Consider the following 72,089-nt stretch of genomic DNA (forward strand, 5'->3'; position numbering starts at 1 on the left):
CATAGCTGCCATATATATTTTTTCTGATTTCGACAAAAATGGTCAAAATACCAACAATTTCCTTGTTAAATCGCCACTGCCTAGTCGAAAAGTTGTAAAAATGACTCTAATTTTCCTAAAATTCCAATACATATATATCGAGCGATAAATCATAAATAAACTTTTGCGAAGTTTCCTTAAAATTGATTCAGATTTAAATGTTTCCCATTTTTTTACTAACATTGTGTTCCACCCTAGTGCATTAGCCGACTTAAATTTTAAGTCTATAGATTTTGTAGAAGTCTATCAAATTCTGTCCAGATCGAGTGATATTTAAATGTATGTATTTGGTTAAAACCTTTATATATAGCCCCCAACACATTTGACGGATGTGATATGGTATCGAAAATTTAGATCTACAAAGTGGTGCAGGGTATAATATAGTCGGGCCCGGCCGACTTTAGGCTTTCCTTACTTGTTTTGGAAAGAAAACTATAACTTTATAGGAGGATTTCATTTGTAACACATCGAATTATTGGTTTACGACCCATTAAAGTGTATATATTCTGAGTTGTGGTGAAATTTTGTGTCGATCTAGTGATGTCCATCTGTACGTCTGTTGAAATCACGCTAACTTCAGAACAAAACAAACTATCGACTTGAAACTTGGCACAAGTAGTTGTTATTGACGTAGGACAGATGGTATTGCAAATGGGCCATTTCGAACCTCCTTTAAGTATAGCACGTCCACAGAGTGGCGCAGGGTATAATTAGATTTTCTACATAAGGTTTACGACTTTTGGACAATTAAAAAAAAAAGTATCGGAGAAATATATCTTCTATGCTATGCGGTGTGGCCATTACCATCAGCGGCATTTGAGTTCTGGTGGGCAATGGAAGGTGTATATTTTCAGCTGACCGCTTTAGCAAGTTTTGATTGTCCACAAAACTCTTTCCAGACTAACGGTTTTGTGTATCGGTGAGCATTTGTCAAAGCACATTTTTCAATATCCCAGCAAAACAAGTGTCGCAAAAAAAAAGTGAAATATTCTTTTTGGATCCGGAAGTGGAGCAAAATTTGCGTAGGAGCGATGAATTTATTGTGGGCTTGTCATCGGACGTATGTCCACCATTTCATCAACCGTTGAACTGAATTTTCATTAGTTCTTAAGGTGTGATTCCAATTCAGTGTTTTGGATGCGAATTAATTTAATTTTTATAATTTTTATGATTTTAGTTAGTTAAAAGAAAGAAAATTTTTTGGAAGTGTTTTTAAAGTTGTGCTTTTAGAACAATTTCAAAAAGGTTTTGCTGCAATGTGTTGCATCCGCTCTAGTGACATGTTCAGTTCACAAGCAAGTTCTCTACCAATGCGGTAAGGATTTCGATAAAATCTGGCCCTCACATTTCGAATCATTTAAATGCTACAGCGCTCTAATGATAGCCATTTACGGTCTTCCAGTCAAATATAAACAATCACATTATCAGCCTTGAATTAAATTACGAATAACTCTATTTCTGAAAGCATTATTTCAAAATACGTTTGTAAGTTTGTAAACAATAAAATGAACTATCACTGGAATAAATCTCTCAGCTGTCAGACGAGCGGTTTAGAAATGAAAGCAATCTGAAGCTGATTGCAATACGTATCAGTCATCTCGTGTTTTATGCACACAGTTTAAAAAAAACTGGCGGACTTGAAAAATATTAAATATTCTTTCAGACAAGTGGTTTGAAAATTATAGCCACCTGAAATTGGTTATAATACATATCAGTCATCCTGTATATATGAATATATCTTTAATGATTTTAGCTACCCCTTTGTGTAACATTTCAAGCAGATATGGTAGAAATTGAAGAAATCAAATCGGAGGATCGGTTTATATGGGGGCTATAACAAAACATAGGCCAATAGAGAACCTATTCGAACTTGACCTGCCTACATACATAGAACATATTTTCAGCATGACATATTTATTATAGAAAGCTATTTACAACAAACCGACATTGAACAATCGAATTTTCGTATCTAATATTGGAGTTTTCACACAATCCCGATAACTGAACAATCCACTGTACAATCAGTCATTTTACCCCTATGTCTTCATATTTGCTGAGTATCGCTCGTAAGCGAATAACCGAATTGTGAATATCCTTCGAATGGGATATACATCAAATGCACCTGTATCCATCCTTAAACTTGTTGGCTGGCACTTTGTTTGTTTGCAGTTTCATGTCGATTTTTTTGTTCGCAGAAACTATATCTCAGTCAGTATCTGAATGACAGACTGACTAGCTCACAAACGTAATGTACATTTCACTTGGTTTACATTTTTTCTGCTTTTCCTTCTTCTTCTCTTCAGTGTCCTGCCTTCCAAGTTCTGTCCATGGACCTGATAGAATGTTGTAATTTTTCCCATTGTTTTTCTCCAATTTGTTGAGATGTCACTTCTAGTTGGCAATATTTATAAACTTGGATGGCAACGTACACAGTCCATAGAATCTGAAATTGAAAACAATTGGAATTTGATTTGAAGAGAAAAAATTATGTTGACGTAAATTGTGGGAAAACTGGACCAAAGACTGACTGAGTGACTGACTGGCATACAGGCATTATTGGCATGATTATAAGAATAAATTCCACAGAAACCGGCTGGAGGGATGTATAACTTTAAGTGGAGCTTTCATATATAAAATACATATGCGAGTTTTTTTCCATATTTGCTACCCTATGAATACATCCCAAATATGGCTAAGCTGAATACACAGGATTGTGCTGAGATGAAAACAGGAAAGGATATGACAAAAATACTATTCATATCTACTACATATGATTGTCATAAAGTTTTATACCAACTGACAAAAAAATTTGGATTTATCAAGTTATAATGTTTTTTTTTTCTCAGCCAAACCATTAAAGTTTCTGTTTTTTCATTCACTGACAGGTTTTAACATTGATATGACTTCATTTTGGTGTAGCATCAAAAAAAAAAAAAGTTTGCATATGTTTTAAAAAGTAATCAACGAGTTTGTGCATGAAAATAAAAACGAAGCAATATTGATGATAAATTTAATTATTAGTTACTTGAATGCTCTTTATACATATGCAGGACATTTTTTTAAGAACGAATTAATTACAGTGACTCACAAGTCTAACTGGACGCGTGCAACTTCAAATTAAAATTTATGATATATGTGAAAAATAGAGAAATTTTTTTATTATTATACACAATCTCAATATTATCGAGCACGTTTGGCACGAATTTGGACGAAAAATTTACCAAAACAGGCATTCCAATGTCCGGGAGCTCAAGTCATCTGTTTTGGAAGCATGAATCCATATGAATCCTCAAATTTGCAAAAATCTTGTGTCTTAAATACCAAAGAGACTAGAAGCTGTAATATCTGCTAATGGATATGCGACAACATATTAATAATAATACGCTTTGTGCAAAATCCGGTTAGATGTGTGGAATGAATTTCATATGTTTTGTTACATTTTTTATACCCTCCACCACGGGATGGGGGTATGTTATATAAACATTGTCATTCCGTTTGTAACACATCGAAATATTGTTCTAAGACACCAAAAAGTATATATATTCTGGGTCGTGGTGAAATTCTGAGTCGATCTAAGCATGACCGTCCGTCTGTTGAAATCACGCTAACTTCCGAACGAAACAAACTATCGACATGAAACTTGGCACAAGTAGTTTTTATTGATGTAGGTCGGATGGTATTGCAAATGGGCAATATCGGTCCACTTTTACGTATAGCCCCCATATAAAGGGACCCTCAGATTTGGCTTATGGAGCCTCTAACAGAAGCATATTTAATCCAATCCGGCTGAAATTTGGTACATGGTGTTAGTATTAGGTCTCTAACAACCATGCAAAAATTGGTCCACATCGGTCCATAATTATATATAGCCCCCATATAAACCGATCCCCAGATTTGGCTTGCGGAGCCTCAAATAGAAGCAAATTTCATCCGATCCGGCTGAAATTTGGTACATGATGTTAGTATATGGTCTCTAATAACCATGCAAAAATTGGTCCACATCGGTCCATAATTATATATAGCCCCCATATAAACCGATCCCCAGATTTGGCTTGCGGAGCCTCAAATAGAAGCAAATTTCATCCGATCCGGCTGAAATTTGGTACATGGTATTGGTATATGGTCTCTAATAACCATGCAAAAATTGGTCCACATCGGTCCATAATTATATATAGCCCCCATATAAACCGATCCCCAGATTTGGCTTGCGGAGCCTCAAATAGAAGCAAATTTCATCCGATCCGGCTGAAATTTGGTACATGGTATTGGTATATGGTCTCTAACAACCATGCAAAAATTCAACTTTAATCGACTAATTAAATTTAGATTTTTATGTTAGCCTGATATCATTGCAGGCTAGATTTTCGTCCAAATTATTTATTCTACATATCATTACAATTTTTATACGGTCTAATTGGATCTTCATGATTGAGGAATTGTTAATATTAAGTTACATATTTAAAAAATAGCATGATACCAATCCACGCAACTCGAATTTCTATAGTCTTCACTATGGATCTGGTGAGGGAGATGATTCATTTGGGTCTTATATGGAAATTTCATGCGAGAATTAATTCTTCCAAATTGAATCATTTTTCATCTTCTTATATAACTACATCTTTTAATCTTAATGTTATACCCTCCATTTTTTACAAATCGAAATATTGGTCTCAAATCTCCTAATATATATATATATATATATATATATATATATATATATATATATATATATATATATATATATATATATATATATATATATATATATATATATATATATATATATATATATATATATATATATACATATATATATATATATATATATATATATATATATATATATATATATATATATATTATATATATATATATATATATATATATATATATATATATATATATATATATACTAAATCTGAACCGATTTTAATAAAATTTAGAACACTTGACCACACTACTAATTGTACTTCTTGTGCACAATTTCAAGCTAATCAGGGTAAAAGTCTGTGCATATCGATCAAAAGAAATATAAAGTGCATATCGGGCGAAAGATATATGGGAGCTAAAAGTACTTGATTTCTTCCAAAATCAATAGGGTTCTATTCCCATCCAAAAAAAAACATACTTTTGCCAAAGTCGATTGGACTAAAACTGCGACCTGGACTTGGATCACAAAAATGTGTTCACGGACAGACGGGCATTGCTATATCGCTTCAGGGATCCGCCCTGAGCAATATTGCCAAAGACACCATATGTCTATGCAGTGTTCCACAGTGCGGCGCAGGGTACACCCAGAAAAAAGGGGCTCTAATGCCAACTGAACTTTATTTTAGTTCACGAAGATTAGTTGATTTTTGTTAAATTTTGCACAATATTCGTAAATGTTCCTTATTTGAATAATTTTTTGCTAACTTTAATGACGTGAACTAAAAATAAGAAAAAAGTTGTATACAAATATAGTGCACAATTTTACTAAAAAATAAAATAGTTCATATTTTCCTAAAATGGCAGAAGTTTGCTTAAATTGAATTCATAAATCTCTCAAATGAGTAAATTTTACTAAAATTGTAAATGTCTTGAATTTCGTACAGCGCTAAAAACATTTTAACAATTTTTAAATCCAATTTTTTCTTTCAACATATGAAATTTTCTTAAACAAGAGAAAAAAATTAATTATTTTTAATAAATGTTCTTCAATTTGACAAAAAGTATTAACTTAACATGTTGCAATTAGAAAACTATTTTAGTTAAAATTTTCTAAAAGAAACCTACATTTTCTTCGACGGTGGGGTCACTTTTTTTTGGGTGTATAAAAATACAAAATCTATTCTAGAAAAAAAAATCGTATTTTTGAAAATATTTGAAGTCATACATTTCCGACAAACGTTAGAATGCATTATAAATCAAAAAAATGTATAAATGAATTATTTGGCAAAATATTAAAATATTTTTCTCCCCTTCAACGGCTATTGAAAGGTGAACATCCTTCCCATGACAAGCCCATATTAAATTTATCGCTTATGCGCCAACTTAGCACCACTTGAGTAATATTTTATTCACGCGCACTAACGACGGAAAAATCTTACTCAAGCACGATATTGTTTGGTAGGACTCACGCATACTCACGAAAAGAGCATTTGTACTAGAGGTGTGCACGTGACACGAAATTGTCGTGACTCACGAAAATTTCCGTGATTCGTGCATGAGTCACGCTAATGACAACAGCGTGAGTGTGCGTGAGCGTGATTAACAAACCAGAATGTCGTGCGTGAGCGTGAGTCACGAAAGTAATATCTTCGTGAGTGTGCGCGAGTAACGAATTACACTCACGAAAATATTCCTGCTCACCAACATAAAACCCTTAAGAGTTAAATTCAATTACAATTTTAGTGACACCTGGGATGTTAAGAGTTTAATAACACTCTCGATTTTAATAATGCTCATGTTGTCAGACATGACGACGTGTCTGAAAACATGAGCATAATTAAAATCGACAGCGTTAGTAAACTCAACATCACAGGTGGCACTAAACTTGTAAATGAATTCAACTCGTAAGCGTTTTATGTCCGTGGGCGGGATTATTTTCATGAGCGTATTTTCCGAAATTCGTTACTCATGCACACTCACGAATAAATTATTTTCGTGACTCACGCTCACGCACGTCATTTGGTTTGTTAATCACGCTCACGCTTTACTGATTGTACCTCCTGGAAAATCAGATTTCATTCAATCCAGGTAATATGTGATGTCTGTATATAACCTCTGACAACCATGCACAAATTGGTCCATATCGGCCCATAATTATATATACCCCCAATTCAACCGACCCCTAGATTTGACATCCGGAGCCTCTTGGAAGAGCAAATTTCATCCAATCCGGTTAAAATTGGGTACGTGATATTTGAGTATGCCCCTCTAACCACCAGGCAGGAAAGGGTCCATATCGGCCCATTATTATATATATCAGCAGATCCGCAGATTTGAACTCCGGAGGGTCTTGAAAGAGCAAATTTCATCTGAGCCCTTTTAAATTCGGTTTCCTAACTTATGCGAAAATTGGTTCATAATTATTTTTACACTCCTCTATCTGAATCGTAAAAAATTACTTTTTTGAAGCCACTTTAGTGCCATTTGACCTATGTTATTTATCATAAAGACTTGATCTAGAATACTTGGAAAACTTGTGATGTTGCCACTCGCCACTTCCCATTTCTTAAAATTTAGTAACCCTTTTCAGATCAATATACAGGTCCATTTTAAAAGGCTATACAAAATCACTATAGCCATTTATCATATGGTGAAACTTAAAAAAAAAGTCATTAAATATAACATTTTCACAATTGTTCTGGAAAAAAATCATTAAAATTCCTTATGAAAGGATTCTAAAGCGCATTATACCATAATAACATAAAAATAAGACAGACATTCAAAACGAAGGATGGACGAAATTGCTTATTTATCTGGACCAGTTTATCATTAGACGACCAACAACAATTCATTTATCATTTCTATGATGACATTTGGCTGAACTATCTTTTGATTGTAAACTTCTGCCAGCAGTTCTTCTATTATGTGTCAGTTTCTATCATCAACACGGGTAACGTCTGTTGGATTACACTGGCCGGAAAAGATATTCAAAGATTTATATTTGAAAATTATTAAGTGTTAAAAAAATGAAATCAAATGTTACATTTTTACATTGCTTGAATAAACGGACGAACATGTCTTACTACCCAGCAAAAAATTTTGGAAATTGTTCTCACGACACAACCTTAAAAGCACTTCAAAAAATGTCTAGCCAAAGATGTTCTTTATTTTAACTACGTTAAATAATGTTAAAAATTATTTAAATGTTGTCGAAAAATACTAAATCCATATGGGATCTATGTGAGGTAAAAAGCACACTAAATATCTATACTCGCACCCATAAAAGGAAATTGATCACCTCAGACATATTTCACGAGCAAAATCTTATTTTTGGATGGGGAACATATAACATGTTTGCTCGCAATTGTATGTCCGATTTAGGCAATCATTTACTATTTGGCGAGAAAACAAGATTTTTGCGGCAAAAATTTTCCATGTTTCCCATCAAAAATTTTTGCTCTTGAAACATGTTCCTTCTCTAAGTGCGTATAATCCATTTTTGATCTTGATGAACAGTTGTAGGCCAATTTTTACATGATTGTTGGAAGGGATACAACCAGAAGGCTCCAATATTCAAATCGGGGATCGGTTTATATTTGTCACTATGGACCAATACAGATTCTATATATAGGGCTATATATAATTAAGAACCAATATGGACCAATTTTTATATGTCTGTTACAATCACAAGAGGATTCGGAAGCACGGTTGCCACAGTTGGTAGAATCCTATCAAAAATGGTAGATTTTTTACTGTTTGGTAGATTGGTAGAATTCTTTACGTTTTGGTAGATTTTATAAAATAATCCTCTAGAACTAAGATGTACTTCATACATTTTCTATAGAAAAAAAATTTGACAAAATTTTCTGTGGAAATAAAATTTTGACAAAATTTCCCATAGAAATAAAATTTGACAAAATTTTCTGTGGAAATAAAATTTTGACAAAATTTCCTATAGAAACAACATTTTGACAAAATTTTCTGTAGAAATAAAATGTTGACAAAATTTTCTTTAGAAATAAAATTTTGACAAAATTTTCTTTAGAAATAAAATTTTGACAAAATTTTCTATAGAATTATAGTTTTGACAAAATTTTCTATAGAAATAACATTCTGACAAAATTTTCTATAGAAATAAAATCTTGATAAAATTTTCCATGGAGATAACATTTTGACAAAATTTTTTATAGAAATAAAATTTTGACTAAATTTTCTATGGAGATAACATTTTTTTATAAAAAGAAAATTTTGACAAAATTTTCTATAGAAATAAAAATTTGACTAAATTTTTTATGGAGTTAAAATTTTTACAAAATATTGTATAGAAATAAAAGTTTGACAAAACGTTCTATAGAAATGACGTTTTGACAAAATTTTCTATAAAAATAAAATTCTATCAAAATTTTCTATAGAAATAAAATATTGCAAAATAAGATTTCTTTGTTTGATAGTTGTTTGGTAATTTTTTTTGCAAATTTTGGTAGATTATTTTTAGCTCGAGTGGCAACCGTGTTCGGAAGTCAAATCTAGGAACCATTTTATATCGGGGCTACAGTAGTTATGGAGCGAATAGACCAGGGTTTGAATGGTTCTTTAAGGGCATATTCTGACATCACATGTTGAATTTCATCCGGATGAAATTTGCTCTTTCAAGAGCCTCCGGAAGCCAATTGTGACGATCTTTTGTATAGGATCTATATGTACCCTTATATACGGATTTTTGCATCTGAGATCAGTTGACATATAATTAAGAAACGATATGGACCAATTTTAGTACGTCTATTATAATGTATATACGGACATCACGTACCAAGTTTCTACCTCATCGGATTAAATTGCTGCTCCAAGCGGCTCCAGGGATCAAATCTGAGGAGCGGTTATATTTAAAAGTGATCCGACATGCTCGTTGACAATTCTACCTGACATACAAATTTGTGCCAAGTTTCAACCCAGCTCGGAAGTTAGAGTGATTTCAAAAGACGGACAAACAAAGCTAGATCGAAATCCCTAGTTCATAAGAAATCTTTTCCCTATTTTGCCTTTGCAGTCAGCGATTAGCGGTCTAAAAAGTAGCATTGGATCTATACTTGCTCTGATATAAGTACCCATGACTTTTAAGTGGGAATTAGCATCTCTTATTTGGAGTTATTATATCATCAGAATTACTAAGATAGCTAACTGTCTATTGCCCCGGACATTCTAAAGATGGAACAAATTAGTAAAGTTTTATCGATAAAAATGCTAAAACCATTATAGAAAAATTGCGAATTTTTTAAAATATTTGAGATCAAACGTTTCAGACAAGCGTTAAAGTGCTTTGAAAATCATAAAAAAATTATAAAAATTATTTATTTGGCAAAATAATCACAATAATACAAAACAATAATCACAAATTTTTTAATTCCCATCCAAAACACTGAATTCAGATAACATTCTAAAAAGTGATTCAAATTCAGTGCAACGGCTGTTGAAACGATGGGCATTCGTCCTATGACAAGCCCATGTTAAATTAATCGCTTCTGCCCCAATTTTGCACCACTTCCGCACCAAAAAAAGGCTACATTTTTGGCGATCCTTTTTTTGCTGGGAAGGAAAAGTAACCATAAAAATAACTATCTTCGCCTGAATTTAATGCCTTCATTAAGACCTAAAATATACTCCTTTAAACTCAAATATCAATTCCTCCATTTTTATATCCACCATGATATAGAATGATTAAGGGGGTATACCAAGTTTGTCACTCCTTTTATATCCCCAGCAAAGTTGTTCCACAAACATTTCTTTTAAAGCTCATCCCGGAATCCCCCATCAGTTTTTTCACTTCCGATGTAGTCCTTTTGGACAAGTCTACAAACATTTCTTCTAAAGCGCATCTTGGGATCCCCCAATGATTTTTTTCTGTTTTTCTGTCGTTGTGGACAAGTATTAGGAAGTACGCAATCAGGCTATTTGAAGTGCACATTTTGAACATTTAAATTAAAAAAAAAAAAAACAAGTATATACGGCCGTAAGTTCGGCCAGGCCGAATCTTATGTACCCTCCACCATGGATTGCGTAGAAACTTCTACGAAAAGCTGTCATCCACAATCGAATTACTTGGGTTGTGGTATCGTAAAACTTCTTAACATCGTTTTCTAAATTGTGAGCATCTCTTATTTGGAGTTATTATATCATCAGAATTACTAAGATAGCTAACTGTCTATTGCCCCGGACATTCTAAAGATGACGATCGAATATTTAACATTTTCATTTATATCCTATAACTCAATTTTTCTAAGTGTTTTGCCTAAAGATAAGTGTATGCCTCAAGATATCTTTGCAAACGCATCTTTAGCCATATTCCTGTTACATTATGGCGTATTCATTGTCGAAAGCTTGCTGTCAGCCTAAATGTTTTCTCTACATTGCCATCCTCACCATCGTCATAATAATAATATCTAGTAGACAGTGAATGGATAGATATGTTATTATTTATTAGATGCTATTCCCAAACAGACATATGACCATTATCCTCAAAGAGAAAAGTGAAGCGAGGAATATGCTGAAGCTATAATAAGGGGCCGTGTAAACATCCAAAGGCTGAATAACATAAAGGATACCACAAAACTTAAACGCCACTAAACAGCAAGCCTTCTCATCATCATCGTCATCATCACTACATTCAAAAGAATTGTTTCCGTTTATTCTTAGCCCTTCGTTCGTGGAAATGGTCTGAAGTCAAGAGCTTCAGTTTCGTTCATTTATTTTCCGTCATCAAAGAACTGCCAACTTATTAAATACGAGATGAATGTAACCAGAACAGAAGGCGAACATCTATAGAGATGTTCGTTATAGACAAATGAAATATGTTCAGAATTTTCAATTATGACTTGAAACTATGATTATAATTTTTCACTTTCATATGAATTACTCATCGTTGGTTTTTCGTCCCGCTATGGTTTTTAATATATATCTAAATACTAGACAACGCTTACATACAGTTTACAAATTGTAAACAAGGGGCAAACAATGTGGAGTTAGCCATAAACGAAGATTATACAGTAATCCCCGTTTAATTACCTAGTTGAAAATCTACAAACTTTTAGATAATTATGGGAGTGAGGCCTCAAATCGGAAATCTGGAGGTATTCTAGGGCCATAAATAGGTGAACCGAAAATGGTGAGTATCGGTCCATGTTTTGATATAGCCCCCATATTGACCAATCTCCCGATTTTACTTCTTGGGCTTCTAGAATCCGTAGTTTTTATCCAATTTGCCTGAAATTTGAAATCTAGATGTATTTTAAGATCATAAAAAAGTGTGCCGAAAATGGTGAGTATCGATCAACGTTTTGATATAGCCCCCATATAGACCGGTTTCCAGATTTTACTTCTTGGGCTTATAGCAACCGTAGTTTTTATCTTATTTGCCGGAAATTGAAAATCTAGAAGTATTGTATTTCCCATATAGCCCGATCTCTCGAGTTTACTTCTTGGGCTTATAGAAACCGTAGTTTTTATCCAATTTGCCTGAAATTGAAAATCTAGAGGTATTTTACACAAAGAGGTGTGCCAAAAATGGTGAATATCGGTCCATGTTTTGGTATAGCCCCCATATAGACGGATCTCCCGATTTAACTCCTAGAAACCGTAGTTTTTATCCGATTTGCCTGAAGTTGTAAATATACTGGTATTTTAGACTCACAAAAATGTGTATCGGATTTAGTTTTTATCGGTCCATTTGGTAAGGCCTACATATATTAGATAGAAGGCGCACTGATCATGAAAATTGCTTGAAACTGAATGTAAAATTTCCAGATCTCGTAATCATTTAAATAATGGGGATGAAAATCTACAGATTCTAGATTCCAAGGCCTTATTTCAATATTTTCTTGCACTCTTACAAGAGATGTTAATGATTCCTCTAAAACTCAAACAAAAATGGTTCTTATAAATCGATAATCTGATATAGTCTTCATAGGTAAAATCTTCAAATTTATTTTCGGGAAGTGTACTAGTTGAACTACTCTGCTTGGGAGAATATTTGTCATCAAAACCCCCAGACATTTCAAAGGAAACTATAATATTTTATTCGTGGTGGTGGGTATTTAAAATTCGACCCGGCCGAACTAACTGCTGTATATACTTGTTATAATCCGTTTTTTCATGCTTTTAATGGGGAGTTTTAACTTTATTGTTTCAAATAGATTAAAAACAGAATAACAATTAATAAAATGGAACAAATTAGTAAAGTTTTAGCGATAAAAATGCTAAGTCCATTATGGAAAATTTGAGAATTTTTGAATATATTTGAGATCAAACGTTTCAGACAAGCGTTAGAGTGCTTTGAAAATCATAAAAAATTATAAAAATTATTGATTTGTCCAAATATCACAAAATTTTTTAATTCCCATCCAAAACACTGAATTCAGATCACATCCAAAAAAGTGATTCAAATTCAGCGCAACGGCTGTTGAAATGATGGACATCCGTCCTATGATAAGCCCATGTTAATTTCATCGCTTCTGCGCCAATTTTGCACCACTTCCGCACCAAAAACAAAAAAACTACATTTTTGGCGATCCTTTTTTTGCTGGGAAGGAAAAGTAACCATAAAAATAGTTATCTTCGCCTGAATTTATTGCCTTCATTAAGGCCTAAAACATACTCCTTTAAACTCAAATATCAATTCCTCCATTTTTGTATCCACCATCATATAGAATGATTTAGGGGCTTTACTAAGTTTGTCACTCCTTTTATATCCCCAGCAAAAAAAATGGAAGTTGTTCCACAAACATTTCTTTTAAAGCGCATCCCGGAATCCCCCATCAGTTTTTTCCACTTCCGATGTAGTCCTTTTGGAAAAGTCTACAAACATTTCTTCTAAAGCGTATCTTGGGATCACCCAATGATTTTTTTTCTATTTTTCTGTCGTTGTGGACAAGTATTAGAAAGTACGCAATCAGGCCATTTTAAGGGCTAATTTTGGACATTTAAATTAAAAAAAAAAACAAGTATATACGGCCGTAAGTTCGGACAGGCCGAATCTTATGTACCATCCACCATGGATTGCGTAGAAACTTCTACGAAAGACTGTCATCCACAATCGAATTACTTGGGTTGTGGTATCGTTAAACTTCTTAACATCGTTTTCTAAATTATGAGTTAGTCCATATGTGGTATATATTACACAAAAAAGTTATGTATAGGTAAATCTACAAATAATTACGAATCGGTATGGACTTTTTGCACGATATGTAGAGAGCCAGAATTGAAATATGGGGGTCGCTTATATGGGGGCTATACAATTATTAACTTGATATGGACCAATTTTTGTGTGATTGGGGATCAATTTATCTGACGACTATATATAACTATAGGCCGATATTGACCTAGTTAGGCAAGGTTGTTAACGGCCATATACTAGCACAATGTACCAAATTTCAACTGACTCGGATGAAATTTACTCATCCAAGAGGCTCCAAAACCAAATCTCGGGATCGGTTTATATGGGGGCTATATATGATTATGGACTGATATACTACCACCACGTACCAAGTTTCAACCAGATCGGATGAATTTTGCTTCTCCAAAAGGCACCGGAGGTCAAATCTGGGGATCGGTTTATATGGGAGCTATATATAATTATGGACTGATAGGAACCAATACCTGCATGGTCGTTGGATACCATATACTAACATCACGTAGCAAATTTCAACCGAATCGGAAGAATTTTGCTCTTCCAAGGGGCTCCGGAGGTCAAATCTGGCGATCGGTTTATTGGGGCCTATATATAATTATGGACCGATAGCGACCAATTTTTGCATGGGTGTTTGACGCCATATATTAACACCACGTACCAAATTTCAACTGAATCAGATGAATTTTGTTCTTCCAAGAGGCTCCGGAGGTCAAATCTGGTGATCGGATTATATGGGGGCTATATATAATTATGGACCGATGTGGACCAATTTTTGCATGGTCATTAGAGACCATATACTTACACCATATACCAAATTTCAGCCGGATCGGATGAAATTTGATTCTCGTAGAGGCTCCGCAAGCCAAATGGGGTTGCGTGGTTGTTAGAGACCATATACTTACACCATGTACCAAATTTCAGCCGGATCGGATGAAATTTGCTTCTCTTAGAGGCTCCGCAAGCCAAATCGGGGGATCGGTTTATATGGGGGCTATACGTAAAAATGGACCGATATGGCCCATTTGCAATACCTTCCGACTTACGTCAATAACAACTACTTGTGCCAAGTTTCAAGTCGATAGCTTTTTTCGTTCGGAAGTTTGCGTGATTTCAAAAGACAGACGGACGGACATGCTCAGATCGACTCAGAATTTCACCACGACCCAGAATATATATACTTTATGGGGTCTTTGAGCAATATTTCGATGTGTTACAAACGGAATGACAAAGTTAATATGCCCCCCATCCTACGGTGGAGGGTATAAAAATAGAAAATTAATAAAAAAGTAAAAAATAATAATAACAAAAAAATTAATTTCATCCTCACTGGGATTTGAACCTGTGCCGTTTGACTTTTTCGCTTCCATGGAAGTTCTTTTGAGAAGGTTTTGCAAATTAAGAGAATATTTAATTTTTTTGTTGATTTTTAATGGAAAAAATAAAAACGACTCATAACATAAAAAATATTTTTTTAGAAAAGTATAAAAAATTGCCGCTGGTGAGATTTGAACCTGCGTTTCTTATTTTTTCGTTCATACTACTAAAGAACATCTCGGGAAGCAATTAGAATGTTATTCCTTGGTGTCGTATTACGATCAAATCGCAAACATTTGAATTGACCTTTCGACGATTTGTTTTCAATGGCGTGGCTGAGTGTGCTAAGGCGTTCTGTTATGGTGCCAACAAACCCAGGTTCAACCCCTGGTCGGAGCGAAAAAGTTTTTCAAATTGTAAAAAATTAGATAAAAAGAAAATAATAATGTAATAAAAATATGGATGAAAAAAAGTGAAAATGGTTGAAAACAAAAAAAAAAACATCTTCATTCAAATTAACTTCCAGGGCACAACTTCTAATGCAATGCAAAAGATCCAAAAAGGGAGTACTTACGTTTTATGACAAGCACATGTAAAATTCATTGGAGATGATCCAAGTTTACACTACTTCCGGATCACAGATTGGGGATCCAAACTACTTTTTTGGAAGCTCTTTTTTTGTTGGGATTTAATAACATAGAAAAAATATCTCTCAAATGAATCCGTAATAATATCTGCTCTTAGAAAATTTTATTTTTCAATAAACTGCTGTATATATTACCTTAAATACTCGAAATACCATTGTAAAGATTAATCCAGCATGTAGGATTGTCTAACAAAATCGTCTCTTCCGTTTCCGGTCATAGAGTCTAAGCTTACGACCTTAATTGCATTTCGCTTGGCTTTGTGATGAGACTTAGATGAACACACATAAACATCCACACACACGCACACATACATACTTTTCGACATTCATGCATCAGTACACAATGGTCACAATCATGTTTGGCATCAATAGAACCAACAACATTGCATGCAACGGAAAACCTTTTTAGTCCAATTATTTGCAAAATTATCTCACCCATCCAACTTAATCCAGTCACTGTCATTGTTTGTGAGTACAAGTCTATTCCATTTTTCGTTCTTTCCGTTGTAGTCCGTTTTTTTTTATTTTTTCGGAACCATTGGCACTGGTTTAGGGTGAAAAGGGAGAGTTTGTTGACTTTACCCCTTTTGCTAGTCAAACATTTTAGAGGATTGAAGCACAATCCTCTTGCGCCTTGCATTTGTCCCTCTTGCCCTAAGTTTAGGAGATTTGAGATTCGTTTCCATTTGTAGACCATTGAGTATGAGTTTGGATGGTTTGTTTTTTTGCTACTGCTCTATGACTTTTCAATATTTTTTGGCGTCTCTAACGCTGTCAACAATACTCCGGATTTGGCAACCTAAACCAAAATTTAAACTTACATATTTTCAGTATTTCTATGGCTAAAACGTCTTTACTCTTTACCCAGCTAATGTCTTACTACATGTGTGTATGTGTGTGGTTACTAGGTCGGTTTGAGATATTTTGAAAAGCAATTGCTGACACCAAAAATCGACTCAAACTAACCACAACCAAGGAAACAGCGACATATTCATTTTCATAAAGACATTTACAGCCTCTAAGGAATTACTTAGGACAACTCAACCTAAAGCTGCCTAGGTGAAATATTTAGTATACCTGTCAGTTTGCCTGTAATTGGATGTCCAGTGCTGTTTTAGATCCACAAAAATATGTGACGAATTTTGTTTACATCGGTCCATGACATCAAGACCACATAATTTTTATCCGATGTACTAGACATTGGAAATATAGAGTTATTCTGTGTCACAATTTTATTTCTCTATAGAAAAATTTGTCAAAATTGTATTTCTACCGAAAATTTTGTCACAATTTTATTTCTATAAAAAATTTTGTCAAAATTTTATTTCTATAGAAAATTTTGTCAAAATTTTATTTTATAAAAAATGTTGTCAAAATTTTATTTCTATAGAAAGTTTTGTCAAAATTTTATTTCTATAGAAAATTTTTTAAAAATTGAATTTCTATAGAAAATTTTGTCAAAAATTTTTCAAAATTTTATTTCTATAGGATATTTAGTCACACGTTTATTTCTACAGAAAATTTTGCCAAAAATTTATTTCTACAGAAAATTGTGTCAAAAATTTATTTCTACAGAAAATTTTGTCAACATTTTATTTCTGTAGGAAATTTTGTCAAAATTTTACTTCTATAGAATATTTAGTCACAATTTTATTTCTAAAGAAAATTTTGTCAAAATTTTATTCCTGTAGGAAATTTTGTCAAAATTTTACTTCTATAGAACATTTAGTCACAATTTTATTTCTATAGAAAATTTTGTAAAAATTTTATTTCTATAAAAAATTTTGTCACAATTTTATTTCTATCGAAAATTTTGACAAAATTTCATTTCTATAGAAAATTTTGTCACTATTTTATTTCTATAAAACATTTTGTCACAATTTTATTTCTATAAAAAATTTTGTCACAATTTTATATCTATAGAAAATTTTGACAAAATCTTATTTCTGTAGAAAATTTAATCACAGTTTTATTTCTATAGAAAATTTAGTCACAGTTTTATTTCTATAGAAATTTTTGTCACAGTTTTATTTCTATAGAAAATTTTGACAAAATTTTTTTTCTATAGAAAAATTTGTCAAGATTTCATTTCCATAGAAAATTTTAATTCTATAGAAATTTTTATTTCTATAAAAAACGTTGTCAAAATTTTATTTCTATAAAAAATTTTGCAAAAATTTTGTTTCCATAGAAAATTTTGTCAAAAAGTTTTCAAAATTTCATTTCTATATTAAATTTAGTCGCAGTTTTATTTCTATAAAAAATGTTGTCAAAATTTTATTTCCATGGATTTTCTAAAGTTAAAAGTTTTATTTCTATAGAAAATTTTGTCAAAATTTTATTTCTATAGAAAATTTTGTCAAAATTTTATTTCTATAGAAAATTTTTACAAAATTTTATTTATATAGAAATTTTTTTTCAAAACTTTATTTCTACAGAAAATTTTGTCAAAATTTTATTTCTATAGAAAATTTTGTCAAAAAGTTATTTCTACGAAAATTTTGTCAAAATTTTATTTCTATAGAAAATTTTGCCAAAATTTTATTTCCATAGAAAATTTTGTCAATTTTTTTTTTCAATTGAAAATTTTGTCAAAATTTTATTTCTATAGAAAATTTTGTCAAAATTTTATTTCTATAGAAAATTTTGTCAAACTTTTATTTCTAAAGAAAATTTTGTAAAAATTTTATTTCCATAGAAAATTTTGTCCAATTTTTTTGTCAATAGAAAATTTTATTTCTATAGAAAATTTTGTCAAAATTTTATTTCTATAGAAAATTTTGTCAAAATTTGATTTCTAAAGAAAAATTTTGTAAAAATTTTATTTCTATAGAAAATTTTGTCAAAATTTTATTTCCATAGAAAATTTTGTCAAAATTTTATTTCTATTTATAACAATGGACTGAATAGTCTAAGCGTGCCTGATACATCGGGCTGCCACATAACCTAACCTATTTCTATTGAAAATTTTGTAAAAATTTTATTTCTATAGAAAATTTTGTAAAAATTTTATTTCCATAGAAAATTTTGTCAAAAAGTTTTCACAATTTTATTTCTATAGAAAATTTAGTCACAATTTTATTTCTATAGAAAATTTTGTCAAAATTTTATTTCTATAGAAAATTTTGTTTCTATAGAAAATTTTGTAAAAATTTTATTTCCATAGAAAATTTTGTCAAAAAGTTTTCAAAATTTTATTTCTATAGAAAAATTTGTCACAATTTTATTTCTATAGAAAATTTTGTCAACATTTCCATAGAAAATTTTGTTAAAATTTTATTTCTACAGAAAATTGTGTCACATTTTTATTTCTATAGAAAAATTTTGTCAAAATTTTATTTCTATAGAAAATTTTTTCAAATTTTTATTTCTATAGAAAATTTTGTCAAAATTTTATTTCTTTAGAAAATTTTGTCACAACTTTATTTCTATAGAAAATTTTGTCAAAATTTTATTTCTATAGAAAATTTTTTCAAAATTTATTTCTATAGAAAATGTTTTCAAAAAATTTATTTCTATAGAAAATTTATGAAGTACCTTTATACAAAATCTTCAAGAATTCTACCAATCTACAAAACAATAAAAAAATCTACCATTTTTGGTAAAATTCTATCAACTGTGAAAACAGTGAACATAAAACGGCGTTCGGCCTCTCATTGAGGTAAACATAAAATCGGACAACATTTATTGATAAGAGATTCCAATGGACTGAATAATCAAAGTGAGCCTAAAAGAATGGGTTGCCACTATATCCAACCTAGGTCCATACCGAATTAGGTCAGACTTGATTTATATCGGTAAGTATTTCATATGCCCTCATGTATGCCGGTCCCCCGATTTAACTTCTTGAGGGAATAGAAGTCGCATTTACAGTCCAAACTGTACGCAACTAGTAGTAAAATTTCCGATTTTTCTCATTCTAATACTGGTGGTAAAAATCTACAAAATTTAAATTTCAAATGGTATGAACGATTTTATTTCATCTGATTTTATTTTTGGTTTTTAATCCTAAGACTTAATATTAATTCAATATTATGTTTTGCTTCAAAAACATACGACTAGCGGAGGAACGCGAATTTCTGAATTCACTTAATGGTCGAAGGACCACATATTGTCTTGTTTCCAGTTAGCAACAACAATTGACTACCCTCAGAAAAAGTATATGAAAATGTTCAAGTCCAAGTACACCCTAGTACTGTTGTTTTTCTGTTTTATGACGGGCTTACGGGCGTACGTACGAATACTATGGTGCATAAGAGCCTAGTACAATCTAATACCCATATCAATTCAATGACCACATGCTTTTTGTCATACTTCGAATCTATGTACATTTGAAATTTTTTGTTAAAGAGCTATACGATTTCAATTCTTGATGCCAAATAGGTTACTTACTATGGAACAAAAAAAAAAGAAACAAAACGGCGACTGTAACAACAACAGTGCCAAGATTTCACTTGTATGTTTGTGTATGTGTTTAGTGTGGACGGACATTATATTACTAATACAAGAACTTCTATATAGACCAAATAAGCCACAGCAAATTCTTAACCCGTTCACCACATTAAACAGAAGAGCGAGTTGAGGCAGTGAGATTCGAAACCATCACATTAGAAGACCTATATGAAAAGATTTTTGTTTTTTTTTTCTTCTCATTCTTGTGAAAATTTTGTGGTCTACTGTGTGAAAAGGAAATTGGATACCATGTAGAACACAATGAATTTAGAAGTAAAGCTTCTACGAAAAATTGGTATACTATACGAGCAAGTTGACAGGATGGCAGACAGACTCTCTTACACTAGAAAATTGTAATCAGAAATATAGTTAGTGCTTATCACTAGCCAAAAAAAAATAATGAGTTAAAATCTTTTAAAGTATTTATAATTTTCTCTTCAAAATAAAAAAAAAATTTGACATATACGAGAAAAAAATTGTCCGAACATATTTACTTATTTTTATCAGATCGCAGTATACTTATCGGATCGGATTTTATCAAATCGGAGTTGAAACAAAAATTCAAAAATTTGTAGAATCTTGAATTCAATGAATCCACCGAATTTCTACAGAAATTCTTTTGCTTTTAATAAGATGTAAATTTCTTTTATCCTACATGAAGTATCTAAACGTTTTTTATCTACCACCATAGAATGGTATTTTATCATTCCGAAATATCGATTTCCAGTATATTCTGTCAGAGAAAAATTCGTCTGTCTGTTATAACCACCTTATAGCCTACAACAATTGATGGCACTACCGTCAAAATATTTTGTATAAATTCGTTTTTGTCAAGTTCCAATATGTGCTATAACGATCAATATTTTGGTATAGTTCCCACATAGACCGCATTGGATTTCTTGGGCTTCGAGACACCGCATAAATAAATAACCATATTCGATCCATATTTTGATATAACAGCCATTTTTACCGATCATCCGATTTGACTGCATGGAATTCTATACACAGTAATTTTTCCCGATTTTCTTTAAATAAAAATTCTAAAGGTACTCTGTGTTCACAAATAGGTATTTTGAGAGAATGGACATCGGTCAGTGTTTTGGTATAGCTCCATATAGATCGATCTCCAGTTTTGACTGTTTGCGCTTCTAGCCACCGCAATTTGTAATCGATTTGCCTGAAATTCGAAAAATAGAAGTGTTTTGAGTGGTGTGTATCGGCCCATGTTTTGATAAAACCCCCATATAGCCTGATCTCCCAATTTTACTTTTTAGGCAGTATCTACAGAATTTTCTTGTACGCTTAGACGAGATGTTTTAGAAGCGAACTTTTTGAAACGATCATCTTTAGGTAGAATGTTTGATGAAATCCATTCGAAACTTTAAGAAATTCTATTTTTGTATACTCTACACCGCATAGTGGTGAGGGTATAATAACTTTGATCTGCAAAAAAATGTGCATACCAGATTGTAGACCCCATAAAATATCGATCGCCTCAGAATAACCTCGATCTAGCTCTTGGTGCCATCCGTCTGTCTGTCCATGTATATGTTGTTCGCAGGATTTCGGTTTGGTACATTACGTGTGTTTATCACAAGGACAAACGTTAATGAATTTCGAAAAAAATCAGATAAAATTTTGATATACCCCCATATATGTATCGTCCGATTTCTACATATGGAGTCATATTGCGCTTCTTTACCAACTGATCGTCGTTAATTTTACCACAAAGTAATCCCCTTAAGTCCGCAAAATTTTTTACCCACACTAATTGAGCGATTTCCTCTTTTTTAATAATCGATTCAATATTAGTGGCAAACTAACTCCGTAGGTGCAAAGTCAAGTATAGCTCGTAATATCAGGTATTTCTGTTCAGACTGCGATAACGCCCTCATAAACATTAATTTTCTTAAATAAGGAAATAAAATTGATTTCCCAAACCTCTTTCAATGATACCCCATTTTCAATTAAAAAGTTAAATGAAGCTTAAAACTTTTTCAATTAAAAAATTAATTGATGCAATTAACTTTTTGGTCAACCTAGAAACATTAAGATAAGAAAATCAATAATTGAAAAATTTTAAATTTTTAATAAAAAAATTAATTGACACAAAATTTTTATTCAAACTCGGAAACCTAAGCCAATAAAAAACATGTATATACGGCCGTAAGATCGGCCAGGCCGAATCTTATGTACCCTCCACCATGGATTGTATAGAAACTTGAACTAAACACTGTCATTCACAATCAAATTAATTGTGTTGCGATAACACTTGCCGATGGCAAGGTATCTTAAAACTTCTTAACACCGTCTTCTCAATTGTAAGTTAGTCCATACGGTTATATATTAAATAAAAAAGGCAGATTAAATACGTATATAATTCAGTTTGATTAAATTTTCTATAGAAATAAATTTTTTTAGAAATAAAATTTTGACAAAATTTTCTATAGAAATAAAATGTTTACAAAATTTTGTATAGTAATAAAATTTTGACAAAATTTTCTATATGAATAAAATTTTGGAAGATTATTTTTGGCGATTGGCTATATATAACTATAGACCGATTCGGACCAATTTTAGCATGGTTGTTAGCGGTCATATACTAGCGCAATGTATTAAATTTCACCACGTACCAAATTTCAAACGGATCGGATGAATTTTTCTCCTCCAAGAGCTCCGAAGGTCAAATCTGGGGATCGGTTTAAATGGATGTTATATGTAATAAAGATCGGTATGGACGAATTTTTGCATGGTTGTTAGAGACCATATACTAACCACGTACCAAATTTCAACCGGATCGGGTGAATTTTGCTCTTCCAAGGAGCTCCGGAGGTCAAATCTGGAGATCGATTTATATGGGGGCTACATATAATTATGGACCGATATGGACCAATTCCGGCATGGTTGTTAAAGACCATATACTAACACCACGTACCAAATTTCAACCGAATCGGATGAATTTTGCTCATCCATGAGACTCCGGAGGTCAAATCTGGGGATCGGTTTATATGGGGGCTATATATAATTATGAACCGATGTTTACCAATTTTTGCATGGTTGTTAGAGACCATATACTAACACCATGTACCAAATTTCTGCCGGATCGGATGAAATTTGCTTCTCTTAGAGGCTCCGAAAGCCAAATCGGAGAATCGGTTTATATGGGTGCTATATATAATTACGGACCGACGTGGACTAATTTTAGCGTAGTTGTTAGAGTCCATATACTAACACCATGTACTAGATTTCAGCCGGATCGGATGAAATTTGCTTCTCTTAGAGGCTCCGCAAACCAAATCTGGAGATCGGTTTATATGGGGGCTATATATAATTATGGACCGATGTGAACCAATTTGTGCATGATTGTTAAATACTGTATACTAACACCATGTACCAAATTTCAGCCGGATGAAATTTGCCGGATGAAATTTGCTTCTCTTAGAGGCTCCTCAAGCCAAATCTGGGGATCGATTTATATGGAGGCTATATATAATTATAGACCGATATGGACCAATTTTTGCATGGTTATTAGAGACCATATACTAACACCATGTACCGAATTTCAACCGGATCGAATGAATTTTTCTCCTCCAAGAAGCTCTGCAATACGTAAAAGTGGTGCGATATGGCCCATTTGCAATACCATCCGACCTTCATCAATAATAACTACTTGTGCCAAGTTTCAAGTCGATAGCTTGTTCCGTTCGGAAGTTAGCGCGATTTCAACAGACGGACGGATGGACGGACGGACATGCTTAGATCGACTCAGAATTTCACCATGACCCAGAATATATATACACTTTATGGGGTCTTAGAGCAATATTTCGATGTGTTACAAACGGAATGACAAAGTTAATATACCCCCCATCCTATGGTGGAGGGTATAATATGTTAATTGTTTTTTTTTTTTTTTTTAATTTCTAATTAAAAATTAAGAAAATAACATCAATTATAGTTTTAGTTGAATCAATTAAAGAATTAATTGAAATTTTCTAACGAAGTAAATTAATTTTTTAATCAAATATTTTTTTATTCCCAATTAAAACTGTGATTGATAATATCATTTTCGTGATTGAATACATTTCAATTGATTAATTTCGTGATTGAATCACATTTGTTTTGTGTATATACAGAGGAAGGCTTTCTACCCCAAAATTATGGAACTCTAAACTGGAGAGTGAAGAGTTCATCAATTGGCTTCTGTAGAAATCTAAGTAGAGACCGATATGAACGAACTGTGTTTACTAATAACAACTATACTAGATCAAATGCTGAGAATATAGGATTAAATAAACTGTACAAGACACTCAACCAGTCAAATGTTGGTCACAAATTTGTCCAATATGCCCCAATGCAATACCCCCTATCTACTGTACTAAAGTAACTATGGACAGAGTTTTAAGTCAATAACTGGTTTAGTTAAAATGCTATCGTTATTTCAAAATACCAATCAGTTCAGAATGTCACCTTCAGGACTTGTGATGAAGGAGAAAAATTACAAAATCTCGTCTGAACAAAATCCTTGTACAAATTAAAACCCTTCTTCGAACATTTTAGCTTGGGTGAAACTCTAATATCCTTTCATAGGACATTTATAACAACGAACAGTTCTACCACAGCCAATGACCTGGAATTGTGTACAAGATTTTATTGTTCAATCACCATTCTGGAAACAGCTTCAATAAGTTTCAATTTTTTGGTATTTTTCTTCATTTTTTTTCTGACAATTTCAGAGAGATTTAGATTTACTCATCGTTGGGTATGGTATTTTATGGCTTCGCATGTCAAGTTGTGTCTCTATTCCCCTTACAAACTGGGCGAACAATATTCTGTTGTTTGAATATTTTGCATTGAACATCATATATGAGACATTGATTGGTCAAAATCTTTGAAAGGATTTTTCGAATTCACAATAGCTGGGAGAGATGAGAAATTGTTCTATAGAAAGTCATACCAACATTAGGTGTTGATGTCTGTAGACAAATCCTAAGATTTTGTCCTATATATTAATGATTTTTGTAGCAATTCTGAGTCGAAATTTGAAAGATGTATTTGTATTCATACTTTGTATAAGAAATGTTGAGAGAGCAAATTATAAATGCGGGTTTTTTTCCAAATAAGAGGATTTTATTTATTTTTCAAATTGCTTCGGATCTCAAACATTTACATTTGCAAATATTTGAAACGTCCCATATACATCTCATTCCTATGCATTTGTATATGTAAATCCTTTAGCCTTCGCTAAGGCAGCCGCGAAGAAGACCATGTGTTCAATATGGTGTTGGCTATTTAAGTTTATGGACTCACTGGCATAGTTGAGTTGTTGATTTTGTTTGGTTTCTACTGTGATACAAAAATTGGTCCAGTCCGTCCAGAGGCAGACATTTGCCAATAATGTTTTCGATTTTATTTTATTTTCTCTGCTTCGGTAAATGTTTGCATTTATCCGGTGAAAATTTATGGCTATCAAAACCTTAATGTTTTTGTTTTGATTTTTCTCTGCTATTTTATGTGTGGGGAGTTTTGAATTCAGCCGTTCGTAAATTATGGTCTCCAAAAAATATTCTGATGCTACCAAAATTTAAAATATTGAATGCAACATGGAAGACCATCTACCTCAATATAGGTGAATGACTTCAAATGTGGGGGTTATTTTCTCTTCCTTTTGGCTGGACAATTATATTTAATAGCATTAAATTTGTGCATTTTTATGGTATGACCATAAAAAGACAGGTAGTGTAAATGAAATCTCAATTTGTTTTTGAGATTGCATCATAATTCCATAAATTAAATGAAATATCTCCGAATAAAGAAGGTTGAGTGTGTAGTTTGAATATGGGCAAATGGATAAAAACATCACTATGATGGGATTGCATTTTTGGAATCGGATATCTGTCCAATTGTACATATTCTTAAAATGTCCCAAATAAGATATGACACAACAAAATCTCCAAATCAAATGATACTTAGTAATTCCCTATTTTTTTTAACCACCACCATAGAATGATGATAGGGGTATAATTAGTATGTCATTCCGTTTGTAACACATCGAAATATCGATTCTCCGACTATGTTATATAAAACAAATTCTTGATCAGGCATAACGACGATAAATTTATGTCCATCCGTCTGTCTCTTTGTTGTAATCACGCTACGGGATTAAATAATGACGCTGAAAATTGGCACAGATTCTTGTTTTCTCAGCAATTAGGTCAAGTTCGAATATGAGCTCTATCGGTCCAAGATTTGATATAGCCCATACAAACCCCCTTCCTCAACATTTGGAATCTTGAGCATCTAGACACCACAATTTCCCCGAATTGCCCGACATCCACTATGCCCGCTGATTTTAGCCGCCGACCCGTTTTTGCCGTGTCGACGCCGCCGCCGAATATATCGACTCATCTCGATTCAAATTTAGCCGCCAATTGATCAAAAATATTTATTCAAAGTAGAAAAAATATTTATAATTGTTGTATTTTCTGTCAAAATTTTAAACTTTCGATCCACAATTTTTCAATATTAGGTTTCTGTAATAATTTCACAAAAATCTTGCTCAAAAGATATGAATGATAGTAAATTTTATTGTAACATTGGTTGTACAACTAATCTCATAACCATTCCGATAACCTCAATTTGATTTTATAATGGAACAATGTCCGCCGCCGAAAATAAAAATTTATATCGGCTTAGCCGTCAAGTCGCCGCCGCCGCCGAAGGCAAAATTTTAGTATCAGCTGCCGCCAATGAAAATGGGTCGGCTTCGTTCTCTGGGTGGGAATCGGTCGATGGTTTTGTATAGACCCCATATTGCCTCCCGACTTGACTTCTTGGACTTCTAGACACTGAAAGTTTTATCCCATTTGCTTGACATTTGAAATCTAAAGGATTTTATTGGTCCCCGGTCTGCCTTTGGACTTCTTGAGCATATAGATATCCCCATTTTTATCAGACCGATCTTCCAATTTGACTTCTTGAGCATCTATACACCCTAATCTTTCATTGAAAAAAATATTGACCTAATATAGAAGATTATGCAACTTAAATTTTAGGAATCGAAATTTACCCAAAGTTAAGGACAAAATTCTTTAAAATAATGACATTTTAATTAAATGAAAGTTTATAATCCTTGCTTCAAATTTTTTTTTTTCATTAAATGTAGGACACAAATCTTGAAATTTTCCGTCTCTCTGCTGAAGTCGTTGATCTTTGAAGTAAGGCAAATTTAGGAAAAACATTTTTAATCTAAAGAAATCGCATTTAACTCAACTGACATATTGCATTTTTAAATTTAAGATAAAATCGCTTCAAATATAGGCTAAGATTTATTTTAAGGATTTGAATCTTTGGTTTAAAGTTTTTTTTTAACATTAAGAAAACTGTTTTTACTTTGAAGTACCTGTCATAATTTGGATTTTAAATTGGAATTTGTTTGTACATAAATACCTTTATTAATATATCGCAAAAAGAGGATAAAAATTCGAAGAATGAGATCTGTATCTAATTTTAATTTTATTTATTCTAGATTTAAATCCAGGGATGTCCGTCAAAGATGTCTTTATTTTAAAGAAGCCGCATCGTTGACGCGGAATCAATACCAAAATCTTTAAGGGAAGGTCAAAATCTCTGGATCCAAGTAAGCTTTTTTTGAGAGTTATCCGATTTACCTGGAAATCAAAATCCTTCTTTTTAGGTCCATAAATATGTGTGCCGAATATGGTGTGTACCGGCCCATGTTTTGGTACATATTTATATTTTAATACTAGCGTAACCCGGCCCGCTTCGCTGCGCCTTCCGAAGCATATTTGGAGGAATATTTTGCGTTAACTTAGTCAACTATATCTTTCGTGCTGAAAACAAATTCGAAAAGTTTTGAATTCTTTTAAACAAATCGGACTACTTGATTTTTCGTTTATAGGTACAAATACGGCGGGAGAGGGTGCACCTTCTTCTATATTTCTTGTGAATTTTAAGTGTGGTTTGTCAAGGAAAGGTATCCTTCTCCTCAACATATCTGAAAATTAAGCACTATATTATAATAACATACAATGAATTACTGTTTCCCATCCAATAAATCGGAAAAAGCAAAAATTAGTAAAAAATTTTACCACATTAACATTTGCTAAAAAGTTGGAAAATGATGCACCCTCTACGTTGGCTGCCAATTTCATGTAAATTTAAGTTCTTTACTAAAAAGAAGTCTGGCAGAAGCCTGTGCAAAAATCATGTAAGAAAAAAAAACGGACAAAAGGGAACCCTCCCCCCACCTTCGCTCCACTCCGACCTGATATCGGACTATCACGTACCCTATATTAATTTCACAACTACTCAATGGTCCCTACAAATTCTATCGAAGTAAATCGAGAAAGTTTATTTCAATTTTTCCCCTTCCCCAACCAGATATCGAAAAATCACATACAAATTTAAAAATCATGTATAAATTTAATCACCTCCTCCCACGTTCCCTGTAAATTTCAAGTAGATCGGCGATGTTTAAATTTTGCTCTATTGTTTTAAAGGGACGTCACTTTCCCCGATACAATATCGACAAACACCGTAGTGAATAGCACCCCTAACCTTCCCTGAAAATTCTTGAAACTTTCCTTCAAGTGTGGGGCAAGGAAGGTTGCCTCTTCGTTCATAACCTTCCCCCACTGCCTATGTAAATTTCAAGAAATCTTAAGAATTGTTGTTTTTTTTTGCAGTTTTAGAGGAGGACCTCCTCCCCGACTAAATATCGAAAAGTGATGTAGCGTATCTTTTGTAAACGTCCCAGAAAATGTCAAGCAAATTATAAGCCAAAAAGGCGGCCTCTATTCCGTCCAAATATCACAAAATCAGGTATCAACTATTAATATCGTAACCTCTCCCCAGTCCTCTGTAAATTTCAAGTAACTCGGTAAAAGTTTAATTGTTTGTATGTACTTAAGAGAAGCGGATGTCTCTCTATGCCCTTTTATTTTTATTAAAAAATCGAGAACCTGATATAAATTTCATAACCCATTTTTTCCGTAAAATTTCAGTCGGGGGAGTTTAGTTTTGTTTGTACTTTCAAACAAAAAAATTCGGGCAAAGGGGTGGTCCCCCTAGATGCCAACCCCAACAGTCAACGAAAATTTCAAGCAAATCGCATAATTTTGTTCCAAGTTTCAAAAAGTAGGGCAAGGGGGAGGTCCCCCTCCCCATCCACATATGAAATCATCGGGTACCCCATATTAATTCCATAACCTCACCACATGTTCTCTGTAAATCTCAGATAATTTAGAGAATTTTAGTTTTTCCACTGTACTTAAAAAAAAGTCGAACAAAAGGGAGGCCCCCCTCCGCCACCAAATATCGAAATAAAAAGTAGCGGATCTTTGTCTAGATGCCAACCCCAATCTTCAATGAAAATTTCAAGCAAATCGGTCAACTTTGGTCCAATTTTCAAAAAGTCCGACGAAGGGGAGGTCCCCCTCCGCGACCAGGTGTCAAAAAATGAGGTACCCTATTTTCACCACATGAACTCCCCCTACGATCTCTGATAGTTTCAAGTAAATCGGTTCAGCCGTTTCGGATCCAACTCGGAACATACAAACAAACAAACAAACAAATAAACAAACATAGATTGAATTTTATATATATATATAGATATAGATTTTACTTTATCTCTACTCTCTACATATGAAAATTCTCTACTTTGAAAATTCTTATTAATTTACAAATTGGATGAAAGGTATAAACTCTACAACATACCCGTTTGCGAAGCCTATTAGAGAAACAAATTTTATCCGATCCGTTTGAAATTTAGTACGTTGTGTTGGTATATGATCCCTAATACTCATGCAAAAAATGTGTCCAAATCGGTCCATAATTATATATAGTCCCCATATAAACCGATCCCCACATTTGACCTCCGGAGGAGGCCTCTGGCCTCTTGGAGGAGCAAATTTCATCCGATTCGATTGAAATTTGGTACATGATGCAAGTATATGTCCCCTAATATTCATGCAAAAATTGGTCCATATAGGTTCATAATTATGTATAGCCCCCATATAAACCGATTCACACATTTGACCTCCGGAGCCTCTTGTAGGAGCAACTTCAGTTGTACGTTGAGTTGGTATATGGCCTCCATATGCATTGACCAATATATAATTATTTAAAAACTCACCTGTATACACCGTCCAAGAACTGAATTATGAATTTCTGTCCCCTAATGAATTTGGTATTGATTCCGAGCCAAAGAAGAAAACAAGTTCATTAAATTTTAAGAATTTTTCAGAATTAGTAAAGTCAAACAATATTTACATGAAAAGATACCCATTTTTAACTATAAAGACCAAACGACTTCATTAAAAAGTTTATCGATTTTTGAACAAGGAAAATATATTTATATCAGAGAAATGCGTCTACTATGGTAAGAAAAAATCGCATTCGTACTTTAAGGACATGAAATCTTTGGTCTCACGACAATGGTGCCTATCGGTCCATGCTTTGGTATAGCCCCCATATAGACCGATATCCCGATTTTGTTTCTTGGGTGTCTAGAAACTGTATTTTCTATCCGATTTGCTTGAAATTGAAAATCTAGAGGTATTTTAGGACCATAAATTGGTGTATCGAAAATGTAGTGTATCGGTCCATGTTTTGGTATAGGTCCTATATATACCTATCTCCCTATTTTACTTCTTGGGCTTCTAGAAACTGTAACTGTTACTATCCCATTTGCCTGAAATTTGAAATCTGGAAGCTTTTTATGACCACAGGTAGGTGTGTCGCAATTGGTGCTTATCGGTCAATGTTTTGGTATAGCCCCCATATAGACCGATCTCCCGATTTTGCTTCTTGGGCTCTAGAAACTGTATTTTCTATCCGATTCGCCTGAAATCTAGAGGTATTTTAGGACCATAAATTGGTGTGTTGAAATTGTTCCGTATCGGTCATTGTTTTGGTATAGTCCCTATATAGACCGTTCTCCCGATTTTATTTCATGGGCTTCTGGAAACTGTATTTACAATCCGATTTGCATGAAATTTAAAATCTAGAGGTATTCTATGACCACAAAAATGTGTGCAGAAATTGGGGTATATCGATCGATGTTTTGGTATAGCCCCCACATAGACCGATCTCACGATTTAACTCCTTGGGCTTCTAGAAGCCGTAGTTTTTATTCGATTTGCCCGAAAATTTAAGTTTGCTGGTATTTTAGACCTTCAAAAATCTGTATCGAATTTATTTTGACCAATCCATTTGGTAAGGTTTCGATATAGACCGATTTCACTTCCTGAGGGTACACTCAAAGAAAACATATTTTCCTCCGCAATGAAATTTTAGACAAACGAAATTTCCCTTTCGTATAAAGCCTTTTCGTTTAGAAAAAATTAATCCGAATTTTAAGTGATTCAACGATTGTCTCTAAAATTTGTCTCAAAAAGAAACTTTGCTTGTCTAAAATTTTGTTCCTCAGAAAAGGAAACTCTTCTTTCAGTGTATAGCAAGTACATTGAACATGAAAACTGCTTTAAACTGAAAGTAAAATTTCCAGATTTTACTTGTCGTAAACATTTAAATAATAACGGTTCTAATCTACAGATTTAAGATATCAAATAAAGGCGTTATTTCATCATTTACACGATATTTTTATGATTTCTCTAATCCACAAGAAAAGTGATTCTTATAAATCCAGAATTTGATATAGTCTTCATAGGTATAATCTTTAAATTTACCTTCGGGAAGCGTACTGGTTAAACTGATTTGCTTGGGAGAATATCTACCATCAAATCCCCTGAAATTCTATATATATCAACACTCAAAAAAAGTGAACTCCCTATTTCACTAAAGCCAATTTAACTTTATTTTAGTTAATGGAATTATTATGTTTGGAGGAAGTTTCCTTTACTCTAATAATTTTTTTTGTACGTTAGTTAAATTAACTAAAACAGAGGAAAAAAATATACTCAAATGAAACATAAAGATTAACTAAATTCGTGTTTTCCACAAAATAGTTCAGAATTTCTTTAAATTGGTAAATTTTACCAAAAATGCGTCCATCATGAACTTCATATGTCACTAAAGACATTCTTGCAATTTTGAACTCCAAGTTTTTCCTTCAAACTGCAAAATTTTTTTAACAAGTGAAAAAACTTAGATATGTCTAATAAATTTTCTTGAATTTTTCGAAAAATATTTACTTATTTTTATGACATCGGCGTGATGACAACGTTTGTAATACTGTTTAGTTAAATTTTTCTACAAATATTAAAAAATTTCTAAAATTAACCGAAAGTTTTCTCCCTGGTGGGTTCACTGTTTTTTCAGTGAAGTAACCCGCTACGACGAAGAGTTTTCAAATTGAACTATTATATTTGATCCATGGTGGTGGGTATTTAATATTCGGCCCAGCCGAACTTATTGCTGTATATACTTGTTGTTGTTTTTTTGCTTTGCACTCAAAATACAAAAGGTCAAAAAATTCAAAAAATTTTAATTTTGAAGAATTTTTCTGAATTATTAAAGCCAAGATGACCTTAGTCTAACAAAATTTTCTTCCATGCAAAGATAACTAGTTTTAAGTCAATACACTTAGCTATAAGGACAAAAAGACTTTATTGTCAAGATTATCTATCTTTGATCAAGGAACACAAATTCCTATTAGAGAAATACGTCTTTGATGCATTCGTACTTTAAGAACGCGAAAATGTTGCTTTCAAGACAATATTTTTTCAATTTATGCACTAAGTTATATTACCCTATACCAAAGATGCTGTAGAGTATACGAATTTTAATCTTACAATGCTTTAAAAAAAAAACTCGTGCATATACAAATGCACACACATTTCCCAAAACACGCTCCAGTAAATATTTCCAACAATTGCACATCTGACCATACAGCAAAACGGGGCAATAAATCTAATTTAGCAAGCAGCAACAAAAACAATAAGGGAATAATCCAACAAAAAAAAAACAAGAAACACTACAAGAGCGACAACAAGAAGAGAACATACAAACAACACGTATGTCTTAATTTTGATGAAAGTAGCTAAAAAGCTTTAAAAGCCATAGCAATGGAAAAATCCCATTCATGTTTCATCAAAACAAATAAGAGTCTCGCATACATATTTTCGAAAAGCTTTTAACATTGTAAACTTTCTTTCTCTTTAACTAACATATTCAGCAAACTTAAGAGTTCTGGAAACAAGAACATATTAAGCCTTAAAGAAAAAGAGAAAATCGATGATAAAAGCTTTTAACACCTAATCAAGAGAAAGAAAGAGAGTGTGACGAAAACATTTTGTTTTATTACCATAGGCTCTCTATTTATTCGCTTACTCTCTTTTCATAAATTTCCCCAAATGTTTATATTTGTGGGTTTTGGTCCTTTCTAATGCACGATAAATATAAATTCTCGCATCAAGGTCAATTTCTCACATATCACATGGCCGCCCACATTCTTCTTGCATCGCTAACATTCAGTCATCCGACCATCCATCTGTTGTCTGTTGTGCACACAAGGCATCTATGACGGCTAGGGATTACATTACTTTGCTTGAATCGTTGTTCTACTACAAATTACTGTGAATTTTGCGTGCTTTTTCTTTAGAAGAAGAGCGTAAAATTAAATTTTAATTTTATGCCAAGCCTGAAAAAAAGCTTCAAGATTTTAAAGTAAACAAAAAATCGAATTTATCTTCAAATTGCTTCGTCTTACATGTTTTGCATTTTTATCACTCATCTTGTTTCGCATCATTGACAAGTAGACTGATTTCTTGTTGAAATTACAACACCTCAGGGTGCGTAAACAACCAATCACACATGGATACAAAACTTTCTTATCACTTACATAGATTCCTATCTAGAATGTAAATGTATGCCTGAAGGTGAAGGAAATGTTCTTTAAAGTTATATGAAAGATTGCAATTTATTTCGCGATTTTTGAATTATTCACAAAAATATTGTTGGTATTGCAGCGCAACATACACTGAAAAAAATATTTACCAAATTTGAAAGATTATGCAGCGTAAATTTTATGTTAAGAAATTTACAAAATTGTAAGGACAAATTTCTTTAAAATAATGAAATTTTAATTAAAAGAAAATTTATAATCTTTGCTTTAAAAAATCTTTTCATAAAGTTTAGGACACAAATCTTGGAAATTTGCATCACATGATTGTTTTAAAACTAAGGAAAACTATCCTCAAAATAAAGAAAAACAGTTTTAATTTAAAGAAATCGTGTTTAAATTAGCTGAGATTTAATATAAACAAGTATATACGGCCGTAAGTTCTGCCAGGCCGAAGCTTATGTACCCTCCACCAAGGATTGCGTAGTAACTTCTTCTAAACACTGCCATCCACTTAGGTTGCGGTAACGCTTGCCGATGGCAAGATATCTTAAAACCTCCTAACACTGTCTTCTAAATTATAAGTAAGTCCATACGTGGTATATATTAAATTAAAAAAGACCGATTAAATATAATATATAATTCAGTTTGACAAAATTTTCTATAGAAAAAAAATTTTAACAAAATTTTCTATAGAAATACATTTTGACAAAATTTTCTATAGAAATAAAATTTTGAAAAAATTTTCTATAGAAATAAAGTTTTGACAAAATGTTCTATAGAAATGAAATTTTAGCAAAATTTTCTATAGAAATAAAATTTTGATAAAATTTTCTACAGAAATAAAATTTTGACAAAATTTTCTATAGAAATAAAATTTTGGTAGATTATTTTTGGCTCGAGTGGCAACCATGATTATGAACCGATATGGACCAATTTTTGTGTAATTGGGGATCGGCTGTATATATAACTATAGACCGGCTATATATAACTATATACCACTTTTGGAATGGTTGTTAGCGGCCATATACTAACACCACGTTCCAAATTTGAACCGGATCGGATGAAATTTGCTTCTCTTAGAGGCTCCGCAAGCCACATCTGGGGATCGGTTTATATGGGGGCTATATATAATTATGAACATATGTGGACCAATTTTTGCATGGATGTTAGAGACCATATACTAACACCACGTACCAAATTTCAACCGGATCGGATGACTTTTTCTCCTCCAAGAGGCTTCGGAGGTCAAATCTGGAGGGGTTATATATAATTATGGATCGATATGGACCAATACTGGTACGGTTGTTACAGACCATACTAACATCATGTTCAAAATTTCAACCGGATCGGATTAAATTTGCTTCTCTTAGAGGCTCCGCAAGCCAAATCTGGGGATCGGTTTATATGGGGGCTATATATAATTATGGACCGATGTGGACCAATTTTTGCATGGTTGTTAGTGACCATATACCAACGTCATGTACCAAATTTCAGCAGGATCGGATGAAATTTGCTTCTCTTTGAGGCTCCGCAAGCCAAATGTGGGAATCGGTTTATATGGGTGCTATATATAATTATAGACCGATGTGGACCAATTTTTTCGTGGTTGTTAGAGACCACATACCAACACCATGTACCAAATTTCAGCCGGATCGGATGAAATTTTCTTCTCTTAGAGGCCTCGCAAGCCAAATCGGGGGATCGGTTTATATGGGGGCTATATATAATTATGGACCGATGTGGACCAATTTTTGCGTGATTGTTAGAGACCATATACCAACACCATGTATCAAATTTCAGCCGGATCGGATGAAATATGCTTCTCTTTGAGGCTTCGCAAGCCAAATCTGAGGGTCCCTTTATATGGGGTCTATACGTAAAAGTGGACCGATATGGCCCATTTGCAATACCATTTGACCTACATCAATAACAACTACTTGTGCCAAGTTTCAAGTCGATAGCTTGTTTCGTTCGGAAGTTAGCGTGATTTCAACAGACGGACGGACGAACGGACATGCTTAGATCGACTCAGAATTTCACCACGACCCAGAATATATATATACTTTATGGGGTCTTAGAGCAATATTTCGATGTGTTAGAAACGAAATGACAAAGTTAATATACCCCCATCCTATGGTGGAGGGTATAAAAAGCTTCAAATATAGGCTAAGTTACATTTTGAGGATTTTGCATCTTTGGTTTAAAGTTTTTTTTTTTTGGTTAAAAAAACAAACTGTGTTTACTTTATATCTGTTATGTTGGATTTTTATATTAGCATTTGTTTGTACGAAAATAGCTTATATTAATATAACACAAAATGGGATTGTATATAAGATAAATGAGATTTCTATTGTAATTTTAATTTTATTGATTATAGATTTAAAGGTAGATAAGTCCCCAAAAAAGTGTCTTTATTTTAAAGAACCCACATATTTAACTCGACACTAAAATCCTTACGGGAAGATAAAAATCTTTGGATCCAATTAAGCTTTTTGAAATGTAATATTACAATAAGTTTCCCGCACCCAACTAACAGTAATTGAAAGATAATATAGGTTAATTTGAGATATTTTAAACTAAACTATATTAAAAACGTCGATATGATAACAAGTAAATACGGCCGGAAATTCGCCACTATGAATTGCGTAGAAAGTCAAGTCTACTCAACATGTCTTCTAAATTGTATATTAGATTTTTTCAAAAGTCAATAGCTATTGTCTTTGAATGGAAATAAGACCCTATGCCAAATTTGATGATAATCGGATGGATATAAACTGCGAGCTGTAATTTGCACACAACAAGTACATGACCAGATATAGACGTTACATAAAAATGTACAAACTTATTATACCCTGTACCACAGTAGTGGTGAAGGGCATACAAATGTGGAAATATTTAATTCTAAATCCACACTGAAAAAAAGCATGCCCGTTTTCAAAGATTTTGTCTTTACTTTAAAAATTTTGGTATTGATTCCGAGCCAAAGAAGCGGAGAATACAAGTAAGGATACTTTTAAAACACAATTCTCTTTTAAATTTGGGTTTTGTGTACCTGCTTATAGGAAGCAAATTTTAATTTTTCGTTTTTTCAGCTTTTTCAGATTTTTTTCCTCATATGCTATCAAAGTCCTTTAAAAACGAGTTAACGACAGCTTTATTTTCCAAATTCAGACTCGACTTCCAGTAGAAATTATGCTATGTTTCAAGTAAAAAACCTCTTTAAAATATGTTAAAGTGTTGAAAAACATGTCCTATATTTAAACGATTTTTTTTCAACTTGACCTTAGCCCAAAAACATGTTTTTTTTTCTTGTTATGATACCCATTTTGAAGTCAAATCACTTCATTATAAGGACAATTCGATTTCATTGAAAAGTTTATCTACTTTTGGTCAAGGAAAAACGCTTCATATTAGAGAAAAGCGTCTTCTATGCTAAGCAAAAATTGCATTCGTATTTTATAGACATGACATCTTTGACCTCACGACAATATTTTTTTGGGTGCAATTTCGCAAAAGCGCATTTATGATTTATTGGTCGATATATATGTACTAGAGGTATAGAAAATTTGGGTCACTTGTAAAAGTGACATTGAAGAACAAATATATGGGCGTTCTGTATAAATCTGAGCTGATTGCGACCAAATTTGGCATATATGGCTAAAATGTTAAGACGGACATAGCTATATTGACTAATGGGGCGGCCCTGAGCATTGTTGGCAAAGACACCATGTGTTTATCTCGCCGTAAGTTCGGCCAGGCCGAATCTTATGTACCCTCCACCATGGATTGCGTAGAAAATTCTACGAAAGACTGTCATCCACAATCGAATTACTTGGGTTGTGGTATCTTAAAACTTCTTAACGTCGTTTTCTAAATTGTGAGTTAGTCCATACGTGGTATATATTAGACAAAAAAATTATGTATAGGTAAGTCAACAAATAATTACGAATCGACTTGGACTTTTGCACGGTACGTATAGAGCCAGAATTGAAATATGGGGTCGCTTATATCGGGGCTATATATAATTATGAACTTGATATGGACCAATTTTTTTATGATTGGGGATCGATTAATCTGAGGGCTATATATAACTATAGACCGATATGGACCCAGTTAGACATGGTTGTTAACGGCCACATACTAGCACAATGTACCCAATTTCAACTGACTCGGATGAAATTTTCTCCTCCAAGAGGCTCCAAAACCAAATCTCGGGATCGGTTTATATGGGGGCTATATATGATTATGGACTGATATGGACCACTTTTGGCATGGTTGTTAAATATCATATACTACCACCACGTACCAAATTTCAAGCAGATCGGATGAATTTTGCTTCTCCAAAAGGCACCAGAGGTCTGGGGATCGGTTTATATGGGGGCTATATATAATTATGCACTGATATGAAGCAATTCCTGTATGGTTGTTGGATACCATATACTAACATCATGTACCAAATTTCAACCGAATCGGATGAATTTTGCACTTCCAAGAACTCTTGAGGTCAAATCTGGGGATCGGTTTATATGGGGCCTTTATATAATTATTGACCGATTTCGACCAATTTTTGCATGGGTGTTTGAGGCCATATATTAACACCACGTACCAAATTTCAACTGAATCAGATGAATTTTGGTCTTCCAAGAACTCCGGAGGTCAAATCTGGGGATCGGTTTATATAATTATTGACCGATTTCGACCAATTTTTGCATGGGTGTTTGAGGCCATATATTAACACCACTTACCAAATTTTAACTGAATCAGATGAATTTTGGTCTTCCAAGAGGCTCCGGAGTTCAAATCAGATGATCGGTTTATATGGGGGCGATATATAATTATGGACCGATGTGGACCAATTTTTGCATGGTCATTAGAGACCATATACTAACACCATGTACCGAATTTCAGCCGGATCGGATGAAATTTGCTTCTCTTAGAGGCTGCGCAAGCCAAATCTGGGTGTCCGTTTATATGGGGACTATACGTAAAAGTGGACCGATATGGCCCATTTGCAATATCATCCGACCTACATCAAAAACAACTACTTGTGCCACGTTTCAAGACGATAGCTTGTTTCGTTCGAAAGTTAGCGGGATTTCAACAGACGGACGGACATGCTTAGATCGACTCAAAATTTCACCACGACCCAGAATATATATACTTTATGGGGTCTTAGAGCAATATTTCGATGTGTTACAAACGGAATGACAAAGTTAATATACCCCCCATCCTATGTTATGGTGGAGGATATAAAAATTCGAAGCAAAGATTATAAACTTTATTTTAATTTTTCATTAAAATAATTATTATAAAGAAATTTCATTGTTATGAAGAATTTTTTCCTTAATCTTATGTAAATTGCGCATCCTAAACTTTAGGCTGCGTAATCTTTAAATCACATAAATATTTTTCGCAGTGTTGAGAAATGCAGCTGATCTAAGCCGATAAGTACATAGCATGACCTTAAAGACTTGGGCGAATAATTTAAAATTTCTTATGGTATCTAAACAGAAGTGGATACTGAATTTCATATAGCCTACAACTTTTTATTTTACTTTTGAAACCGTACCATCTGAGCCAGGCTTTAAGATGAAGTATGTTTAATCAAACCCACGTGAACTTATTTGCCTTAATTGTAAGGCTTCTGAAGTCCACATATAATATGTTGCTAAACGAACCCTCCTGTGAATATTTCTTCGAAGTCGAGGCTAATAAAAACTGCTGGGGTTAGATACTTCCCAGTAAATATACTTAAATAAGAAAGTAATCTTCGCTCCCATTCTTTTTTATGTATTCATAAAAATGATTTCTCTCTCTCTCTCTTTCCCTCTGACATCATAAATCTGTCTGCATATTAAAACTAACACACACACTCATGTAGGCATTGGTTAGGAATTTGTCAATTTTATACACATGGAAAATTATTGTGTGTAGCCAATATATTATGTATGATTATACCATTATAAATCAAAAAGGCATTATGTCAATCTAACAAATACTCATACACGATTAATTATTTAAATATTATGCCAATAACCAATATGAGACTTTCATAACTAAGCCACGACTAGTAGTTGTGTGTTGATATTGAGATAGTTCAAATTAATTTACCAATTTTTGCACACATACAAACGTACATACAGGCCTCCACCCACACCCAGCGGCGTAAATCGAGAGCACTTTCGATTTAAAGTATTCACGGAGCCCTTATTTTAGAGGCAATACTCATACGATTAGGTCTTATAAAATAATTCCTTTTGTAAGACCTCTTTCTTCTTTACAAAAAAAGTTGATACACATTCATCATTCATTGCAAAAACCAGGCCTTAAAAAGGTCTTTATTTGCTAAGATCGCTATCCCTTTTCTCATAGCATACTTGTCGAGGCCTTTTGAAATGGCTTATCTGGGACATGTGTTTAAAGACACATTTTAAAGAACTCCTAATAGGCCTTGTTTGGTATTGTGAATTACAATGTTTTCTTGCAACGAGGCAAAATAAACCAATTTTTAAAAAACAACTCATATTCTCATAGCAAGCTCTTATAATTTACGAGACCTTTGAAAAGCCCTTATGTCGTAATCCAATTTATAAGTTTTTCGACAACGAGTCACAAACAATATAACGGCTTTAGAAAAAAACAAGTCATGTTCTCATATGCGCACTTCTTTAATCTAAGAGACCTTTGATAAGCCCTTATGCCGTAAGTTTATAAGTAACCGAAAGTTAAGAATAAAAATAATTTTTCACAATTTAAAGCAACACGTGTTTCTTCATTCGGGTTTGTGATTTCGTTGGAGCAAGTCGCTGTGTTTTTTGGTTTTTTGAATTACATTATAATAATAATTTTGTAATAATTTTACGTATTTATTTAGCGGCAACTTCTGCCATGAAAGCCAATGTTCTGTTCAATATGTGGAAATCAGACGTCCAATACGAAATCAGTTCCTATGAAGAAGGTGATTTATTTTTTATAGTACAATTTTATATAGTACAAAATAAAGTAAAAAGAATTCTGCACAAATTTTGGATTTCTTATTTATATATGAAATTTGGAGTAGGTCCTATATAAGGTATGTAAACAAGGCCTTTCAAACATCCTTCATAAAAAGGCATTAAATTGGCATTATTTTAAACTCCTATTAAGAGGCCTCTATTTATATATGCTTCATAAAGCCTTTTGATGTATACATTATAAAAGGCCTTATTTTATCACACATTATACAGAACTTATTTGAGGCAATTCCTAAAAGGCCTTAAAATAATGACCTTATATTGGCCCTTATGCTGTAAGTTGAAGTCGGAGCCCTTGGTCGGCTCGGTCGACACCCTGTGTAAAAAATCAATGAATATGTAATGGGAAGTCAATGCCTTGTGTCTGCAAATAAATGCCTTTTAAAAGGCCTTACGAAGAGCGATTTCCGCCGCTGGGCATATGTGCTCACACAAACAAAGTCAATGATTCGTATTATGTGTCAGTAATGATTTTCAAATTCAACGAAATGGTAAATTTTAAATTAACTCATTATTTATGGTTATCATATATCCGATTAAACCGCATCATCGCTAGCAAACTAATATTATTGCAGAATTAGACCACGAATAAAATATTAAATTATAATGAAATATTTTAGCGCAATTTTTGTGTTAATTATCAATGTGGCATGATTCGAAAATGAAATTATCAGGTGGTATTGAGGGTATGCTTTTTTTTGGGAATTAAACCACATAATAGTGAAGCTTTAATAACATTGATCTTCAACCAAAAATATTGGTTCTAATCTCCATTAAGTATACACTGATCGACTTAAATCTATATCCAGAGTCGATGTAGCCCTTGATGTGTGTCCGTCTGTCCATCTCTTTGTCGGTCGCAAAATCGCAACCGATGTTTATGCAATTGCATACAGAATGTTACAACAGTTGCCTCAATATAATCTTCTGTGGTATCAACTAAATCTTCCAAATATAATGCAAGTCGGTTCAGATTTATATATAACTTTCGGTTCAGATTTTTATATCAACCAATTTTCAAAATAGGGTCATAAAATTCTTATTTATAAAACAATCCTACTCAAAATTTCAAATTGCGATTGTAATTCATATTAAGATTTAACTCATACATATACGAGGATTGCCTTTTATATTTCGGGGTTATAGAATAGAAACAAATATTAATCATCGAAAATAACTTTATTGTTTTTCAAAATATTCCAGGGTATAATAAGTTTGTGCATTTGTATGTAACGCCCAGAAGGAACAGTCATCACGGTTGATAAAGTTTACACTTTTGTTCTTTTTATACCCGCCACCATAGAATGGTGATGGGGGTATAACAAGTTTGTCATTCCGTTTGTAACACATCGAAATATCGATTTCCGACTATACAAAGTATATATATTCTTGACCAGGGAGAAATTCTAAGACGATATAAGCATGTCCGTCTGCCTTTCCGTCTGTCTGTCTGTTGTAATCACGCTACAGCCTTCAATAATGGCACTATCGTCCTGAAATTTGGCACAGATTCTTGTTTTGTTTGCAGGCATGTCAAGATCGAAGATGGTCTATATCGGTCCAAGTTTCGATATAGTCCCCATATAAACCCACCTCCCGATTTGGGGTCTTGGGCGTATAAAAAACGTAGTTTTTATCCAATTTGCCTGAAATTGGAAATCTAGAGGTATTTTGAGACCATCAAAATTGCCTATCGGTCCATGTTTTGGTACAGCCTCCATATAGACCGATTTCCCGATTTTGCTTCTTGGGCGTCTAGAAACTGTATTTTCTATGCGATTTGCCTGAAATTGAAAATCTAGAGATATTTTAGGACCGCAAAGTGATGTGCCGACAATGGGGTGTATCGGTCCATGTTTTGGTATTTTTACCGGTCCATTATGTGAGGCATCGATATAGACCGATTTCACTGTAGGTGTACTGATCATAAAAATTGATTGAAACTATAATTTCCAGATTTGACTCCACGTAATCATTTTAATAATGGCGGTAAAAATCTACAGGTTTAAGATTTCAAATCCAGGCTTTATTTCATGATTTACACGATATGTTTATGATTTCTCTAAAACTCAAACAAAATTGATTCCTACAAATCCAGAATCCGATCTAGTCTTCATAGAATAGAATAGTAGAATCTTTAAATGTATCTTCGGGAATTGGGAAGAACTGATCTTCTTGGAAGAATATCTGTCATCAAATCCCCTTAAATTCTATATATTGTCAAGTAACCCGCTACGACGAAGAGTTGTCAAAGTAAACTATTATATTTGATTCATGGTGGTGGGTTTTTAAGATTCGGCCCGGCCGAACTTACTGCTGTATATACTTGTTTTGATACATTTCGACTGCCAAAAGCACCATGGCACGACCGCGAGCCGTTTGGTACTTTTTCATCACAATTATTCTATATAGAGTTAGGTTAGGTTAGGTTAGGTGGCAGCCCGATGTATCAGGCTCATTTAGACTATTCAGTCCATTGTGATACCACATTGGTGAACTTATCTCTTATCACTGAGTGCTGCCCAATTCCATGTTAAGCTCAATGACAAGGGACCTCCTTTCTATAGCCGAGTCCGAACGGCGTTTCACATGGCAGTGAAACCACTTAGATAAGCTTTGAAACCCTCAGAAATGTCACCAGAATTACTGAGGTGGGATAACCCACCGCTGAAAAATTTTTGGTGTTCGGTCGAAGCAGGAATCGAACCCACGACCTTGTGTATGCAAGGCGGGCATACTAACCATTGCACCACGGTGGCTCTTCTATATAGAGTTATTCTGCCGTAAATGTGAACGTTTATCACATATAAACTGAACTCTAAAAATTAAAAATAGCGGACATTGAAGAAACAAACATATTCCAAAATGAGAATATTTTAGTTTTTATTACATCATCTCATCATTTTTGAGAGGAATATTGTCTATACCACATTCGTCCACAAATCTGAAATGTGATATTTATCCGCCACACTGAGGAACAAAGTATTATAAGATAGTGAATATATTTAAAACGCCCAGAAGGAGACGAAATAGCTGGCCGCTGAACCGGTTGCCACAGTTGGCAGAATTCTACAAAAAATGGGAAATTTTTACTGTTTTGTACACTGAAAAAAAAGCATGCCCGGTTCCAAAGATTTTGTCTTTACTTTAAAAAAATTGGTATTGATTTCGAGCCAAAGAAGCGGAGAATACAAGTAAGGATACTTTTAAGACACAATTCTCTTTTAAATTTGGGTTTTGTGTACTTGCTTCTAAGAAGCAATTTTTAAGTTTTCGCTTTCTCATCTTTTTTTCTTCATATGCTATCAAAGTCCTTTAAAAACGAGTTAACGACAACTTTATTTTCCAAATTAAGACTCGACTTCCAGTAGAAATTATGCTATGTTTCAAGTAAAAACTTCTTTAAAATAAAGTTTTGAAAAACATGTCTTATAAAGGGTGATTTGTTAAGAGCTTGATAACTTTTTTTTTAAAAAAAACGCATAAAATTTGCAAAATCTCATCGGTTCTTTATTTGAAACGTTAGATTGGTCCATGACATTGACTTTTTGAAGATAATTTCATTTAAATGTTGACCGCGGCTGCGTCTTAGGTGGTCCATTCGGAAAGTCCAATTTTGGGCAACTTTTTCGAGCATTTCGGCCGGAATAGTCCGAATTTCTTCGGAAATGTTGTCTTCCAAAGCTGGAATAGTTGCTGGCTTATTTCTGTAGACTTTAGACTTGACGTAGCCCCACAAAAAATAGTCTAAAGGCGTCAAATCGCATGATCTTGGTGGCCAACTTACCGGTCCATTTCTTGAGATGAATTGTTCTCCGAAGTTTTCCCTCAAAATGGCCATAGAATCGCGAGCTGTGTGGCATGTAGCGCCATCTTGTTGAAACCACATGTCAACCAAGTTCAGTTCTTCCATTTTTGGCAACAAAAAGTTTGTTAGCATCGAACGATAGCGATCGCCATTCACCGTAACGTTGCGTCCAACAGCATCTTTGAAAAAATACGGTCCAATGATTCCACCAGCGTACAAACCACACCAAACAGTGCATTTTTCGGGATGCATGGGCAGTTCTTGAACGGCTTCTGGTTGCTCTTCACTCCAAATGCGGCAATTTTGCTTATTTACGTAGCCATTCAACCAGAAATGAGCCTCATCGCTGAACAAAATTTGTCGATAAAAAAGCGGATTTTCTGCCAACTTTTCTAGGGCCCATTCACTGAAAATTCGACGTTGTGGCAGATCGTTCGGCTATTCATGATGAAATGTCAAAGCATACTGAGCATCTTTCTCTTTGACACCATGTCTGAAATCCCACGTGATCTGTCAAATACTAATGCATGAAAATCCTAACCTCAAAAGAATCACACTTTATGTGAACGATTTTTTGCTTTGTAGTCAAGATACAAAAAGACAACTAATTTAAAGACAATTTCATTAAATTTAAAGAATATTTCTGAATTATTAAAGTCAAGTTGACCTTAGTCCAAACATTTTTTCTTTCATGTTATGATACCCATTTTTAATTCAAATCACTTAATTATGAAGACAGTACGACTTCATTGAAAAGTTTATCGACTTTTGGACAAGGAACTAAACTTTATATTAGAGAAATGTGTCTTCTATGCTAAGCAAAATTTGCATTCGTATTTTAAAGACACGAAGTCTTTGACCTCACGACAATATTTTTTTCAGTGTAGATTGGTAGAATTCTTGATTTTGGTAGATTTTGCAAAGAGGTACTTCTTCATAAATGTTCTATTGAAATAAACTTTTGACAAAATCTTCTATGGAAATTTTAACAAAATTTTCTATAGAAATAAAATTGTGACAAAAGTTTCTAAAGAAATAAATAAATTTCCTATAGAATAAAACTTGAACAAAATGTTGTATGGAAATAAAATTTGACAAAATTTTCTATGTGAATAAAATTTTTCAAAATAAAAAATTGTTTAAAACGGTCTAAATTTAAATATACGTATACTTTTACAATAGCCTTTAAATTTGATATTATATAATTTTAGCACCTTTTAGCCTCCAAAAGTACTTTTTTAATACATTTTCCTCAACAACATTTATCATCCCTGTCAGTCATAGACCCATATTTTAGTATACCGATTAAATTCAGATTCGATTTAGCGATGTTTGTCTGTTTTTGTATTTTTTGTGTGCAAAGTCCAACTCGCAGTTTCAAACCGATCGTTCTCAAATCTGGCATAGGGTCTTGTTTTGGCTCAAAGACGGTTCAGATTTAGATCTAGCTGTCATATATATTTATAACCGATATTGTCATAAATGGCGTATTTATCAACAGACCTTCTTCTTGTTGTTGGAACATTACTTATCAACTAATTTGCCACCTTTTTCGCCTGAAAAATACTATAGTGATCAGGTAATCTTTTCGCGATTTTAAGTTCCAAAGCTTTATATCACCAATTTGGAGCCATAAGGGGGTAGGAATCATTATCACTTATTTTGCCCGGGGTCTGTGTGCACCACGTACACTAAATTCAAATTTTGTGTCGAAAAGCGGTTTCGCCAGATTGTAATCCACTACGTTTGGCACTTCTGGCATTATTTTGAGATTCGAACTGTGACTGTGCGCTGAACATATCACTTGAGCGGAATATATTGCAACACATATTGAAAAATGGGCTTGGACTAATGGCTAAAACGTTTGACCTCAAATATTTTCAAAAATTCGCAATTCTTCTAGTATGAATTTAGCGTTTTTGTTTTTTCAACAAAAATTAAATAATTTGATTATTATTAAAAAAACAGTTATAATTACCCATTAAAAATATGTTATACTTTCTGCACTGAAAAAAATATTGTCGTGAGGCCAAAGATTTCATGTCCTTAAAATACGAATGCGTTTTTTGCTTAGCATAGAAGACGCATTTCTCTGATATAAAGTTTTTTTTTCCTTGCCTGAAAGACGACGAACTTTTCTATAAAGTCGTTTGTTCCTTATAATTAAGTGATTCAAATTAAAAATGGGTATCTTAAAATGAAAGAAAATTTTGTTTGAGTGAGGTCAACTTGTCTTTAATAATTGTGCAAAATTCTTCAAAATTAAAGAAATTGTCTTTAAATTTGTTGTCGTGTTGCATCTTGACAACAAAGCATAAAAGCGTTTAAAAATAGGAGACTTTTTCAAAACTTTTACGATTTTTACTTGAGACATAGCACAATTTCTACTTGAAGTCGAACCTGAATTTGAAAAAGTATGTTGTCTTTAACACGTTTTTTAAAGGATTTTAATTGCACATGAAGAAAACAACAGAAAAAACGAATAAAAAAATAAATTTGCTGCCTAGAATCAAGTACGCAAAACTTAAATTTAAAAGATAATTCTGTCTTAAAAGTATCCTTACTTCAAGTCTCCGCTTCTTTGGCTCGGAATCAATACCAAAATCATTAGTGTAGAGACAAAATCTTTGAAACCGGACATGCTTTTTTTCAGTGTGTGTAGATATAAAAGAGAACATCTTTGGGAAGGCATTTTGGAAGCGCTTTTAAAAAAACTTCCAAATTTGTTTGTTTGGTTGTGAATAAACAAAATGATCCAGTTTAGTTACCAAAAAGGTCAGCTGAAAATGTACAACTGCAAATGAGCTCCAACTACAGAAGAGCCAAGTTCGTGCAGCGGCTGATGGCTTTTTCGGCCGCTTGAAGGCTATAATTCATACCAAACGTAGTCAATTCGAACAAATCGAAAGTTATTGTAAATTTGGTGTTATTACCCTGCAAAAAAACTTGGAAGTTCTTCTAAAGGCACAACTTTAAAAGCACTTCCAAACACGTCTTCCCAAAAAAGTTCTTTATTTTAGCTGCACAGGAAGTTATTTTAATTCAATTTTTTATAACTCGCATTTTTTCATATTTTTAATGGAAAATTTAAAATTTTTTGTTTCAAATAGGTTAAAAATTGATTAAGAATTAATAAAATGGTAAAAATTATATAATTTTTTCTGAAAAAAAAATGCCAAATCCATTCTAAAAAAATTGCGAATTTTTGACAAGTATATACGGCAGTAAGTTCTGCCAGGCCGAATCTTATGTACCCTCCACCATGGATTGCGTAGAAACTTCTACGAATGACTGTCAGCCACAATTACTTGGGTTATGGTATCTTAAAACTTCTTAACATCGTTTTCTAAATTGTGAGTTAGTCTATACGTGGTAGAGAGCCAGAATTGAAATATGGGGGTTGCTTATATGGGGGCTATATGAACTTGATATGGACTAATTTTTTGTGTTTGGGGATCGATTTATCTGAGGGCTATATATAACTATAGACCGATATGGACCTAGTTAGGCATGGTTTTTAACGGCCATATACTAGCACAATGTACCGAATTTCAACTGACTCGGGAGAAATTTGCTCCTCCAAGAGGCTCCAAAACCAAATCTCGAGATCGGCTTATATTGGGGCTATATATGATTAATGACTGATATGGACCACTTTTGGTATGGCTATTAAATATCATATACTACCACCACGTACCAAATTTCAACCAGATCGGATGAATTTTGCTTCTCCAAAAGCCACCGGAAGTCAAATCTGGGGATCGGTTTATATGGGGCTATATATAATTATGGACTGATATGAACCAATTCCTGCGTAGTTGTTGGATAACATATACTAACATAACGTACCAAATTTCCACCGAATCGGATGAATTTTGCTCTTCCAAGGGGCTCCGGAGGTCAAATCTGGGGATCGGTTTATATGGGGGATATATATATAATTATGGACCGATTTCGACCAATTTTTGCATGGGTGTTTGAGGCCATATATCACCACGTACACCACGTACCAAATTTCAACTGAATCAGATGAATTTTGGTCTTCCAAGAGGCTCCGGAGGTCAAATCTGGTGATCGGTTTATATAGGGGCTATATATAATTATAGACCGATATGGATCATTTTTTGCATGGTCTTTAGAGACCATATACTAACACCATGTACCAAATTTCAGCCGGATCGGATGAAATTTGCTTCTCTTAGAGGCTCCGCAAGCCAAATCGGAAGATCGGTTTATATGGGGGCTATATATAATTATGGACCGATGTGGACCAATTTTTGCATGGTTGTTAAAGACTATATACAAACACCATGTACCAAATTTCAGCCGGATCGTATGAAATTTGCTTCTCTTAGAGTCCCCGCAAGCCAAATTTGGGGGTCCGTTTATATGGGGGCTATACGTAAAAGTGGACCGATATGGCCCATTTGCAATATCATGCGACCTACATCAATAGCAACTACTTGTGCCAAGTTTCAAGTCGATAGCTTGTTTCGTTCGGAAGTTAGCGTGATTTCAACAGACGGACGGACGGACATGCTCAGATCGACTCAGAATTTCACCACGACCCAGAATATATATACTTTATGGGGTCTTAGAGCAATATTTCGATGTGTTACAAACGGAATAACAAAGTTAATATACCCCCCATCCTATGGTGGAGGGTATAAAAATATTTGATGACAAACGTTCCACACAAGCGTAAGAATGCATTAAAACTCATAAAAATTTTTAAAAATTATTTATTTGTCAAAATATCACAAAATTTCTTAATTCACATCCAAAACGCTGAATTCGCATCACACCTTAAAAAGTGATGCAAATCCAGTGCAACGGCAGGGAGCCACCGTGATGCAATGGTTAGCATGCCCGCATACACAAGGTCGTGGGATCGATTCCTGCTACGACCGAACACCAAAATTTTTTCAGCGGTGGATTATCCCACCTCAGTAATGCTGGTGACATTTCTGAGGGTTTCAAAGCTTCTCTAAGTGGTTTCAGTGCAATGTGGAACGCCGTTCGGACTCGGCTATAAAAAGGAGGTCCCTTATCATTGTGCTTAACATGGAATCGAGCAGCACTCAGTGATAAGAGAGAAGTTCACCAATGTGGTATCACAATGGACTGAATAGTCTAAGTGAGCCTGATACATCGGGCTGCCACATAACCTAACCTAACCTAACCTAACGGCTATTAAAATGGTGGAGATCCGACCTATGACAAACCCATGTTGAATTAATTGCTTCTGCGTCAATTTTGCACCACTTCCGGATCCAAAAAGAACATTTTCCCTACTTTTTTGGCGACGCTGTTTTTGCTGGTTAGCTAAATATATATCAAAAAAGTTTACTTGGATCCTAAGATTTTGACCTTCCCTTAAGGATTTTGGTATTGATTCCCAGGCGAAGATGAGGCTTCTTTAAAATAACGACATTTGTAGCTACATATGAGGCTTTAGATATAGGATCAATAAACTTAAAATTAAAATTAAGATAGAGATTTTATTTATCGATTTTTTTTTCTCTTTTCCCAGTATATTAATACTGTAAAGCTATTCATGTATAAATAAATGCCAGTTTAAAAATTGTTTTCTTAATTCCAAAAAAAAAAAAAAAAAAAAAAAAAAAACTTTAAACCAAAGATGCTAAATCCTCAAAATAAATCTAAGCCTATATTTGAAGCGTTTATGTCTTAAATATAATGATTCAATATTTCAGTTAAGTTAAGGACGAAATGTGTTTCTTTAATTTAAAGAATACATGTTTTAATTCATAGGCATACAACTTTAACGGAGGACGCAAGTTTCCCAAATTTGTGTCCTAAATTTAATACAAAAAATTCAGCAAAGATTATAAGATTTATTTTAATTAAAACTCCATTATTTTAAAGAAGTTTGTCCTTAATATTTGATAAATTACGCATCCTAACATTTTGGTTGTGTAATTTTTGCTATCACGTTAATATATTTTCAGTGTATAATCCTTATGTAATTAGATCTAAATATATATTCAAATAGTTAATAATGCTTACTTCTCATCAATTTCTGGTTTCTAAACTTTACACCCATATAAAGTCTTGGCCAAGGTGTCGTATGATCGATTATGACAACGATCTGTAATAAATTATACGACATGGTGGCCAATGCATGGCTTCTTGGCATCTTAAGAAAACAACCAACTTCTTGTCATGATCAAGTATTGCATACAATACTGTTGCAACTAATTTTTCAAATTGTATATTATCGGAAATTATTTTTTTGTTCAAATACTATTTAAATCGAAATATTAGAGGCATTGTCTTTATTTTATTAATTTTTCTATCGTTCTAAAAATTCTCTCCTACCATGAATTTTCAACTAACCAAAATTGTGTAATTGTAGTCACCAATGGCCAACCGTATATCTCTGTTATACATACAACATACGAGTAGAACGAGATCATCCTTATTGACTTTGTGTTGAATTAAAATTTGAAACTATTATACGCCTCATTTATTTTCAGCTTATGTTTGGAGTTCATTTCACTCGCGAATGCATTTAATTCAATTTATAAAATTTTATATACTTTGAAACCCGAAACAAAATAATTTTCAATTGACCGCAATTGCTTGATGAGAACGTGTTTATAGCAAGTGATTCTATTTGAGTAGGCTAGTTTTTAATGCTAAAACGAAATATGATAGGAATATACATATTTAAATATAAGTAGCTCACAATTTAAAGTTTTCATTTCAACTATTTCGGAAAAAATGCGCCATAAAATAAGCACATTGGAATTTAATTGTATCAGAATGTACACTGAAAACAATATTGATCTTATATAAAAGATTAGGCGATTTAATTTTAACCCGAATTGTGCTGTAATTATTTTTTTTTCGAATTTTGAAATGTCAATGGTATGTTTATTAGCAATCAATAAGAGAAGATTTAGTGACGGTTTAATGTGTGTGACCATATGGTCGCTAGTACAGCCCGGGTTAAGGATACGCAATTTAAACAATATTAAGTACAAATATCTTTAAAATACAAAATTTATAATCAAAAGAAAATTAACAATCTTTGTATTAAGAATTGCTTTCGTTAAATTTAGAATACACATCTTTGAAATTTGCATCCCTTCCCTAAAGTCAGTTGTCTTTTAAATAAGATAAATTTCTTTTGAACTAAGGGAAAACATTTTTGATTTAAAGAAATAATCGTTAAATTAACTGAGATACTGAAAATCTTTTTTTAAATGAAGAAGCCATTTTTATACCCTCCTCCATAGGATGGGGGTGTTTTAACTTTGTCATTCCATTTGTAACACATCGAAATATTGCTGTAAGACCCCATAAAGTACATATATTCTGGGTCGTGATGAAATTCTGAGTCGATCTAGCCACGTCCGTCCTTCCGTCTGTTAAAATCACGCTAACTTTCGAACGAAACAAGCTATCGACTTGAAACTTGGCAAAAGTTGCTTTTATTGATGTTGGTTGGCTGGTATTGCAAATGGGTCATATCGGACCACTTTTCAGTATAGCCCCCATATAAACCGACCCCCAGATGTAGCTCGCGGAGCCTCTTGGAGGAGCAAAATGTATCCGAACCGGTTCAAATTCGTCACGTGAAATTGATATATGACCTCTAACATCCATGCAAAAATTGGTCCATATCGGTCTATAACTATATATAGCATCCATATAAACCGATCCCCAGATTTGACCCCCGGAGTCTCTTGGAGGAGCAAACTTCATCCGATCCAGTTGAAACTTGGTACGTTGTGTTAGTATATGGTCTCTAATAACAATGCAAAAAATTATCCATATCGGTTATATATATAAACCCCCATATAAACCGAACACCATTAGACCTATGGAGCATCTTTGAGGAGCAAAATTCATCCAATCCGGTTGAAATTTGCTATGTGGTGTTAGGATGTGGTCTCTAACAACCGTGCGAAAATCCATAATCATATATAGCCCCCATATAAACCAATCCCTAGATTTGGTTTTGGACCCTCTTCGAGGCGCAAATTTCATCGGATTCAGTAGAAATTTTGTATTTTGTGTTAGTATATAGACATTAACAACCATGAAATCCGGTTGAAATGTGGTACGTGGTGTAAGTATGTGGTCTCTAACAACCGTGCAAAAATTGGTCCATATCGGTCCATAATCATATATAGCCCCCATATAAACCGACCCCTAGATTTTAATTGCGGACCCTCTTGGAGGAGCAAAATGCATCCTATCCGGTTGAAATTTGGTACGTGGTGTAAGTATATAGTCTCTAATAATCATACCAAAATTGGCCCATATCGGTTCATATAGATATATATCCCCCATATAAACCGGTCTACAGATTTGACCTCCGGAGTCTTTTGGAGAAGCAAAATTTATCCGATCCGGCTGAAATTTGGTACGTGGTGTTAGTATATGGGTTTTAACAGCCATGCCAAAATTGGTCCATATCGGCCCCATATAGCCCCCATATAAATCGATCCCTAGATTTGGTTGTGGAGCCTTTTGGAGAAGCAAATTTCATCTGATTCAATTGAAATTTGGTACATTGTGCTAGTATATGACCGTTAGCAATCATGCCAAACTAGGTCCATATCGGTCTATAGTTATATATAGCCCTCAGATAACCCGATCCCTAATCACACAAAAATCGGTCCATATCGGTTCATAATTGTATCAAGTCCCCCCATATAAAGCGACCACCATACTTCAATTCTGGCTCTCTTATTACCGCGCAAAAGTCCATATCCGTTCACAATTATTTGTTGACTTATCTATATATACCTTTTTGGTCTATGGACTAACTTACAATTTAGAAGACGATTTAGAAGTTTTAAGATACCTTTCCATCGGTAAGTATTACAATAACCCAAGTAATTCGATTGTGGATGACAGTCATTCGTAGAAGTTTCTACGCAACCCATGGTGGAGGGTACATAAGATTCGGCTTGGCCGAACTTACGGCCGTATATACTAGTTGGTCCTAAAATACCTCTAGATTTCCAATTTCAGGAAAATTCGATAAAATATACGGTTCCAAATCGGAAAGTCAGTTTTTAAGGAGACTTTATTAAAACACGGACCGATATAACAAATCTTCGATAGATAGATAGAGGATGATAGATATTTATCTTAGAACTAGGGTCGATTCAAGTTTGCTCTCGAAACTACAGCATGCATACTCAAAGGGCAGGTACTGAGACCGCATTACATGAACTAGTCAGCTTTATTGAAAGCTCAATATCTGTCAAAGAATACACAATCGTGGCGTTTCTATACATGGAAGGGACGTTCAATAACGTCCATCCGAGCTCGATATTAAATGGACTGACAACTCTGAATGTTGATCCAGGTATACTTAGCCTATTAGACAAACTTCTAACGAAGAGACGCATTTCAGCCACACTAGGACATGCACACATACAAAGGTATGTGAACAGAGACACTCCCCAAGGAGGAGTTCTATCACCTCTTCTTTGGAATGTTGCTATAAACAACCTTCTGGTTTCCCTAGAAAAAGAAAGGATAAAAGTGGTGGCATACGCAGATGATGTGACGCTAGCAGTCAGGGGAAAATTCCCATCAGCAGTTAGAGATATTATACAGAGAGCCCTCCGGATGACTGAGAAATGGGTGAAAGATGATGGTCTTGGGGTAAATCCTGCAAAGACAGAACTAGTCATGTACTGCAAGGATCGCAATACTCTCACGGTTAGGTCCATTTCCTTAGGGGGTATTGAAATTCCCTTTGGCAGGTGTGCAAAATACCTTGGCGTTATTTTGGACAGGAAGCTGAACTTTAAGCTTAATATTGAAAAAAGGGCGAGGAAAGCAACGGTAGCTTTATATTCGTGTAAAAAGGCAATAGGGAAAAAGTGGGGACTAAAACCAAAAATTGTGCATTGGCTATACACGGCTAGACCTATAATGCTATATGGCGTTGTAGTCTGGTGGCCGGCACTTCACCAGCCGACAAATTTAGACAAAGTTCAGCGTATGGCGTGCTTGTGTATCTCAGATGCATTCAGCAAGACAGGAACAAATTCCCTTAATGTCATACTGCATCTATTGCCTTTAGACATTTTGGCCAAACAGTCAGCAGTGCGGTTGCGCGAGCTATCGCTGTTGTCGGAAAAAAGTTACGGTCACAGTTCGGTCCTCAAAATAATGCCAGATGTGCCTAACGTAGTGGATTACACTTTGGCCAGACCAATTTTTGACAAAAAGTTTGAGACTCAAATTCCCAACAGTGAGGCGTGGGGTACACGGACCCCGGGGAATAATAGATATATATAGATTTCTACACTGATGGCTCCAAATTGGATCGACAAGTGGGTTTCGGAGTATATTCTAATGATCTGGAACTTCGAATAGCGAAAAGAATACCTGATCACTGTAGTGTTTTTCACGCTGAAATATTAGCAATAAGAGAAGTGGTGAATTGGCTGAGAAGTAATGCTCCAAGCAATATTGGCATTAATATATACTCAGACAGTCAACCTGCAATAAAATCCTTGGACTCTGTGTTCCTCATCTCGAAAACGGCCATCGACTGCCGCCAATCTCTCAATGCGATGGCTGAGCAGCACAATATTCACCTAATATGGGTGCCTGGCCATAGGAACATACCGGAGAACTGCGAAGCAGATGAGCTAGCAAGGCTAGGGACTACCTTACATATTCCAGGGGAACTGGAATCTGTTGGTATTTATGCCTCTGGCTACCTGCAAGCTCTTACTGCGTGATAAGGCTGTCATGATGGCAAATGTTCGATGGGAGAATTGCAAGGGTTGTAACGACACCAAACAAATATGACCCCATTTGAACTTAAACCGCACACTAGATATGCTAGTGTTCTCGAGACGCCAGATATCACTCCTGATATCTGCTATAACGGGTCGCTGCCTGATAGGCGATTTTGCAAAAACTATTGGTGCGAAGTATAATGACTATTGTATGAGCTGTCATGATGCGGAGGAAAAGGAATCAAAAAATAAAAACACCTCTTGTGTGAGTGTCCTGCATTTTGTGTAAGGCGTAAGCAAATTTTAGGGGCATATAGCTTCGGATTACTTGCGGACCTGGAAAACGTTAACTTAAGCAGTCTGCTAATGTTTTTGGAAAAGTCTGGTTGAACCAAAGAAGAAAATAATCGAGAAGGTTCAGCTGTTAAGACTAGAAGTGCCCATATGTAATAGATACTTTTAGTTAATGTGGTATCACAATGGACTGAATAGTCTAAGTGAGCCTGAATCTTAATCGGGCTGCCACTTTAACCTAGCCTAACCTAACCTAGCCTAACCCATCTTCAACTATTTTTTGACTACGATTTTTTAGGTTTTCTTTCATTAGAATAAAACGATATGCCGAATATGTTTAAATATGTTCACATAGATTCCGCATAGTTATATCTAATATTTCGATGAGTTACAAAAGCAATGGTAAATTTATTGTAGACAGAAGGTACAAAAATCTCGCATATTGTAATTGGGCTAATTATGTGAGAATACGATGTACAGTGGTGGTGAAATTAACATATAAGACGCAAATTGAATCATCTCACCTCGTCGGATATACACTGAAGACTATGCAAATTTGTATTAGCCTGTAAAGTAACATGTGTCTAATTAAACATGTGGATATTGGTATCTGACATAACATTCTAATAATATTGTTACGTTTTTATATTGAGGCGTGTTTAATAACCCGATAATTAAAACACAGTCCTTTTCAAATAACGACAATCTACAATTTATTAGTTTAACTGATGGCTTCACTTATTTGCTCTACGATGTGTACTGTATAAACTTTAGCTTACGACTGACTTGACTGCTCCCTCCGCCAGGGTCTTATATACCGTGATTTGACGATTTCGAAAATTCTGGATAGTCTGGCCTACAACCATCCAGAACTATCTTGTACAATTTATCTAACACCACATATTCAACTGGTTATCTTCATTGCCTACAGCCATCTGGAATATTCTATCGGCGTTACTTTACAGGTGATATGGCACACATACTTTTAGGCTTATGCTAATAATCTAGTGCATTCTACTAGATTAGGTAGATGTCGTGCAGGCATAAAACAAAAGGCGTTACTTTTACAATGAACGATTGGAAACACAAAAGATGTTTAAGAAAGTACTAGAAAATAAAGAAATGACTCTAACAAGTTATGACGTAATTTTATCGTTACAATTTGAAATTTAAATTAACGTAAACTAATTTAAATAAACTTAAATCAAGAAATATCACATTCGTAACAATATTTAAAGTAATTTTTAGATATTCATTAGCATAAAACGATAGGCTGAATATGTTTAAATATGTCTACATAGATTCGGCATACTTTACCACTAATATTTCGATGAGTTACACAAGGAATGGTAAATGTATTATTCCCCTAACCATAGACAGAAGGTACACAAAAAGAAGGAAAAATCAATAGCCATTGACGTTTTCTTCTGCATTTCAACCATCAATACGAATAAACAATCATTAGTATGGGGTCAATATTTTTTTCCTAAAAAAACCAACGCCCACAGAAGAAGTTTAAATGTCTTCCTTTCTCATTTGCTTAACAAATGAAGGCAATTTACAAGATTTATTCCTTTATGAAATCGAAAAAAACGAAATCATACATTTTTATAATTTGTAATCAAAACAGAAGACTTATTTCCGTTCATTAATTTCGTAAAAAAAAATAAACATATTTCCACCATGTCACTCTCCTCTTCAACATTCAAATCGTACGATTTCCTTTTGAATACCAATTTACTTGTCCTGACCCTGAAACTTGCATGTCAACTTCCCTCATCTCTAATACTTTTAATAAGTTGTGGCATCATTCATTCATTTATTTATTGTCAGGATAGCCCATCCTCATTTTTTATATCGATAGTTTGATCAAAATTCCAGCAGCCCATATTCAACCATATGAGGACAAGTACATGCAATATTTTCATGGAGTAGGTCCCAAAAACCAAACAAAAAATATTGTTTGGTTCATCATTATGATAAATGACCCATAAATTCATCTCAGTTTTTATGACTTTTATGCTGCGCTAATAGCACTAAATTGTTGCCATTTTATACATAGTTTGGCTACAATAATAAGGGGCCTTTTGAAGGAACAAAGAAGAGACTATTGGCAAATAAATCTAGTATAGGCATTTTTATCCGAGACGAATTAAATTTTTTCAAAATTTAAAATAATCAAATTTTCGAGATTTCGATTTTTAAAAAAAAAATAAATTTAAATTTAATTAAATTTTTGAGCTTTACAATAAGCTTTGGAGCTTTGCGATAAACTGGATACTATACAGTATCGGACAAAATATTTGCAACTACCATAAGCATTTCAATATTTTGCCATAAGAAAAAAGGAGTGTTACAATATTCAGATTTTTTAATTTATTTATATTTTGTACAATCTGCCTAATATATCAGCACAAAAATTAAATAATTTAATTAATATTTAACACTTTATGAAGCTAAATATATGCATAGTACCAAATAAGACAAACAAAACAATTGCAACTCATAACATCTTGTATTCTAAGGCTTAATTATTTTTCATATTTTTCCGAATCCTTTATTTTCAGTAGCAGCTATGCATCGTTGGGACATTAAATGGGATTTATTAAATATTCAATTGCATCATGTAATATATTATTCCATGCAGCCGCATGAAAAAATAGTCTCTATTTATTTCATTATTCTGATAAATATTTCTATCCACAATTGGCCAAAGGATTGCGATCGGATTAAGATGCGATGATTGGGGAGACGACTACATAAAATTAATATTGTAATGCGGAATCCACGTTTTTACAAACTTTGAAGTTTGGTTTTCTTTGGTTTTGTGTCGTTATCCTGTTGAAACGTCCAACGTGACGACATTTCCCATTCCTTACATGATTACATAACATCTTCCAGAATGTACACCCAACTATCCATTATACCATTAATTCGATTCAGTGGATTCAACAGTATTATTTGTAAATAAATAAATAATACTGTTGAATCAAATCGGAATGAATCAGATCAAAGTTAAATATTGCCGCCATATATATATGCATCACCTGATTTTTGGAAATTTGGCCATAATACCGTCATTTATTAGCCGATCTACTAGCTGAAGGCAAAATTTTCTGTAGAATTTAATTTGACAAAATTTTCTGTAGTAATTAACTTTTGACAATATTTTCTATTAAAATTAAATTTTGACAAAATATTCTATCGAAATAAAATTCTGATAAAATTTTCTATAGAAATAAAATTTTAACAAAATTTTCCATAGAAATTAAATTTTGACAAAATTTTCGATAGAAATAAAATTTTGCCAAATTTTCTATTGAAATAAAAATTTGACAAAATTTTCTATTGAAATAAAATTTTGACAAAATATTCTATAGAAATAAAATTGTGAAAAAATTTATTTAAATTTTCTACAGAAATAAAATTTTGAAAAAATTTATTTCAATTTTTTATTGAAATAAAATTTTAACAAAATTTTCTATAGAAATAAAATTTTGACAAAGTTTTCTGTAGAAATAAAATTTCGACAATATTTTCTATTGAAATTAAATGTTGACAAAATTTTCTATAGAAATTAAACTTTAACAAAATTTGTCAAAATGTTCTATAAAAATAAAATTTTGTCAAAATTTTCTCGAGAAATAAAATTTTGACAAAAGCTTCTACAGAAATAAAATGTTGACAAAAGTTTCTATAGAAATAAAATTTTGACAAAATTTTCTATAGAAATAAGTAATGCTGCTGACATTTCTGAGTGTTTCAAAGCTTCTCTAAGTGATTTCACTGCAATGTGGAACGCCGTTCCGACTCGGCTATAAAAAGGAGGTCCCTTGTCATTGAGCTTAACATAGAATCGGGCAGCAATCAGTGATAAGAGAGAAGTTCACCATAGTGGTATCACAATGGACTGAATAGTCTAAGTGAGCCTGAAATGTCGGGCTGCCACTATTGCTATTGATGTAGGTCGGATGGTATTGCAAATGGGCCATATCGGTCCACTTTTACGTATAGCCCCCATATAAACGGACCCCCAGATTTGGCTTGCGAATCCTCTAAGAGAAGCAAATTTCATCCGATCCGGCTAAAATTTGATACATGGTGTTAGTATATGGTCTCTAACAACCATGAAAAAATTGACATCGGTCAATAATTATATACAGCCCCCATATAAACCGATCCCCAGGTTTGACCTCCGGAGCCTCTTGGAAGACCAAAATTCTTCTGATTCGGTTGAAATTTGGTACGTGATGTTAGGTTAGGTTAGGTTAGGTGGCAGCCCGATTTATCAGGCTCACTTAGACTATTCAGTCCATTGTGATACCACATTGGTGAACTTCTCTCTTATCACTGAGTGCTGCCCGATTCCATTTTAAGCTCAATGACAAGGGACCTCATTTTTATAGCCGAGTCCGAACGGCGTTCCACCTTCCAGTGAAACCACTTAGAGAAGCTTTGACACCCTCAGAAATGTCACCAGCATTACTGAGGTGGGATAATCCACCGCTGGAAAACTTTTTTGGTGTTCGGTCGAAGCAGGAATCGAACCCTCGACCTTGTGTATGCAAGGCGGGCATGCTAACCATTGCACCACGGTGGCTCCCACTATACCTAACATTCTATAGAAATTAAATTTTTACAAAATTTTCTATAGAAATTTCGGCAAAAGCCGACTATCTTAAACCTTTTTTCGGAAGGTTCAAGTGTGGTTCACTCTGGGTTTAGTGAACTACCCGAATTTATTCTGATAGTTGATAATTTTGCTGCAAGTAGAGGATGCTTATGAAGAATGTGGTAATTCCGAAACGTGCGTCCATCCAACCATCTTGCAGTCTATAGGGCTTTGTCCAAATAACTTTGACAAACATTCTTTTCCTCTGTTAGTTAAGCTACTCTTGTCAACGCAATGCCTTTTAAGCTGAGATCACAACAACAAATAAAATTTTGACAACATTTTCTGTAGAAATAAAATTTTGACAAAATTGACTGTAGAAATACGTGAATAAAGCTTTGACAAAATACGATTTTTGTTTGGTAGTTTTTTGGAAAAATTTTCTCAAAATTTTAGTAGGCTATTTATGGCTCGAGTGACAACCGTGGTTATATTGCTCTTATTTACTAATCGCTCGTTGCCAAATTTGACATAATCAATTTTTTACAAGACTCTTCCAGTTTGCAAAATATTATCGAAATCGGTTGTGATTTAGATATGGCGACCAAATATATATGTATCGCCTGATTTTGCCAAACTTAGCCATAATTCACTTAACCAATATTACTCAAATTTAAAATTCAGATGTACAAGCCGATCTAATTCAAATTCCCATATAGCTCTTAAATATGTAGTAGTTCACAAATTTCGCTATATTACCGACACTAATTGAACATTATATTCTGTTTTCATGCCGGGTAGGTGAGATTTAGGTTTATCTTCCTTTTGTCAGTAACACCCTTTAACTGCTTATATTTACTAATTCAGTTGGAGTGGTTTAGTGTATGATATAGTCGGCATCGCTCGACTATCTTCTTTTCTCACTTGTTCCATAATGAGATTCGTCCAACAGTGACCGCGAATGGATTGCACTATTAAGGGATAATGATTATGATGATTTTGTTCGCCCTTCCTGTCCTATTGTATTTACTTAAATATATTGATACTATTAAAGTATTACTTTCAAAAAAGGCCTTGAATTCTTCACACGTATCTTTCTACTCCAACAATTATATATATATATAAGAACAAGAAATTCCTGATGTTTCAATCCAACATCATTTATCGACTGCATGTCGATATCGTATCTGAGTGAAAATGAAATTTGTCATCTATTTGTTGGTTACATCCTACTGCCATCGTTGGAATGGCATCAATTGATTGAAAGTTTATATGGCTAAATGTCATCGGGTTGAACATATTCAAGGAAGTGGATTTAATCTTATCCCAGACCCCCACCTAGAAGTATTGACATGTTTATTTGAAAGAGAATACAATAACATGAAAAGGAAAATTGAAAAGTGGAAACATGGGATTAGTTTAGAGAAATTTCTTAAAAGGAAATAGAAACTATAGACACTGTTGAAAAAGATTTTTGAAGGTATCCTCAACACTTTTTAAAAATGATTTAAAGCCAATTTATAATTAAATATAAACATTTAATTAAACAACATCTAAATTTCGCAATTAACAAATAACCAACTGATATTTCCATTTTTTCTAGAATACGTCGAGTGTCCACCTTATCGCCGAGACTTATGTATATAATCTAACCTCCACCATGGCATAGGATAATTTCTCTCTCCAATTTACAAAGTGGAGATGGAGAGATTTTTCACCACCTTGGATTTTACGAGCCCCATATTTGACAATTTCACACATTGGCGTATCTACCGAGATCGAAATGGACCTTACCAATAAAGATGATCTTTCGATTCCGCAGAAAGATTATCCACTTTTTACACCAAATTTTAATAATTTCACTAGGTTATTGAAGCCTACATTTTTCCATATTTAGTAATCAAAGAATAAGAGTTTGAAATGTGAAAGCTACTGAAATATCGAATAACGCCTATTGTTGGAAAACACATAGCAAAAAAAAATACTGAAATTTATTCTACAGGCACAACTTTAAAAGCACTCCCAAAAATGTCCTCTCAAAGATGTACACAGGAAGTTCTTTTAAATCAAATTTTTATAATTCCTATTTTTCATATTTTTTTTTTATTCAAATAGATTAAAAACAAAGTAAGAATTAATAAATTGGTACAAATTACATAAAAAATGCTAAATCCATTCTGGAAGAAGTGGGAATTTTTGAAAATATTTTGGGTCAAACGTTTGACAGAAATCAAAAAAGAATCCGTCGCCACATCCAAACCAGCAAACATTTTTAGCTCATATTGAATGTATAATATCATTATTATTATGATTATTTTCAAAAACCGTATCCAGATTTGGAAATGGTTCTGGAAAAATGTTTGACATTCATTTTGGTCAAATATTTGCCTAGTGTGACCATAGCCTTAAAATAACGGTTGTCACAGTTGTAGAATTCTACCAAAAATAGTAGAATTTTTGATGTTTTTGTAGGTTTTGAAAAGCATTCCTCTCAAAAAGAGGTACTTAAATTTTCTATATGAATCAAATGTTGACAATTATCTATATAAAAAAAAATTAACAAAATTTTATGTTTATAAAATTTGAACAAAATTTTCTAGGGAAATAAATTTTTGACAAAATTTTCTATAGCAACACATTTTTAACAAAATTTTCTATAGAATAAAATTTTCACAAAATTTTCTATAGCAATAAAATTTTGACAAAAATTTTTATAGAAATAAAATGTTGACAAAAATTTCTATAGAAGCCAAATTTGGCAAAAGTTTTCTATAGGAAAAAAAATTGACAAAACTTTCCATAGAAATAAAGTTTTGACATAATTTCCCAAAGAAATAAAATTTTAACAAAATTTCCTGTAGAAATAAAATAATTTTAACAAAATTTTATATAGAAATACAATTTTAACAAAATCTTCTAAAAAAACAATTTTTTTGACAAAATTGTCTAAAGATATAACAATCTGACAAAATTTTTTATTTAAATAAAATTTTGATAAAATTTTCATAGGAATAAAATTTTGAACAAAATTATGATGGAAATAAAATGTTGAGAAAATTTTCTATAAAAATAAAATTTCGAAAATATTTTCTATAGAAATAAACATTTTACAAACTTTGTCAACATTTTATGATCGCGGTTGCCACTCGAGCCATAAATAATCTAGCAAAATTAGGAGAAAGTATTGCAAAACAAGTAAGGAAAGTCCAAAGTCGGGCGGGGCCGACTATATTATACCCTACACCACTTTGTAGATAAATTTTCGATACCATATCACATCCGTCAAATGTGTTGGGGGCTATATATAAAGGTTTGTCCCAAATACATACATTTAAATATCACTCGATCTGAACAGAATTTGATAGACTTCTTCAAAATCTATAGACTCAAAATTTAATTCGGCTAATGCACAAGGGTGGAACACAATGTTAGTAAAAAATATGGGAAACATTTAAATCTGAAGCAATTTTAAGGAAACTTCGCAAAAGTTTATTTATGATATATCGCTCGACATTTATGTAATAGATGTTTAGGAAAATTAGAGTCATTTTTACAACTTTTCGACTAGGCAGAGGCGATTTTACAAGAAAATGTTGGTATTTTGACCATTTTTGTCGAAATCAGAAAAACATATATATGGGAGCTATATCTAAATCTTAACAGATTTCAACCAAATTTGGCACACATAGCTACAATGCTAATTCTACTCCCTGTGCAAAATTTCAACTAAATCGGAGTTAAAAATTAGCATCCGTGGTCATATGAGTGTAAATCGGGCGAAAGCTATATATGGGAGATACATCTAAATCTTAACCGATTTCAACCAAATTTGGCACGCATAGTTACAATGCTAATTCTACTCCCTGTGCAAAATTTCAACCTAATTGGGGTAAAACTCTGGCTTCTGGGACCGTATTAGTCCATATCGGGCGAAAGATATATATGGGAGCTATATCGAAATCTGAACCGATTTCAATAAAATTTGGCAAACTTGACTATAGTACTAATTGCTCCTCTTGTGCAAAATTTTAAGAAAAGTAGGGTAAAACTCTGGATTCTGGGGCCATATAAGTCCATATCGGGCGATATATATATATGGGAGCTATATCTAAATCTCAACCGATTTCTTCCAAAATCAAAAGGGTTCTATTCTGAGACAAAACACATACAAATTTGAAGTCGATTGGACTAAAACTGCGCCCTAGACTTTGATTACAAAAATGTGTTCACGAATATATCGACTCAGGAGCCCACCCTGAGCATTTTTGCCAAAGACACCATGTGTCTATCTCGTCTCCTTCTGGGTGTTGCAAACATATGCACTAACTTATAATACCCTGTTCCACAGTGTGGCGCAGGGTATAAAAACTACCAAACAAAAAAATCTTATTTTGAAAAATTTTATATCTATAGAAAATTTCGTCAAAATTTTATTTCTAAAAAAAAAATTCGTAAAAATTGTGTTTCTATAGAAAAAATGTTCAAAATTTTATTTCTATAAAATTCTATTTTTATATAAAATTTTGTTAAAATTTTATTTTTATAGAAAATGTTGTCAAAAATGTTTTCCTATAGAAAATTTTGTCAAAATTTTGTTTATATAGAAAATACATACATTTTATTTCTATAAAAAATTTTGTCAAATTTGAATTCCTATAAAAAACTTTTTTTAAAATTTTATTTCTATAGAAAAAGTTGTCAACATTTTATTTATATAGAAAATTTTGTCAAAATTTTATTTCTATAGAAAATGTTGTCAAAATTTTGTTTCTATAGAAAATTTTTCAAAATGTTGCCAAAATTTTGTTTCTATAGAAAATTTTTCAAAATTTTATTTTTATAAAAAATATTGTTAAAATTTTATTTCGATAGAAAATTTTGTCAAAATTTTATTTCTATAGAAAATTTTGTCAAAATTTTGTTTCTATAGTAAATTTTGTCAAAATTTTATTTCTATAGAAAATGTTGTCAAAATTTTATTTCTATAGAAAATTTTGTCAAAATGTTATTTCTATAGAAAATTTTGTCAAAATTTTATTTCTATAGAAAATTTGTCATAATTTTATTTCTATAGAAAATTTTGTCAAAATGTTATTTCTATAGAAAATTTTGTCAATATTTTATTTATATAGAAAGTATGTAAATTTTACTTCTACAGAAAATTTAGTCAACATTTATTTCTATATAAAATGTTGTCAAAATAGAAAATTTTTCAAAATTTTATTTCTATATTAAAATTTTGTCAAAATTTTATTTCTATAGAAAATTTGTCAAATTTTTATTTCTATAGAAAATTTTTCAAATTTTTATTTCTATAGAAAATTTGTCAAAATTTAATTTCTATAGAAAATTTTGTAAAAATTTTATTTTTATAGAAAATTTTGTCAAAATTTTATTTCTATAGAAAATTTGTCAAAATTTTATTTCTATAGAAAATTTTGTCAAAATTTTATTTCTATAGAAAATTTGTCAAAATTTTATTTCCACAGAAAATTTGTCAAAATTTAATTTCTATAGAAAATTTTTTCAAAATTTTATTTCTATAGAAAATTTGTCATAGAAAATGTTGTCAATATTTATTTTAATAGAAAATTTTGTCAAAATTTTATTTCTATAGAAAATGTTGTAAAAATTTTATTTATATAGTAATTTTTCTCAAAATTCTATTTCTCTATCACCAATTAATTTTAAAATTTTATCATAATATTTATTTAAATATATAAAAATCTGAATCTCTAATAAAAAAAGAAACTTTAAACGACTTTAATTATTCCCTTTACATTGGATTGCAATCGATGATCGTTTTGTTATTCCATTCAAAAGAAAAAGACCAACATCGATAAACTTTGTTTTTTTCGTGTTAACAGTTTTCATTGATAGCTCTGTGTCTTTTTGTTGTACCACTTCATTGAATTCATCGAAACAGCAAGCAACCTCCAACATTGATGGTGAGTATATTGGTGACTTTTATTCTTTATTTTAAACTTTTTCCACTTTTATCGCCATTATTGTAATTGTTTTGTGCCATCACTTTACGATGCACTTCTGTCTTGGGGGAAATGAAAAAGCGCAATTTCATCGACATCAACACCGTTCGCTAACAAATTCTTTGACAACAGCATCAGCAGCGGCAACAGACAAAACTCGAGGCGGTGGAGCCAACGTAAATATCTCTAGCAAATTTTAACGGCGTTACAATGCATTTGCCATTAACTTCATTACACTTCATCTCACAATTTCCGCTTTATTTCAACGTGCCGCATAGTTCTTCTTTATGGGGCCAATTGAAAGTTGATTTTTTTTTTCATTCATTTTGACGGTGGAAGTCAAATACACAGTGGATGTGAATCATCATGTCAGGATATGATAGAATTTTTTTTTCGAAAACTATTGATTGGAGCAAGAAATTGAAAATCAGAAAAAGTATAAAAGAATCGGGGATTAGACTATGTGAACCCTAAACCTGCCTCATTAAATTTTTTCAACAGTTGGGCGGTGTGCCGTGTTTACAGATTCTTTCGTTAAAAAATCGTAACAACTGCTGTCTCGAATTCATCATATCCACAATATCCACATAAAATCGTTATTTTAATTAAATATCAATCAACTACAGGGCGGCTGATCTGTAATGCAACAAAATAAAGTGCTACATTTTGCCTTTTGTCATAGAATGGTGATGGGGGTATAATAAGTTTGCCATTCTTTTTATAACACATCGAAATATCCATTTTCGACTATATAGTATATATATTATTGATCAGGGTTGTAATCACACTATCATCCTGAAGTTTGGAACAGAATATTTTTTGTCTGCACGCACGTCAATTTCGAAGAAGGGCGATATCGGTTTTGGTGTAGCCCCCATATAGACCGATCTCCCGGTTTGCCTTCTTGGGCATCTACACATTATAATTTTTAATCGATTTGCCTGAAATTCGACATCTAGAGGTATTTTATGTCCATACAGATTTATGCTGAATATGGTGTTTATCGGTCAATGTGTTTGTATAGTGCCCATATAGACCGATCTCCCGGTTTGATTTTTTGGGCCTCCAAATATCGCAATTTTTATTCAATTTGTCAGAAATTGGAAATACTTTAGGCCCATAAATAGGTGTGCTTGGTCTATATTTTGGTATAGGCCCTATTTTGACTGATCTCACGATTTGGCTTCTTGGGCTTCTACACACCGCAAATTGTATCCCATTTGCTTTAATTTGGATATCTAGAAGTATTTTAAGTTCAAAAAGGCCCGTGTGGAATTTATAATTTAAATCGGATTTTCTTAAACGCTTATACATTTACCCCCATTTTCATGAAGCTCCGTTAGTGCTACGTTAGCTAACTAATTTTTAAACCGATCTATGGACATATCTATCATCTTGTCTATACATTCTATATGCCAGTTTGGAGCTTAACTGCTAGAAATTTTTCAGTTAAAGTTAACTGGAGAAAAGATATTTGCAATTTACATTCTGGTAACTGACAGTTAAAGCCTAACGGAGCTACATGAAAATGGCCGTTAATGTGGTGCGTATTTAAGATACAACCCGGCTAAAATTAAACCCGTATTTTCGTTTTTGTACCCTGCGCCACACTGTGGAACAGGATATTATAAGTTAGTGCAGAGGTTTGTAACACCAAGAAGGAGACGAGATAGACACATGGTGTCTTTGGCAATAATGCTCAGGGTGGGTCCCTGAGTCGATATAACCATGTCCGTCTGTCCGTCCGTCTGTCTGTGAACGCATTTTTGTGATCAAAGTCTAGGTCGCAATTTAAGTCCAATCGCCTTCAAATTTGGCACATGTTCCTAATTTGGGTCAGAATAGAACCCTATTGATTTTGAGAAATCGATTCAGATTTAGATATAGCTCCCATATATATCTTTCGCCCGATATGCACTAATATGGATCCAGCAGCCAGAGTTTTATACCGGTTTGCTTGAATTTTTGTACAAACATAACACTTAGTCGTATAGTCAAGTGTGCAAAATTTTATTAAAATCGGTTCAGATTTAGATATAGCTCCCATATTTTTCTTTCGCCCGATATGGACTTATATGGCCCCAGAAGCCAGATTTTTGGCCCAATTTGGTTGAAATTTTGCACAGGGAGTAGATTTAGCATTGTAGCTATGCGTGCCAAATTTGGTTGAAATCGATTCAGATTTAGATATAGCTCCCATATATATCTTTCGCTCGATATGCACTTATATGGACCCAGAAGCCAGAGTTTTATCCCGATTAGCTTGAAATTTTGCACAAGAAGTACAATTGGTAGCATAGTCATGTGTGCCAAATTTGATTGAAATCGGTTCAGATTTAGATATAGGTTCCATATATATTTTTCGCCCGATATGGACTTAAAGGGTGATACGGTCAAAATTTGGTCAAGGGAAAACGCGTGTAAATCGGTGAGATCGTTTATTTAAAAAATCAAATTAAATTTCTTTTTCAAGTTCAATTAGTATAAAATTCAGGAAAAATATTCAGTTAGGCTTTCGCTTTTCCAAATCCGAATTGCCAGGCCTCACGCTTTACACCTGCCATCAGATTTTGTACAGACACCTTGTCCACCTTCTTCGCCGCAGAAAGCCAGTTTGCCTTGAACTGCTGCTCGTCCTTAGCAGTTTTTTTTGTCTTCTTTAGGTTCCGCTTGACAATAGCCCAGTATTTCTCAATTGGGCGGAGCTCCGGCGTGTTGGGAGGGTTCTTGTCCTTGGGAACCACCTGCACGTTGTTGGCGGCGTACCACTCCATGGCCTTTTTACCGTAATGGAAAGATGCCAAATCCGGCCAAAACAGTACGGAACAACCGTGTTTCTTCAGGAAAGTCGTTTATTCAAACACTCTTTCATGTAAATTTCTTGGTTGACAGTCCCGGAAGCTATGACAATTCTACTTTTCAAGCCACAGGTACAGATGGCTTGCCAAACCAGATATTTCTTTGCGAACTTTGACAGTTTCATGTGCTTGAAAATATCTGCTACCCTTCCCCTTCCTTTTGCCGTATAAAACTCCTGTCCCGGAAGCTGCTTGTAGTCGGCTTTGACGTAAGTTTCGTCGTCCATTACCACGCAGTCAAACTTCGTCAGCATCGTCGTGTACAGCCTCCGGGATCGCGCTTTGGCCGTCGTATTTTGTTTATCATCGCGATTTGGAGTCACTACCTTCTTGTAAGTCGATAGTCCGGCTCGTTTTTTGGCTCGATGCACGGTTGTAGACGATACACCCAGCTTATTTGCGGCATCTCGGAAAGAGAGGTTAGGGTTTCGCTTGAAACTACCGGCAACTCTCTTTGTCGTCTCAGTGGCTTCCGGTTTTCGATTTCCCCCCGATCCAGACTTCCTGGCTGTCGACATACGTTCCCCAAACACTTTAATTACATTTGTAACGGTTGATGTGGCAACTTTTAGCGATTTTGCCAGCTTTGCGTGCGAGTAGCTCGGATTTTCGCGATACGCGAGCAAAATTTTGATACGCTACTCTTCTTGCTTGAACGGCATTTTGACAACTGAAGAGTGAATTCCAAAATCAAAATAGGAGCAACATTCTATACACACACATACCTTCAAAGTGAGGGGTGTTCAGGTTTTTTAAATGCAAAATTGAAAGAAATACGTCAAGTTTATATTGACCAAATTTTGACCGAATCATCCTTTACTTCAAAGTAAAAAATGTTTTTTAATTCACAAAAAAAAATTTAACCAGAGATGCAAAATCTTCAAAATACGAGCAAGTCTTAGCTTTTATTTAAAGCGTTTTTATCTTAAATCTAAATATTCTATATTTCAGTTAACTTAAGGACAATTTCTTAAAATCAAAAATGGGTTTATTTACTTTACGGAAAATTTGTCTTAGTTCAAAGACCGGACGCAAATTTAAAAAATTTCAAGCAATGATTAAAAATTTTCTATTAAACAAAAATTACATTATTTTTAAGAAATTTGTTCTTAACATTGTGAAAATTGCACATCCTAAAAGTTAGGTTGCGTAATATATTACAATCATACTCTTACCATCCGTGTACTTGTACATATGATTCACAACAATAGATTTTTCTTACAATTCAGCGAATCTGTTTCACTGTCACCACTATTAATTTTCACAACACTTGAACATTCTTTGTGAATTTCCTTTATTCAACATTGCATTGACATTGTTCTCTTTGCACTTTATTGCTTGCATTTTCTTCTTGATTTCCCATTAAGAATTTGGGTTTTCTTGATTTCCTGATAGTTTTTCTGCAACTGGTCGTTCACTATACATATCATGGCTCTTTCATTTTCTAGCGATGCCCTTGGTTTGTGTTTACTCCTTTTCTGTTCATCCTTGCGAATCTTATGGAACATGTTGTAAAATCATAAAAATACAAGTTCTTTAGTTGTTGTTTATTGATGTTCGTATCACTTTTATGAGGAATTCGTAACTGCTTTGGCATTCCCTGGCTCTTTTGGCAACGAAAATTTGTTTCGAATAAAAATTAATTTCTATTGAATGAAATGTATTTTGTTTAGGGTGCAATTAAATCTGGTGGAAAACAATGTTTTGAACATATATCCTCCAAAAATGTTGAGCATAATTCCAGATTAACACATAAAACCATAAAAAAAAATTCACAATAATATAAATAATATAAAAACAAAACTTAAAAAAAAAACCGTTTTGTCAAAATATATACAAATAGAAAAATGGTATTTGTGGTAGAAATAGTCTTAGAAATAATAACAGAGAACGCGTATATCGAAAATACGTACTTTCGAATAAATAAATGGTTTGACCTACATACAATCATCATGGTTATCACAGGAGTTAAAATCTACTAAAATTAAAAACAAAAACAAACAAATTTTGGAAATTTTGTTTTGATATTAAAGATATTAAAAAAAAATTTGATAAAAGTTTATTTCTACAGAAAACTTTGTGAAAATTTTATTTATATAAAAAAATTTGTCAAAACTTTATTTCTATAGAAAATTTTGTCAAGATTTTGTTTTTATAGAAAATTTTGTCAAAATTTTATTTTTATATAATTTTTTTTATCAAACTTTTATTTTTATAGAAAATTTTGTCAACATTTTATTTTTATAGAAGATTTTGCCAACACTTTATTTTTGTAGAAGATTTAGTCAAAATTCTTGTCAAAACTTTTTGTCATAGAAAATTTTGTAAAAAAAAATAGGCGCTTTTGTCAACATTTTATTTTTGTAGAAGATTTTGTCAAAATTCTATTTTTATAGAAAATTTTGTCAAAAATTTTGTCCCAATTTTATTTCTGTAGAAAATTTTGTCAAAATTGTATTTCTATAGAAAATTTTTCTATATGTTATTTCTGTAGAAATTCTTGTCAAAAGTTTATTTTCATAGAAAATTAAGTACCTCCTAGTGGGAGGAGAAATTTGGCAAAATCTTCTAAAGCAACAAGAATTCTACGAATCTACCAACCAGTAGAAAGTCAACAATTTTATAAGAATTCTACCCGTTGTAGCAACCGTTATCGCTACACTTT

This window comes from Haematobia irritans, chromosome 2 (genome assembly GCF_050003625.1).
Source record: "Haematobia irritans isolate KBUSLIRL chromosome 2, ASM5000362v1, whole genome shotgun sequence".
Lineage (NCBI taxonomy): Eukaryota > Metazoa > Arthropoda > Insecta > Diptera > Muscidae > Haematobia > Haematobia irritans.